This window comes from Tenrec ecaudatus, chromosome 13 (genome assembly GCF_050624435.1).
Source record: "Tenrec ecaudatus isolate mTenEca1 chromosome 13, mTenEca1.hap1, whole genome shotgun sequence".
Lineage (NCBI taxonomy): Eukaryota > Metazoa > Chordata > Mammalia > Afrosoricida > Tenrecidae > Tenrec > Tenrec ecaudatus.
Genome location: NC_134542.1, coordinates 20,443,904 through 20,515,992, shown reverse-complemented (window position 1 = coordinate 20,515,992; position 72,089 = coordinate 20,443,904). Strand labels below are relative to the sequence as shown.

General features: G+C 48.3%; 1 protein-coding gene and 1 pseudogene across 1 annotated transcript; both read left to right on the top strand.

The window, feature by feature from the left end:
• The first annotated feature begins 27,910 nt into the window (after window positions 1-27,910).
• On the top strand, window positions 27,911-30,083 carry LOC142424268 (C-X-C chemokine receptor type 2-like). The gene has a single exon (XM_075529398.1). It carries the CDS (start codon window positions 27,911-27,913, stop codon window positions 28,982-28,984), a length of 1,074 nt encoding a protein of 357 aa, XP_075385513.1. The 3' UTR covers window positions 28,985-30,083.
• Window positions 30,084-36,692: 6,609 nt separating this feature from the next.
• On the top strand, window positions 36,693-40,558 carry LOC142424860 (transcription factor E3 pseudogene; annotated as a pseudogene).
• Window positions 40,559-72,089: the final 31,531 nt, after the last annotated feature.

Sequence of the window (72,089 nt, the reverse complement as noted above, 5' to 3'; positions counted from 1 at the left end):
ACAAACAGAGCCTACCATGTTTGCAGATAATCGTGTGTGTGTGTTTTAACCTGCCTTCAGGCTACCTGGAGGACTGACGGAAAGCTGGTCTCTTCCGCTCTCCTCAAAGCACCCACGGAGCAAGAAGCAGTGCCAGCCTCGAGTCCCAAGCTCGATCCTCCCCTGACATTAAACAGTGGGCTTGAGGACCCCCAGGGGCTTGGAAGAGAACCTGGGAACCATTTCTTTGAGAAATGAAGCCATCCAACAGCGTCCACATAGATGAGAGAATTTAGGCAAAGACACCTGCTAAAAAACACCTGAGAAGATCCTAAGCTCTTTCCTTGGCTGGTGCCTAGGTTTAAAGCCTAAGAGTCCTGGTGGCATAGTGACTATGAGTTGGGCTGCTAATTGCAAAGTCAGTGGTTCAAAACCAGCAGCCTCTCTTTGGGAGAAAGATTAAGCTTTCTTTACTCGCCAAACCCTGTTGTTGTGTGTTAGTGGGTCTGTATTAAAACGGATTTTCTCTTCCTTTCGCTGATAGCGGCTCTCGTGGTCTCTGTAACTGTTAGGTTAGCTAATTCTTGGGCTTTAGACAGAGGGCCAGCTCTGATCTTTCTGTATGCAGCTATCCCACACCCCTTTCGCCTCATTTCCTTTGATTTCCCGTTCCCTACAAACCTTACCTCCCTCAATAAATCTATTAATTAAAAGTCTCCCTCCGTCTCTCATCTCTGAAAGACCTTACAAAAAGTCACTAGACAAATGGATTACTACAGCCGTCACCAGTTAAAAGAGAGGAAAAAAGGCAAACTTTGGAAACAAAGAGAATCTGATTTTCAGAGTTACCACATTATAATACTCAAAAACAACAACAACAAAATCACAAGGCATGCGAAGAAACAGGAAGGCCATTCAAAAGAACAAAATAAAATGAAAGAAGTTCTCACCAAGGAAACCCAGGCAACGGATTTACCCGGTAAAACCCTTTAAACAACTGTATTACAGAGATATCACGCTTCTGTCAAGGGGGATGGGAAAGTGGGGGAAAGAATAAGGGTGATAATTAACCAACATAGCATGCATAATTAATGTCTCTGACCTGGACATGGAGACATGGTCTAAATGGCAAATAGGTTGTTACATATAAGAAGGGGCTTCCAAAATTTGTGGGAAAATTCCGTCATCTTTTCATCTTTTTGTTCCATTTTCCACCAGCTTTGGAAGCCTCCTGGTAGATTTCTCACAATTAAAACAAACAAACAAACTTGGTATCAAACCTACCCAAAGGACTAAAGGAAAACTCAGGCTAAAGACAAGTTAGGAATATTATTTCTGAATAAAACAAAGATATTAATAAGTAGAAGCGATCACAAGGAACCAAATGATTTGATCGCCCCCACATCGTAAGTCCCAAGAGGAAGTGGCTGAGCCTCATTTCCTCACAGGGCTAGACTAAAGGTAGCAGTGGGACCCTGGTACTTTCAAGAATGCTGTTTTCAAAGGCATGTGAATGTCTTTATCTTATCTGCTGTCTCCCCCTCCCCCTCCCCCTGACATCGGTGATCTCATATAACATGGATCCTTTTGTGACTGGCGAATGACACTCAGCATAATGTTCTCCAAGTCCATCCAAAGAGAACAGACTTTGGAGATTGCCAGGTAGGAAGGGCACAGGAAGGAAGAAAAAAACGGTGGACCAGATGGTGAATAGGTGTTAACCTTGGGTGGACTGGAAGATGCAGCCCACAAGAGGGTGAAGAGAATTTACGGAGCTGGTGAAGGGTAAGCTATAGGGAGTTTGGATGATTCTTTTAAACTGAAATGCAAAGCTGATGATATGAAATGTAACCCCCCACCTAATCTATAATGGAAAAAAATGTGTGTGAGAGCTCTGGGCCCCACTCTAGGACAAGGCAGTGGAGGCGGAATCAACTCTAGATCAGTAAATTTGAGTGACTCAAACTACAGGACAGACTTAACAGCCCAAACAAGCACCTGCTGTCTCCCTCTCTGCTTCACGCTCCCTCCTCAGTGTCTCTGTGGCAACGGGGCACCCTCTTGTAAGGACCCACCTGACCAGCACACCCCACTCCCCGCCCCGCTTCTGCAACCCAGAATGGTGCCTCCCATACCCGATGTACAGAACAAGGGTTTCGTAATAGCAGTTCCTGTCCTGGAGAACTGCTGAGAAGCTATTTCTCAAGGGCAGTATCGGGGGAGAGCGGGCCATGGAAAAGAGGAAATGGGGCTTAACGATCAGGTTCCAAGAGTAACTGGACAATAAAATCATCCCTACCCTGAAGGACAGCAGATCCTCCCTCGAGATCAGACTCACCTCCATACTTGTATTAGAGCAAGGATCTAATGATAGCATAATAATATTCTAACAGGAATTCCACCATGGAAGTCAGACCCGCCTGGTGAAAACATTGTTATGCCTAGCAGAAGCTATTTTTCAAAGAGGAAGTGAGATTCTCCTGGAAGATAACCCATCAGAGGGGAACCAGGGGCCAAACACGGGGGCTCGTAACCTTTTTCCTACTAGGGGTGGAGTAGATGAGCAACGCTGAGACCAGCAGGGCATCTGTGCCCTGGACTTGGCCTCCGATTCAACACGCCTCTGGAAAGTCCCCACTGAGCACAAAGAAGAACAGAAAGCTGGTGAATCGAATTCAGACTCGAAGTTGCTTAGAGTTGAGGGACTCTGGTAGAGGACGCCCAGCCCTGGAGCCATGGCATGAAGGAGCACTGGTGATATGAAATGAACGGTGACCCCAGAAGGAACCCGTGGAAGGAAATCCCAACAGATTTTAAAGGGGGATAAAGCCTGACAAAGGTAAGTGGGAAAAAAACAACAACAACAAAGGTAAATGGAGCCTCCAGGGCAACTTGGATTATTACTTTTGCTAGAACTTATACTTGCAGACCAGGGAAATTTGGGTAGCATAATTTACTCAAAATCAGTTTCACCCATTTGTGAATTAAGCAGATTGAAGGCAAAGCTCTATAGCAAAGGAGTTTTCGTATGCCACTGAAGTGAAAATCAATTATCACTGATTCCAACTCATATGGCGTACTGGGTTATAGGTTTGGCTGCTGACCGCAAGATTATCAGTTTGATTCCACCAGGTGCCACTCAGGAGAAAGTTGAAACTTTCTACTCTTGTAAAGGCTTCCAGTCTTGGAAACTCAGAGGAGCCATTCTACTCTGGCCTGTAGGGTCTTATGAGTCATAATGGACTCAATGGCCATGAGTTTGGAGTTTTGGAATCTTTATTAAGAGAGGGAAGATAATATTGACAAATGGGTCAATTCACTAGTTTCTTACTAGCCCCTGGTGACTCAAGAAATGTGTTACAGACATCTAGAACATTAGACTCTGTCTTTGTTGTTGTTTTTTTGTCCATTGATCATGATCGACCTATTAATCCAGTTGCGAAGATTTCAGTCTTCTTTACACACTGGGAGACACATGGTGGGTTTTAATACTAATAGTCCTTATATTTGGCATGGTTAAATGTTGCATGAAATTAACTGTCATGTCTTGACTCACAAAAGCAATTTGATGCATGTGTGCACGTTCATGTACGTGGAGGAATGGTTATTTCCAATGAATTCGAAGAATCCTGGGGTTCATTCAACCATTTATGAGGTCACAGGGCATCTTGAACCACTAAGTATCTTCCTAACCACCTTAATTTAAGAGTTTACAATTGCATGGTGAATAAAAAGAATCCAGAGCTTCCTAGTGATGAGAACCACCTTGACGAAGTTGAGTGACTCCTTTGTAGGAGACGTAAGACCAGCTGGCCTTGAAGATGATGGGTTAGACTGGATGCCAATAAAATTATTTTTAGTGAGGGGAAAAAAAAAGCAGACTCTGATATTTTAAAGAGCACAACACCCTTCATAGACCACACAAGAAAGGCCTGAATTAGAGCAACTCGCTTATAGCAGAGTTAAGGAACTGAGATGGTCCCTTGAACTTAACGCTGAAATGCCCTAAGAGGAGAGGAAGCAGATGATCACTAGCTCAAGCGTAGGGTATTGGTGGGTATTGGACTTTGGTTTGGTTTGGACCTTTTCCTTTGAGGGTGTCCAACAAATGGCGACCCGGGACCAACATCTCCTTGCTACTTTCATGCTCTCTTTTTGTGACATTGGTCCACCAGGCAGGGTTCCGCCTTCGTAAATGAATGTGCCTAAAAGTATTGCCCTGTCTCCAACCCTCATGACGGCTTGCGTAACTAGTGTCCAGTCACCTAAGTTTCAAAGTTGTACATGTTAACAATTCATATATTACAATCTTATGGCCTATGCATCTATAAATTCCGATAGATACCTTTGCTCAATATTGTTTTAAATTCGATACCATTGACTAATGTTACTATGGATGGAATTATCTTATGCACCATGGGGATGCATTATGATGTCCTCCCATAGAGTGACAGCGATGTCTCTAAAATGAACCAGGGACATAATATCAACCAGAGGTGCATGAATGCATTTTGAGCTCTCGCCCAATCTTAGCCCTAGTAGAACAATTAGCTAAAATTGCAAACACCTGGTTTGCTGGCCATGGCTCACAGTGGAAGCCGAACATCATATGCAGGTGCACACGTGGATTAAACCATGGTGAATTCCTTCTGGCCATAGTTGAGGGGTAGGAACATCTTTGTTATCAGACAGAGAGCATTGTAAGGTTGACTGTGGCATGTGCCATTAGGTTAATTGTAATCTCATTTGATTTCTCTTTGGCCCATTTTAATGTTGTTTCCATTTTTCAAAAAAAGTGAAAAGTAAATCCATGTGGATTAAGCTGGTTAGTGAATCTCTTCTGACCATAACCAGGGATGTAAATAGTCTTGCTATCATGCAGAAGGCACTGGAAAGTGGATTTTTACAGATGCAGTGTGGTTAAAATTTAACACCTCATCACTTTGGGCCTTTTAAATGTGTTCCAGTTTTGAACATCATCTGCTTTCTTTTCGGCTGAAGTTTTTCTCAACATGAAAAGGGGCATTTGTAAACAAACAAACAAACAACCCCACAGCTAATATCACAAAGCTTTGTCCTTAAGAGGGAGTACAAGACAAGGATTCTCATTTCACTTACACAAGTTCATGTTGTATGAGACGTTATACTCAGAGCACTTAGACAAGAAGAATATTTAAAAGACATCCAATTATACAGGGATGCGTAAAACTACTATTTGCAGATGATGTGGTGACACATAAAGAAGACCCGACATGAAAAATCAGCTGGGTTTCTATATGTCAGTAATGAACAATTGGTGAGAGAAAATAATATCTAAGGAAGCAACTCCACTTTTAACTGCACTTTAAAAAATAAAATAGCTAGGTATAAAATATCAAAAGGGATAAGATCCATCCACTGAAAACCAGAAAGCTTTGTGAAATAAAGAAAATCTAAGTAAGTGGAAAGATAGCTCATATATATCAGTTGGAAGACTTAATATTGTTAAGCTATAGATGTTACCAAAGCAATTTACAGATTCAAAACATTCCCTATCAAATTTCCAAAAGTCTGGCCTTCTTTTTTTTTTTTTAATAGAAAAGCCAGTTCTCAAGTTCATATGGAAGACCTCAAATAGCCACAGCCATCGTGAAACATAAAAACAAAGGTAAATGACCCAAAGTGACAATAATCAAGACAGTGTGGCACTAACATAAGCAAAGTAGGCGATTCAACAATTTCTACACAATGGAACGGCATGGATTGCTTTCCTGCCTTGAGTGACTCTTCTTACTCCCCTTTTCCTCTTTGTTTGCCCTGAGCCAGTGTTGATTATTCGCTTTTATTTAGAGAGAAACAGTAACGTTGTGGAAGAGTTACATACCAGGTAGAAAAGTGTTTGAGTTAAATTTACATTTCCTTCTCTTTTTTTTTCTTTCAATTTTGGGACTTGTCTTTATTTATTAATTTATAATTCGAAAATCCTAAAAGTCAACCATTCAATGATAGTAAGAAGAGTTGCGTAATGATCAGCACACTTTTAGAACATGTTCTTCATTCTTATACTCATCATTATCAGCTTCTCATTCCCCCAGTCTCCCCTACTATACCCCCAAGAAACCACTAATCCACTTACTTTCTCTCTAGATTTACCTATCCCGGATTTCATATACAGAAAAACATTTTTTTAAAAAAACTAGCAACAATAACAAAGTAAGATAGAGGAAACCCTCAATCAAGAAGAAAATATTAAAATCGAGAACAAATTTTAAATGGGAGATCAAAAGGAAAGGTGTTAAATGTTAACCTACCTACATCTGCAATCATCGCTTTCCAATGGGCTCTGCATGACAGCAAGACTATTCACACCCCTGGTCCACGGCCAGAGGGGAGTCATCAGAAGCTTAATCTACACGTGTTTCCGATGATGCGCTTTTAAAAAAATTTAACTGAAACAACTTTTAAAAGGAACAAAAGGGAGATGGAATGATAAGATTTTAACCTAACTACACCTGCCACAATCAGCTCACAATGCTCTCTGTCAGATAACAAGGCTATATTCACCCCCCTCACTATGATCAGAGGGGATTTACCGAAGAAGATCACGCTTTTGTTTTCTAAGTTGTTCCTCCCCCATTAACATAGGCATGCTAATGAATACTGTTCCTATATAATCATTTTAGTTGCTGTTATCAATTTGACCTCATATAGATAGTTAATTTCTAAAGTATAATTAATGCACAAGCCAGACATCTTTTACTAGGTAAGCTAAACTTTTTTTTTTTTTAAGAAGTCCGATTCAGGTAATATTTTTGGTTTGATGTTAAAGGTTTATCATTAGGAAATAGTTTTGGGGGTTCACACAGCTTCATGGTTCCAGAAGTCTGTCCATGTTCGTTTGAACTAATGTTCTGTATTTTCCCCACTTTTGATCAAGATTTTTCTGTAGAATCTTTCATCAAAATGGTCAATACCTGGTAGTTGGGCACCATCTAGTTCTTTTGATCTCATAGCAAAGAAATCAGTTGCTCATAGAGACAATTACCCACATATTTCATTTCCTCTGCAAATACCTAATTGGTCTCCTTTATCTATAGAGATATCTATAAAGACCGGTTGTGCCTTGAGTGGAAACGTGTGAATTTTTAAAGTCTCAGGACAGAATGGGTGTATGTATGGATTGTGATAAGAGTTGTATGAGCCCCCAATAAAGTGATTTAATAAATAAATAAATAAAGTCTCAGGAACTACATAAACAAGTAGACAGTATAACAGAAGCACCAGACATATTATTAAGCCAATTTACTGGTATAGCCGATGAAGCCATAAACCTAAAACTCCAAAGTAAGAAACCAAATTCCATGAAGCGTTTGGTTGTATATAAGCAACCTTAGAAGCTACCCTTTTCTCTCTCTCTCTTTTTTTTCATCCCTTAAACTACAGACCATCCTGAATTAGAAATGAGTTCTGTTCCTAACTTTGTCTTTAAGTCAAATTCGAACGTAAGTTGGAAAAGTTAGGTATGGTTCATATCTAACATCTGTCAAATGCTTGTCTTAGCATATAATAGATAGTGTACCTTTCTACGTATTAATTTTTTTTTTTAGTAAATCGAGACACTTATAGGCTCCTATAAAGATTTGTAGTCGTTGAAACCCTATCCAGGATCACTATGAATCAGAATTTACCTGGAAGCAGTACGTTTTGTTTTTTAATAGTAATGTTTTGCTTTCTTAACAACAGAGGATGGTGGCAGTTCGATTTTATGTCAGTTTACACTTGTATAGGGATGGAGTCCAAGCTAGCAATCAGGTCATAGCCTGACGATGCTTCCTGAGAGGCGTGGCCTTTTTATAAGAGAGAGCCTGGAGACTTCTCCCACCTCTCTGCTGCTTCACCTTTCTGCCTCATGGGATTCTGTTCCTGCCTTCATCGGTCACCCCAAGTGGGCCACCCAACCAGGAGAGCTGTCAATGCCACTGACTTTGAATCCAGGTGACTCTGCACCCACCAGCCTGTGATCTTGACCTTTCCGCATCATCAGCCTGCAGCTAGATGAGTCTGAAGAGGGCTCTGGCTAGTATTGGACTTAAGGATTGAGTTGGGCTGGGCTTAGACATATATGAGCGTCACCAATTTTGTTTCTCTAGACAGCCCAGCCCAGCACCAATCTGTCATTACAAACCATTGTATGTACCTGGACTTTAGAATATAATAGAGAGAGAGCCTGCGTGGAGCTGTGTTCTCTCTTGCCCTTTCGTTTTCTGTTGGATCTAGATCCAGTGTCTGGCTCATCGATCTGTTGTTCTGTTGCCTGTAATTCCAGGAGCCGTCAGCACAGTGCCAATCTTGGATGCCCTTGCCCAAATTTGAATTCATTTACTCCTGTATCTGCCAGCAGGTGGCCCTCCTGCTTTGTTATCCTGCTCGCTGTTGGTCAGCTTCTGCAGCTACAAGTCAGGAGAATCTTCCAGTTTCGTCTGACCTACGGACTTGAACTGGATTGGATTGATGTACTTCTATCATTGTGCAAACCATTTCTAGATTTCAATCTCTTTCTCTATACATAGACACACACGTCTCACTGGTTTTGTGTCTCTAGGGAACCCCATCTGACACGTGTGGTACCAGGAGTAGTTCCAGAGAAACAAAATCATAGAGGAGTTTTCTAAATTGGCTCTCAAGTCTAAGTAGGCATAAAAGCACGGAGAACTCTGCCTCTGTCCCCACAAGCATGAATCAGCATGTCACCATTAGTAACGAGGGCACTGATAATCTATGACAGGAAGTGGCAAAGCTGATCTCGAACACAACACCACCAAGAATTGAAGTTGTTGAGAAGTGAGGCTCTGGGTGATCACGTGTTTGGTGCCTTTTACACTTTTGTCAGGATGCGAAGTGAAGGGAAACTGGTTGGTTGGTACTGCTTTCAAAAGACAAACTGGTGAAGGAAAGATATGAACTCACGGTTTGGAAGGCTGGCTCAAATGCCAAACAAAAGCTTCAACGTGTACCATGAAAGAGGCCTTATCTCTTCTAGGAACAGAACGGACATCGCTGAAAACCAAACCCAGAGTCTTATCACACGAGTAGCTGAATTACAACACCAGCTTAGTTCGCAACCTAGACAGGCTTCTGGTGTTATATACAATGAGAGCACTGATTGGAAAGAAATGGGACCCTGGGACTTGGGGTAGGGATATAGGGGCTGGTAATCCACAAGGTAAAGATATTGAGCCCCTAGATTCCATTGAGGGGCTTCAGCTACCAGCACCAAGCCTCCCATCTAATGAGATTAAGCCAATCTCAGTAAAACCATTATCCTCACCACTCACACTTTGAGGACATTAACCCACCAATGCAACTCGACAGATGTCTTACAAGGCATTGCTGTATCTTCCCAGAAAACACCCTCCCTGGTCTTCATTGACTCTAGATCTATAACTAGACGTGTCACATTGGGTCCCCAAAGGTGAGGCCCAGATGGTGAAGTATGCTATACTCCTAAAGAACGGCTAGATATTTGTGACCTGTACAGACAGAAACCTGAAGAATATGTATGGGAATGGTTATTAAGGGCGTTGGATAATGGTACAAGAAGCATAAGCTTGGATTAGTTGAGTTTATCGATATGGGACCACTCAACAGAGATTCTTCATTCAATATTTCAGTTCAAGGTATGAGGAAAGGATCTAAAATGTATTCGATTAGGAGACATGGGTGGGACAAAGGCCTATACTAAGCTGAAGCACTATACCTTTCTTGGCATGCTACCGAAGAAGGTCTCCAAAGGCTTAGGAAGATTAGCATGCAAGAGTGGATTTACCAGGATAAACCCACAGACCCACAGAGTGTACCCCAAGGGCACCCCTTTTACCCAAACCCTAAGAAACAAATTTGTGAAGGGAGCCCCAGCATCTCTGAAGCCACCTGTGGTTGCTGTTTTATGTCAGCAAGACTTAACAGGTGGAAATGCCCTAAGTGAATTAAGACAGTTGCCTGCAATGAGGCTGATTGGGTCCCTCATGGGTAGGAGCCAAGTGGGAGCACTCAATGGACAGAGACCTGTGATGGACAGTAGGGTCAAATGAGTTGTCAGAAGAGCTTGACTTGTATGTCTACTTAAGCAGGGGGTCCCTGGGAGGGAAAGAGACTAGATCCCTATGAAATAGTTACTTGACCTACACAAGCAGAAACATTCTAGATCAGGTGAATGGCAGTGTAACTCGAATTGCCAGATTAAAGAAGCACGACCCCTCAGTCAATTCCCAGACTTGAGCCAGTTCACAGGCCCATAAGCCCTTGAGTGAAAGGGAGGCCAGGTCCTTCGAACAAGGACTCCCCCTACACCACCAAAGGTGTATGCTGTTAATCTTTCTCCCAGCCTTCCTGAGGGTGATCTGCAGCCTTTCATAAGGCTACTGTTGACTGGAAAAAAGGAAATGGCTAGGCTTTTTAGAGATTGCCCTGCATTAGCTCTGAATGGACACTAATCTCAGGCGACTCTAAATGTTCTGAAGGCCCCTCAGTCAGCATGAGAGCTTATGGAGATCATGTTGTTCATGGAACCTTGCTCAGATTCACTTCATAGTCCCTGAACACATCCTGTAATAATTTCCCAACTTCCAGAGGCATTATTAGAACAGATCTACTCAGCCACAGACAGGACCCCTGGATTGGATCCCTGAAATGAGGAATAGGGGCTATTCTGGTAGGTGACGTCTGATAGGAAGCCATCAGAACTGCCTCTGTCTAGGAAAAGAATAAACACAAAACAACACCACATTCCTGGAGGGATTGCAGGCATTAGTGCCCCCATCGAGGATTTGAAGGATGCTGGGTGGTGATACCTACCACTTCCCCATGCTCTGCATCACCTATTTGTCCTGTGAAGAAAGCAGATGGATCTTGGTAAATGTTAGTGGATTCTCATTAACTTAACCCAGTCGTGAATCTAGTCGAAGCTGCTGCCCCTGATGTGGTTTCACTGCTTGAGCAAATGAACACTTCTGATGATACCTGGTATGCGGCTATGGAGCTGGCCAATGTCTTTTTCTCAATTCCAGTTTCAAAGGACCACCACACGCAGTTTGCTTTCAGCTGACAAGAGCAGCAGTCCTGTTTTACACCTCTCCCTCAAGGCTATGACAACTCTCCAGGACTATGTCATCCTTTAGACCACAGGGACCTTCGTTGCCTTTCCCTTCCACAAACTGTCACACTGGTCCATTACATTGATGGCATTATGCTGATTGGGAAAAGGTGTCGATGATTCAGACCAATAAGCAAAATATATAGAGGGTGGGGAATTAACCCAACAAAAACTCAGGCATCTTCTATCACAGTGAAATTTCTAGGAGTCCAGTGGTGTGGGGCATTTCAAGATAGTCTCCCTCCCCCTCCAAAGTGAAAGATAAGTTATTGCATCTGGCCCCTACCACAACTAAAAAAGATGGCACAACACCTGAACGGCCTCTTTGGATTTGGGAGGCACCGTGTCCTGCATTAGGTGTGCTACTCCAGCCTATATAGCAAGTGACTCAAAAAGCCTCCAGCTTGAGGGGGGCCCAGAACAAGAGACGTAGATGCATCAGGTTGAGATCACAGTGCTAGCTGCTGTACCTCTTCAGCCAAATGGCCCAGCTAATCCAATGATGTTTTAGGCATGGGTGGCAGAAAGAGATGTAGTCTGAAGGCTTTGGTAGGTCCCTATTTGTGCATCACAGCACTGTCCCTTAGGAGTTTGGAGCAAAGCTCTGCTGTCTTCTGCAGACAACTACTCCCCTTTTGAAAAGCCACTTACAGTCTGCTACCAAAAGCAACACCACATGCCTCAGTGGACTGAACGCCTCCTCATGGGCCGCCAAGTCACCCCCTGAGCTGCCCATCATGAACTGGGTGGTGTCTGACCCCGTAAAGTTGGACACGCCCAGCAGCACGCCATTGTTAAATGGAAATGGTAACTATGAGACCAGGCTGGAGCAGGGCCTGAAGGTACAAGCAAGCTACATGAAGAAGTGGCCCAAATGTCTTTGGTCTCCACTGGTGCCATCGCCTCATCCCTCTCTCTCCATCTGCACCTATGGCCTCATGGGGAGTTCCTTATGATTAGTTGGCAGAGGAACGGAAAACCTGTTTGGTTTACTGGTGCTTCTGCAGAATATGTAGGTGTGTTAGTTCAGGTAGACTAGAAAAACAAGTCCAAAACATGCATATGTATATAAGAAAGAGCTTTATATACAAAAGCAGTTGAACATGAAGAAAACACCCCAGTCCAGATCAAGTCCATAAATCTGATATTAGCCCATATGTCTGATACCAATCTATACATTCCTCTTCAGACTCACGAAACACATGCAATGACACTGAATGCAGGAAGACCATAGGCCAGTGGGTGCAAAGTTTTGTGGATTCAGTGGTGGTAGCAGCATCTTAGTGCTAGCAGGGGTCTCCACGTGGTTCCTCCAGTTTCCAGGACAGGGGGTCTATCAGCACAGCGCCAGGTGTCTTGTCAGTAGAGCATCTCTCAGGGAGTCAGCAGAGACAGTGTGCTCCCACCTGCAAGGGGGAAATCCAGGAGTTCCCAGAATCCTCAGGAGAAGGCCATGCCCACGCAGAGGCCTCATTGGCTATGATCTGATAGACAGGCTAGACTCCATCCCTACACTCTTACTTCTCAAATTGACAAATGATTATATGACTACCACAGCCCGTACCACTCAAACGTGGACAGCAGCTCTACAGCCTCTTTACGAGGCCTCCCTGGAGGACAGTAGTGAAAAAAAATCGTCTCAAGGACAGAATTTCAAGCAGTGCTCCTGGTCGCCCAGGTTGCTTAGAGGGAGAAATAGCTGAATGTACAACTATATATTGATTCATGAGCTGTGGCCAATGGCTTAGCTGGATGGTCAGGGACTTGTAAAGCATGATGGGAAAACTGGTGACAAGGAGGTGTGGGGAAGAGGTATATGAATAGACCTCTCTGAATAGAACAAAAAAAGTGAAGGTGTTTGTGTCTCATTTGGTGAATGCCTCGCCAAAGGGTTACCGATGCAGAGGAGGACTTTAACCATGGATCGGATGACACATTCTGTCGAAACTAATCATCTTCTCCCCAGCCACTCCTGTCCTTGCCCAATGGGCACATGAACAAAGTGGTCATGGGTGAAGGAGCAGGGGTTGTGCATGGTTATGCAGCAACATAGGTGTCCCATCGCCAGGGCTGACTTGGCTACTACCACGTCTGAGTGTCTACTTTGCCAGCAGCAGAGACCAACACTGTGCCCAAGATATAGGACCATTCCTCGGGGAGATCTACCAGCCATCTGGTGGCATGTTGAGTACATAAGACTACTTTCTTCATGAAAGGGCAGTGTTTTGTTCTGAATGGAATAGACACCGACTCTGGCTTCAAAGGTGCTTTCACCTGAACACAATGCTTCCGTCAAAGCTATCCTTCATGGACTTCCAGTGTCTCATACACCAGCATGGCATCCTGCAGGGCATCCCCCCCAGAGCAAGGGACTCACTTCACAGCAAATAAAGTGTGGCAGCTGGCCCATGCTCATGAACTCCACTGGCCTTACTATGTTCCCCGTTATCCTGAAGCATCTGGCATGATGGAACAATGGCATGGACTTTTGTTTGTTGTTTGTTAGTTCAAGGATCGTTTGTTGGCCTGTAGGAGTGTTTTCCAGTCCAGTCTGTTGGGGCACCACGCCCTGGCCCCAAAGTCCACTTTCAGCATTTCCTGGGGACCTTGCCGCTCCCTTCCCTTCTGTTCCGCTGCACTCCCCCAGTGCTTTGCTTCGGTGTGGTGGGATCAGGTCAAGTGCAATTCCCACACTGTGTCTCCGGTGCTTTCCCCTGCCAGGCCATGAGTCAGTGAGGGACGTCATATCTCATAGTGGGGTTGGCCATGAGGTCCTCCCTGTGGACTGGCTGCTATAATTGGGGTCGTCATCCTCAGGGCCTGGTGGGCCAGGATGTGTTCCACTCTCTCCAACTCCCCTTCATCTGCTCCCATGTGCTCCAATCAGATATGTCCCTCTCCCGGAGCTGCAGATTTGATGTCGTCCTTTGAAACAAATTCTTCCGGGGGAGGGGCTGGCATCCACTTAATATTTGGTACTGGGGCCAGCCTCCCAGACCTCTCCACTGGTTCCCGGAATGGACTTTTAAAGACACAATTAAGGTACCAGCTTAGTAGCAACACCTTGCAAGGTTGGGCCAATGTTCTCCAGGAGGCTAGATGTGCTCTAAAGCAATATATCGTCAATAGCCAGGAGTCACAGGTCTAGGAGCGAGCTCACTATTCCTCCTAATGACCCACTCACTGCATTTTTTTGGCTTCCTGTCCCTGGAACCCTCTGTTCTTTGGGTCTGGAGGTCTTAGGTCTAACGGGAGGAGTACTCTCGCTTAGAGACACAGCACTGATTCTATTGGACTAGATGTTAAGAATGTCTCCTGGCATGATTGACCCTGATGACCGAAGGGAAAGTGGATTAGCATTGCACAGTAGCTGTAAAGAAGAATATGTGTGGAGTCCAGAAGATTCCTTAGGCCATCCCTTGGTAGTATCAAGTCCTAGGATGGCAATGATGGTTAAACTCAGTGGTGAAGGGAGTTAACAACAATGAGGAGAAGAAGGAGAAAATGTTCTGAAATGGAATGTGGTGATGATTGCACAAACCTTCTTAATATGACTGAACTGTTAACTCATATGATAAGTGAATTATATGCCAATAAAACTGTTTATTAAAAGTCCTGAGTAAAGTACAGCACCCCAATTAGGACATGACTACTAAAAGCCTAGACTCTTGAGGAATAAAGGTTTGGGTCACCTCACCGGGCAAAGAACTACAACCACCCAAGGAAATTTCTGAGGGCAAAGGAGCTACAGAATGGGTAGTGGAAGAAGGTACTTCTGAATCCCCGCTACGGTCATGTGGCCAGCTGCAGGCCTGAGGACGGTAATTGTTATGAGTAAGTCCAACCTGCATGTCTGCATCAACTATTGTTCTTGTTGTGTTCACTTATAAAATAGAAGATGAAAACGGGGTTAGTGTGGTTTGGGCTGTATGTGTGTTAGTTGTATCCTGTTAGGCAAAAACTTGGGATTTAGTATTGTCTTCGGAGATTACGTATGGTGAAAGAGTTTTTGTACAGTTGTGTACAAGTTGACAAAGAGTGGGCTGTGACGGTTAGAGTTTATGTCAACTAGGCATACCCGGGTGAAGGTAGGGGTGGAACCCATCCTATCAATCTGGTCATGGCCTGATGGCACCTCCTTGGGGGTGAGAGCAGCACTGAGCTCTCTCTTGCCCCTTCACCTTCTTCTGGATCAGGATCCTCCATCTGGGTCATTGTTCTCTGGCTCTGTCGCCTGCCGATCCCAGGAGCTGTCAGCAGACTGCTAACCTTGGAATCATTCAGCTGACCTCAGATTCATTTGCCTGTGCCTCCCGTGGTCCTCATGATTTGTCATCCTGCTTCTTGTTCATCAGCTTCTACAGCTACGTGAGTCAGGAGATATCTCCAGCTTATATCTGACCTACAAACTTGAGCCAAACTGGTCTTCCTTCTACAGAGACATTTCTTGATAGGAACCTTGCTGCATCCATACACATACACGCGTCACTGGGTTTTGCTTCTCCTGAGACCCGACCTAACACAGAAGTCAATTTCTTATTTGACTCACCAACCATTTGTAGGGGGCTCAGTGGAAATGAAGTCAACCTAAAGAAAATCAAGAAGGAGAAGGTTTTAGATATCTACTGCTGCTCTAACAGAAATACTGCAAATGGGTAGGTACCTTTAACAGACTTTTACCAATATCATGAAGGGAGTGGGAAAGGGAAGACTTTTCTCACAGGTTGAGAAACTATGGTTACTAGAATCCGGAATTGAGGGTGCTGGTTCTCAGGGAAGACTTTTCCCTCTGTTGGCTCTGGAATCAGGTCCTGTCCCTTCTGAGCTTTTTGCTCCTGAACAATTTTCAGGTGGCTTGGAATTTCTCTACTCCCCAGTCTCCTCTTCTTTCACCTGCTTGCTTAATGTCTAGTATCTCTCAAAAGAGATCGACACACCCTCCAAGAATTCTGTCTCCGGAGCATAGCAAAGGCAATCCATCTTCTGGTGGTTCCGTGGTTAAAAGTTGGGCTGCAATCTCAATGGTCAGCAGTTCAAAACCACCAGCAGCTCCGTGACAGAAAGACTGGGTGTTCTACTCTTGTAAACAGTTACAATCTTGGAAACACACAGGAGGTCACTATGAGTCAGGACGGATTCCATGGCAGTGAGAGAATAGGATTGTAGACACCAGTTTAAAGATTAGGATTTGCCCCTGAGGAGAAAACAACTGCACTGGCAGTCCCAGGGGACATGGTAGAGGAGGGAGCAGGGAGTTAACAAACTCATGGGTGAGGGAACAACAAGAGATCTAAAATCCATGAGGAGGAGGCCTGGTGCTGTTAGATCAAGTACAATGTATCCAAGACGAATTACTGAGAGCCGAGTGGAAGGTGAGCATGATAGTGGGACAGGAGGAAGGTGAAAGGAAATCGAGGAAAAATTAGGAAGCAAAAGCTATTTATAGAGGTATAGCTATAGGCATGTATACATGTAAGTATATTAATTTATAATGAAAGAGATAGAGACCAATGTACATATATTTATGTTAAGCATTAAGATAGCAGATGGACTTTGGGCATCTTGTTCTAATAACCTGGCACTCTTGGATGCTCACTGTCCCGGCACTATCACTGAAAACAAAATGGGTGCATAAACAAATGTGGTGAAGAAAATGGATGGTATCTGGCTATCAAAAGATATAGCATCTGGGATCTTAAAGGCTTGAAGTTAAACAAGCAGTCATCTAGCAGGGAAGTAAATAAGCCCACATGGAAAAAACACACCAGCCTGTGTGATCATGAGGCGCTGACAGAATCAGGTATCAAAAGGTCCCAAACAAACAATTATATCTATGTGAATGAGGGGAGTTGGAGTGGAGACCCAAAACCCATCTGGAAATGAATGGACATCCCCCCACAAAAGGGTTACAAGGAATGGACAAGTCAACCAGGGTGCAATATAGCACCAATGAAACACACACCATTCCTCTAGTTCCTGAATGCTTTCTCCCCCCTACTACCATGACCCAGTTCTACCTTCAATCTGGATAGACCAGGGTACACACACAGGTACAGATAAGGCCTCTCATGGAATTCAGCACAGATAAAACCCTCAGAATAGTCGTGGGGTAGCAATATCATGAAGGGAGTGGGGGAGGGAAGGGGAGGAAGAGAGAGAAAGAGGGAACCCATGACAAGGTTGGATATGCAGACCACCCCCCCAGGGGGACGAATAACAGAAATGTGGGTGAAAGGAGACAACCGACAGTGTAAGACATGAAATAACAATAATCTATAATTGATCAAAGATTAACAAGGGTGGGAGGGAGCGGGGAAAGAGGAACTGGTACCAAGAGCTCAAGTAGAAAGAAAATATTTTGGAAATGTTGATGGCAACATATGTACAAGTATGCTTAATGCAATTGAATGGTGGATTGTCATAAGGTTCTTAAGAGCCCCCTCCCCCAATAAAATGATTAATTTAATTTTTAAAAAGATTAGGATTTCAACTCCTATTTTGGGGTATCACAATTCAATCCATAACAAAGACCATGTAGGAAATGCTACATCTGGGCTCCCCTTTCTAGAGCCTTTGTATTTAGTTGTCAGGAGCAGAGCTACATCTAACAAGGCTTAGAAACCTGAAGCTAGGATTCATCCTCTTTGTCACAGTGAACACTAAGAGTGTAGGATGTGAGGTCAGAGGACAGGGGGAAAAAAAAGGTTAAAGCTCAATTCAGCTTTGTCACTCTAGATCGGTTGCTACACCTTCCTGAATCTTCGTTACCGCAAGCCAAAAGTGCCGAGCTCACGGGGTTCTTGTGAAAAGGATTGTTGTTGTTAGATACAGCAGTCTGCTCTGACTCATGGTGAGCGAAGATACGACAGAAGGAAACGCCACCTGATCCTGCACCAACTCTCGCCATCATCATCGTGGCGGGTTTCCCGTGGAGATGAAATAACACAAATTCTGAAAAGCTACTCACCTGCTAGAGAGAGTTGGGTAGGCACTCGGCATCCAGCAAAGGTCAGCAAATCAAGGTGTTTAGCAAAAGTCGTCTGGAGAGGAGAGGTAACCGCCAGGAGGAAGTGGAAGCCACCTTTGTTGTCTGACTAGAGAATCAATGGGGACAAACATCATGTTATTAGTAGACTTGTTATTTCAACTAGGAACATGCACACCCTGCTTTGGGTGTGTGCTAAGCATCCATTCCACCCTCGCTATAACCCAATGGATTCGGTTCTCCTCTGAGGCCCATTTTACCGAGGAGTAAGCTGAGCTCCGAAAGGCAAGACCCAGTGGCCAAAGCTGCTCAGCCAGCGAAGTTCCCAACCATGGCTTCCCACTGCCTCCCTGGTGTCAAGAGCCTGTCTGCTTTGAGCATCCGCTGCCCAGGAGTCAGTGCATTCTTACCCAGCAAGGGGGAGTGGGGGAGAAGTGACAGATACTATGAAACATTTGCTATGAAACTATGTGGCAGAGTCCAGGTTTCTTTCCTTGGGGCAACGGCTCAAGCAGTTTGCCACAAGCTTTGAGGCCGCACTGAGTGTTGGATGCGTTGAGCAAAAGGAAAAGGAATTAGTGGAAGGAGGACTGAGACATTGTTAGCCAGGACAGGGCCTTAGAGGAGATGGTGAATCCATATGGATTAGCACCCCATCTGCTACATTTCCTGCTCTTCCTTTCATGTATCAAAATCCCTGGCCATAAAGTCGATTCTGGCCCATAGAAAGCCTGTAGGGCAGAGTAGAATTTCCCCATAGGATTTCCAAGATTGTGATCTTTACAGGAACAGACTGTTACATCGTTCTCCCTGGTGATCTTGAACCTCCGATCTTTCATTTACTCTCTGAGCTCACAACCACTGTGTCCTCAGGACTCCTTTCCATCTACAATGTGAGTAGCTTTGTTATCAAACGGAGAGCATTGTAAAGTTGATGATGGCACATAAAGTTAGGTTAAAATGTAATATCTTATCATTCCATCTCCTTTTGGATGCATTTTTTAACATTATAATTTTTGAAAATCATTTTATTGGGAGCTCTTATCACAATCCATCCATCCATCCTTTGTGTCAAATACATTTGCACATATGTGGCCATCATCATTTTCAAACATTTTCTTTCTACTTGGGTCCTTGGTATCAGCTCATTTCCCCTGCCCCCCCCCTCCTGCATTCTCTCACCCTCATGAACCCTTGATCATTTATCTTTTTTTTTTTTCATGTCTTACACTGACCACTGTCTCCCTTCGCCCACTTTTCTGTTGTCTGTCTTCCTGGGAGAAGGTTATGTGTAGATGCTTGTGATCGCTTTCCACTTGCTCCCCCCACCTTCTCCTTCCCCTCCTGGTATCACTACTCTCATTATTGGTCCTGAGGGGTTTGTCTGTCCTGGATTCCCTTTGTTTCCAGCTCTTATCTGTACCCCAGTACATGCTCTGGCCTAGCCAAATCTGTAAGGTAGAATTGATTGGTGTCATGATAGGGGCGGGGGGGGGGGAAGGTGAAGAAGCATTAAAGAATGAGAAGAAAGTTGTGTGTTTCATTGGTGCTGTATTGCACCCTGACTGGCTCGTCTCTTCCTTGTGACCTTTCTATAAGGGGATGTCCAATTGTCTACAGATGGGCTTTGTGTCTCCACTCTCTCCTCCTCCTCATTCACATTGATATAATTTTTTGTTTTGGGTCTTTGATGCCTGATATCTGATCCTATTGACACCTCATGATCATACAGGCTCTATACTTCTTCCATGTGGGCTTTGTTGCTTCTCAGCTAGATGGCCACTAGCTTAAACACCATTTGTTTATCTTCAAGCCGTTAAGATCCCAGATGCTATATCTTTTGCTAACCAGGCACCATCCACTTTCTTCACCACATTTGCTTATGCACCCATTTTGTCTTCAGCGATTGTATCAGAGAGGGTGAGCATCACAGAATGCCAAGTATTAGAACAAAGTGTTCTTGCACTGAGAAAGTACTTGAGTGGGGCCCAATGTCCATCTGCTGCCTTAGTACTTAACAAATAAATTTATGTATGCAGATCTATTTCCCTATTGTTATATATAAAGATATTTACATATGTACATGCCTGTATTTAGACCTCTATAAATGTCCTTTGCTTCCTAGTTCTTTCCTCTATGTCCTTTGACTTTCTTGTCCCATTATCATGTTCACCCTTCACTCGGGTTTCAGTAATTCCTCTCGGCTACATTGCCCTCGATCAAGCCCCACTAAGCATTCTATGCCCTCCTCGCCATCAATTTTAGATCACTTGTTGTTCCATTGTCCCTGGGTTTGTTGGCTCCACCCTTCCTTTCCCCTGCATCCCTCTCTTCTGTGTTCCCACCCAGAGCCATTGGTCCTGTTGCTTTCTCCTCCGGATTGTTTATCCTGCCTATCTTATCTAAATAGACATGCAGAGATAATAAGCACAAAAACAAGACAAATCAAAATATAATAACAAAAGAAAACAAAAAAACAACAGCAAAAGAAGAAACGCCTATAAACAGTTCCAGGTCTCGCTGTTGACCTTTAGGAGTGCTTTCCAGGCGAGTCTGATGGGGTACTACACCCTGGCCCCAAAGTTTGAGCCATTTTAAAGTTGTTTCCTTTTAAAAACAAAAAAAGTGAAGAGGTAATCCACATGGATTAAGCCTCTGGTGCATTCCCTATGACCATTAGGGAGTACATGATTGCAGATGTCCTTAAGATAAAAGTTAATACCTTGGCATTTGATCTCCCTGGTGATACATTTTAAATTTGTTCTAGTTTGTAATATTATCTGCTTATTTTGTAAATTGAGGGTTCTCTCTGCTTTGTTTTGCTATTGCTGTTAGGTTGGTTTTTTGGTGTGTGTGTGTTTTTGGGTTTTTTTTAGTTTTGTTTTGCTATTGCTTTGAGGGTTTTTGTTTTGCTAGTTTTTTTAGTGCTTTCCTGTATATGAAATCCAGGATAGGAAAATCTACAGAGATAATAACTGGATCAATGGTCCCTTGAGGGTCTGGCAGGGGTGGTTGGGTAAAATAGGGAGCTAATAACAATGAGTCTAAAAATAAAGAAAATGTTCTAAAATTGATTGTGGTAATGATTGTACAATTCTTCTTAAAATGGTTGAACTACTAAATTGTATGATTTGTGGATTATATGCCAATAAAACTTTTTAGTATATATATATGTGCATCTATGTTTTGTCACTTAATACATTAATAAATTAACATGATTTAATAGATCAATATACATTATGTATTATATTTTCAATAATATTAATGTTCTTTATAATAATATATTATTAATCTTAGTGTATACCTAATAAAATTTATACATTGATTATAAACATATGTTTCTATATATATGTGTGTGTATATATATATATATCCTTAGCATCAACCAACATTGTTTTTGAAGATAAATTTGGACTTAGGTTCACTATTTCAAATATGTTTGGACTTCAGGTGGATTTTTATGTTAGCCAGGGTCCTCCACAGCTGCTGGCCACTGCAGTTCATGCTCTCAGACCCACCCCCAGTGTGTACACGGAGAAAAGTACTCAGAGAAAAATGTCTTGATTGGGGACTTGGTGACAGTAACTCATTGAGAAACAAGGTGAAAGACAGTGAGGAAAAGGCTCCTCACTCAGGGTGGCATGAAGGAGAAGTCGGTGGGGCTCAGAACAGTAATACAGGCGGGGGCAAGCCTATCAGCAGCATCAGAAGCCTGAGTTTCATCTCTAGTCTTTCCTTGAGTTTCGTCCCTTTGAGAGGCGAGCACTGTCACAGAGCAAGAAAAGTGCTGCTGACTTATAACAGATTCATTAGATCAGTTTTTCTCAACCTTCCTAATGCCGCGACCCTCTAATACAATATTCCTCATGTTGTGGTGACACCCCCCACCACCACCACCATAAAACTATTTTCATTACTAGTTCATAACTGTCATTTTGCTACTGTGATGAATCGAGCAATCCCTGTGAAACGGTCGTTCGACCTCCAAAGGGGTTGCGACCCACAGGTTGAGAACCACTGCATTAGATGGTAGTGGAGGGGGGGCGGCGGGCATGGTGGGAGAAAGAACTTAGGGAGGCCAGGAAAAATAACAAGGTTTATTTTACTCCCACTTCCTAAAGGTAAGGAGACACGGTGTCGTGATGCAGGCCCACGTGGGGTGTTCCTGGAGACAGGCACCCACCACGTTGGAACTGTGGGAAGAGAGCTGAGGAGGGCGGGCAGGATGGGGCTAGCGAGGTTGTCCAGGCCCCATGGGGTCTGGCGACTGTCAATAATTGTGCAGACTCAGTGGACGGACGGATGAGCTGTCCCTTGCTGGGGATCTGACCAGAGGGTAATTAGGATGGGCGTGTCGTGGTGAGGAGGCTGGGGATCTGATAAGAAAAGTGTTTAGAGAATGGACGGAACAACTGTCCACTTGGGGAAAAGAGCCAACTGCCAGTGAAGACTGAAAAACAAGCCAAGATAGAATACAACGACAGTGGTATTGCAAAACCCCAGGCAGCTGGAGTGGGAAGTGCCAGAGAGTTCCTTTGAAGAAGTCACTGTGAGAACCAAGGCGAAAAGAAGAGAACTCGGCTCAGTCCTGGACCAATCATTTCCTTGGTCTGGGCTTCAGTTTCCTCGTCTGTGAAACAAGAGGATTGGCTAGAAACCCACAGGCCCTCCCAATATGGGTCCCTGAAATCAGTCTTTTTCAGAGTTGACCCGGGAGGGAATGATTCCAAGTGATCCAAAGCAACCTGGAAGCCTCAGGAACTCCGCCCCGGCATTGAGCAACCTGGCCTGACACTTCCTGCCTCTGGTTTGACAAAGCCACCACCCCTTCCTCGGTCACATCTGCCCTCCTGCGTGTCACACAGGTGACAAGCCCAGCATCCTGGTAAGTCTTGGAATAGCTACCACCTCCTAGCCCCTCAGACTGTCTCTCTTCTGGGTTCCCTTTGAGCCCCAGCTGTCTTGATCCCAGGCTGCTTTCCCATCCCTGGTGGGACCCACACCCACGCCCTCCAGCCTCTCTGTTCTCGCCCTCGGTCTTCCTGTCCCAGAAGGGAGAGCCTCTGTCGGCCTCCACTGCTTAGGACCAGCTCCCTGCCCACCCCTTCCCTTGACCCTGTAGGCTTGGCAGGGTCAGCCAGCTCCCCCTGCTTTGGCTAGGGGACCGGAGGAGGGGCCTGGCCCTGTCGGTTCCCCCCAGCCCTGTGTTCACTGGAAAGGTTTCTAGATTCCACCATGAGAGGACACTGGAGTTGTGTTGCCATGATCAGCGGAATGTTCTCTCTGTGTTAAAAAGATCGCCTCCAATGTGTGAGGTCCTGTCCGTGTCCCTGTACTATAGTTTTGGGAGTTTATTTTAAATGGATTCTATTTCTTCCGGCAGTTTTCGGCTTACAGAGTCATTGTGCTGAGCTTCTTGTGCGATCCGTTTTCCTCTCAGACACAGTGCTGTGGGAAAGTGGCTTATTGCACACATGGATGCACATTTAACACCTGACTATTTGATCTCCCTTTCAACACATTTTGAATTCCTTTTTCTCTTTCTCTCTCTTTTAAGTCTATGATTTTATTTTATTTTATTTATTCATACTCATTTTAACCGGGGCTCATCCACCTCTTATCACAATCCATCCATCCTTCCATTGTGTCAAGCACCTTTGTACATTTGTTGCCATCTTCATTCTCAAAACATTTGCTTTCCACTTGAGCCCTTGGTATCAGCTCCTCATTTTCCCCTCCCTCCCTCACAAACCCTCAATAAATTATGAATTATTATTATTTTGTCATGTCTTACACGGTCAGATGTCTCCCTTCACCCGTTTTTCTGTTGTCCATCCCTCAGGGAGAGGGTTATATGTAGATCATTGTGATTGGTTCCCCTTTCTCCCCCACCTTTCCCTTCCCTACCTGGTATGGATACTCTCATTATTGATTCTGAGGGGTTTATCTGTCCTGAATTCCTGTGTTTCCAGCTCTTATCTGTGCCAGTGTACATGATCTGGTCTATCCAGATTTGTAAGGTAGAATTGGGATCTTAAGAGTGGGGGTGGGGGGTGGGGAGGAAACATTAAAGAACTAGAGGAAAGTTGTATGTTTCAATGATGCTATACTGTACCCTGACTGGCTTGTCTCCTCCCGTGACCCTTCTGTAAGAGGATGTCCAGTTCCCTACAGATGGGCTTTCGTTCTCCACTCTATACTCCCTCCCGCTCATTCACAATGATATGATTTTTTGTTCTTTGATGCCTGGTACCTGATCCCATTGACACCTCATGATCACACAGGCTAGTGTGTTTCTTCCATGTGGACTTTGTTGCTTCTCAGCTAGATGGTCACTTGTTTATCTTCAAGCCTTTAAGACCCCAGACGCTATATCTTTTGATAGCTGGGCACCATCAGCTTTCTTCACCGTATTTGCTTATGCACCCGCTTTGTCTTCAGCAACTGTGTCAGGAAGGTGCTCATCATGGAATGCCAGTTTAATAGAACAAAGTGTTCTTGAATTGAGAGAGAACTTGAGTAGAGGCCCGATGTCCATCTGCTACCTTAATACGAAACCTATAAATATATGTATAATATATTTATTTCCCCATCATCATATATAAATATATTTACATATGTACATGCCTGTATTTAGACCTCTATAAATGCCCTTTGCCTCCTAATTCTTTCCTCTATTTCGTTTTACTTTCCTCTTGTCCCACTATCATGTTCAGCCTTCATTTGGGTCTCAGTAATTCCTCTCAGTTACATTACCCTTGGTCAATCCCTACCAGGCCTCGTATACCCTCCTCTCCATCGATTTTGGATCATTTGTTGTTCCCTGGGTTTGTTAACACCCACTTCTTTTCCCCCACCTCCCTATCTCCCAAGCATCCCTGGAACCATTGGTCCTATTGTTTGCTCTTCCAGATTATTTATCCCACATGTCTTATCTAGGTAGAGATAGCAATATGCACAAAAGCAAGACAGAGCAAACCAAAGCAACAAAAGAAAAGAAAACAACAACAAAAAAACCACCACCAACAACAAAAGAGAAGGTTGTAAATAGTTCAAGGTCTATTTGTTGACCTTTAGGAATGTTTTTCTGGTTGAGTCTGATAGGGTGTGTCTGTCATGCCCTGGCCCCAAAGTCTATTTTTGGTATTCCCTGGGGACTTCATTGCTCTGTTCCCTTGAACACCCTTAGTGTTTCACCTCAGTGGGGTGTGGTCAGATGGGGCACAATTCTCGCACTGTGTCTCCAGGACTTTCTCCCGTAGCACTGCGGGTCAGTGTAGGACGTCAGTATCTTGTGGTGGGAATGGCCCTGTGGTCCTCTCTGTGGATAGTCTGCTCTAAGCAGGGATATCGTCCTCAGGGCTTGGTGGACCAGGATGTGTTCTACTTTCTCTTCCTCCCCCTTCATTTGCTCCTGTGTGCTCTCTGATCAGACCTGTCCCTCTCCCTGAGCTGTAACTTCAGTGCTGTCCTCCGAGGTGAATTCTTCTGCAGGGAGGGGTAGCTGTCCATATAGTTGGGATTGGGGCCAGTCTTTCTGCTTTCTTTTCCACTGAATTTTTCCCTCGGTTTTATTCTGTTGCTGTTGTGGGCTTTTTATTGTTCCTTTTCTTTGTATGTTTTTCTGTAAAGGGAAATCTATAAAGATAGTAGCTGGATTAAAAATTTTTAGGGGCACAGCAGGGGGAAATCAGGAGCTAATAAAAATGAATACAAGAAAGAAATTGTTCTAAAATTGTGGTAATAGTTGCATGACTCTATTTAGTATGATTGAGCTATTTAAATGCATTGTGTGTTCATTGTAGGTCAATAAAACTGCTTAATTTATTAAAAAATATGAAAGAAGGGTTTAAAAAAGTATGGAGACCTCTATAGCATTTTCCTGTAGGAACTTAGAATTCATCTCCTGTTGTGCCACTGTGAGACAGACAGCTTTGTGTAATCAGGGAAGCACCTGTTGGCCAGAGAAGAGAGTCGTGTGGTCCACACGTGCCAGGCCCATCGTGTTGCATTCATACTCCTACTAGGGCTTGCTCCTTAGTTCTAGGCTAAGGACTAGTAGGAGAAAGTGAGGCACAAGACTTCAAACAATGTCACTGAGCTATATTCAGGCTGGCTTCATAATCTGCATGACATGTGATTGAAAAAAAATGAAAGAATAGAGCTCATTACTAAAAATGATAGGTCATGTGGAGCCATGGGCACCTCGACTGAATTATGGCATCTGCACTTATTGGTGTGGTGACCGAAGAGTAGTTACTGAGCCTCTCTGTACCTCAGACTTCTTACCAGGCAACTGAGGTTCATCATATCCACTTGTATGGACTGAGAGCCGTCAGAGAGGGATCAAAGCACCCGCTGGGAGGACAGATGTCACCACCAGCAATGGAAAGCCACCCACAACAAAGGCGAGGAGGATTCACTATCTTCGTCTGCCATCTCTGTGTGCTGCTGCCTCTCTGTCTTCTTCTGGGGCCACACTGGCTTTCTCTGCTGACCCCTGCAAGATGGAATATGGCTGCCCAGAGCTCCCATGAGAGCCCGCTGCATTATCAAACTCATCCTCCAATGGCTTATATTTTTTCAGACACACACACACACACATACACACACACACACGGACTCCGCAAGCAGGCCACCTTCTTGTGGGTAAAGAAGTCCTAACACACCATACTGATGGACCTGAGGTTTCATTCAGCTCAAGCATTCTGACACTAGCCGGTCAACATGTCAAACAGCTTCCAGTCCACATTCTGTAAAGTCACTTTCGGGAACCAGAGCAGATGGCCTGCCTTCTCGGCTTTTATAGTCAAGCCTTGATCTCTTCCCAGGGGAGTAACCTAAGAGGGTGAGGTAGTAGTTGATTGTGCCCACCTGGCTGATAAACACATGTGGGGTTAGTTGAAGGGCGGAGGGATAAATGGCTCAGTAAGCCTCGCCTTTCAAGTTCTCGAGTCTCTTGTTTTCTGATGGTTGGACCAGGGTGCAGCTGCCTTAGCCAGTTCCCTGCTCTAATTGGCAAGGCTCACTTCCTGCAAGGCATCCCTGGGGATAAGCCACATAGACCTACCCCGATGTAGCACTCCTGGGTGCTGGAGCTCCTGTGTGGAGACTCCTGCCAGCCCTGAGATGCTTACACATTCACTGACTCGGCTTTCCTCCTGCAGTCGGCATCATTGCGTCTGTTTTGTGAGATGGAGGGGGACTTTGTGGATTGGTGTTGGATATATGGGCTAATGGGTTAATGTTGGACTTGTGGGCTTGGGTAGCACTGGGTTGGGATGTTTCCTTGATGTGTACTTAATCTTTATATAAAACTCTCTCTTATCCATGAGTTTCTGTGGATTTGTTTCTCTAAAGTACCCAGACTAGCACAGGGGGCTACCCCACTTGCCCCTGAGATGAGAACTGAATGGAATTTTCTATTTCTGAATGTGAGCTCCAGTCTTAACATCGGAGGATGTGCACCACTGACCGCACGTGTTCTGCAGGGATTATCCAAAGCGGAGAGTCAACCACGGAATGGGTGACGGACGATGAGGTCATGAAGCCTGCTAAGGACCCCTGACTTGAAAGGAGATTATAAGTTTTTCTGTGTTTTGTTTTTGCTGAGGTGTGCTGTTTGTTACTAAATGTGCCTCATTGTTAAGACCTCTGACACATTTGAAGTTGAAAGCTGCTTCCATGTAATATGCAAAACAATGCAAATTACCTGTGGTTCTTGGTCAGGGGAGTAACTAGAATCTGGAGGGGACTTAATTGTGTAAACTTATCTCTCTTCTACAGGCCAGGATTTAAGTTTACTTCCCCAAAAAATGGGAGAACTCAACTTTGCGAATGTCAACATTCAGGATTACTTTGAAGACTATAATGACAGCTACAGCACAGGCTTGCCCTATTTTGAACCAGGTACAAGCCCATGCCAGCCAGAAGCACTTCAAATCAATAAGAATATTTTGATCACCATCTATGCCCTGGTGTTCCTGCTGAGCCTGCTGGGAAATTTCCTGGTGATGCTGGTCATCTTAATCAACCGAGTCGGCTCCTCTGTCACAGATATCTACCTGCTGAACCTAGCCATGGCTGACCTGCTCTTTGCCCTGACGCTGCCCATTTGGGCTGCTTCCAAGAAGAGCGGCTGGACCTTTGGCACACCCCTATGCAAGGCGGCCTCACTCGTGAGGGAAGTCAACTTCTACAGTGGGATCCTACTCCTGGCCTGCATCAGTATGGACCGCTACCTGGCCATTGTCCACGCCACACGCACAATGATCCAGAAGCGTCACTTGGTCAAGTTCATCTGTCTGGCCATCTGGATACTGTCCCTGATTCTGTCCCTGCCAGTGGTCCTCTTCCGCAGGACCGTCCACTCAGGTTCTTCCAGCCCAGTCTGCTATGAGGACATGGGTGACAATACATCAAACTGGAGGCTGGTGCTCCGGGCCGTGACCCACATCTGTGGTTTCATCCTGCCACTGGTGGTCATGCTGTTCTGCTACGGATTCACCCTGTGCACACTGTACAAGGCCCACATGGGCCAGAAGCACAGGGCCATGAGGGTCATCTTTGCCGTGGTGCTCATCTTCCTGCTCTGCTGGCTGCCCTACAACCTGGCTCTAGTCACAGACACCCTCATGAGGACCGGGGCAATTCATGAGACCTGTACACGTCGGCAGGACATTGACCATGCCCTCATAGTCACCGAGATTCTGGGCTTCCTCCACAGCTGCCTCAACCCCATCATCTACGCTTTCATTGGCCAGAAGTTTCGACACAGACTCCTCAGGATCATGGCCACTCATGGCCTGGTCAGCAAGGACTTCTTGGCCAAGGATGGGAGGTCTTCATTTGTTGCTTCATCTTCAGGGAACACTTCTACGACTCTCTAGCACTGCCTGCTCCTCCTGCAGCCCCTCGGGCTGCTGCCTGACTGTTATCATCCTATTCTGAGCCTCGCAGACAATGGCTGTTCCCCGTCTCTGAGCCATAGCACCTCACACCTGCGCGGAGGCAGCATCCATGCCAGGCCCCCATTGGACAGGTCAAGTATACTCTTGCTCTCGGTGCCCCACCCTTAGGGCTCAGACCATCCTCTCCCTGCACCCATAGCACTCTGCTCGCAGAGACCTTTGGAAGACGTTCTTTCAAGTGACTACAGGAAGTTCCCACCATTGGAAACCACCAATGACCAACACCACTGGTCGCTTCCTCGCATGCTATTTTTCTTACCCTTCCCTCTTGCCAGCAAAGCCTACCTCCTGTGGAGAGAGTCTGAAAATGGCAGATAAGCACTTGCGAGGTCTCCCATGAACTAGACATGGCCATCGCATGCAGTTCTGACGAACAAGACTTAAGGGCAACAGTGTGCTGGCAAGCCAGTCCCAGGGAAGAAAGCCTGATTTAAAGCATTTGCCACTTTCCATACGGTGACTACTCCCACCATGACCCATTCCATCAGGGGCTGTGATTACCAGCCAGGGGGCAAAGTTGCTGAAAATGTGATCGTCTGACCTCAAGAGCGTGGACAAGTTGGTCCCGTGTACCACTGTTTAAAGGGAAGCCCGGTGGTGTCAAGGGGCTCTTGGGTAGAGAGAGACACTCTTAAGGAGAGTTCTTAAAATATTTTTACTGCCTTAGCTGCATCTCAACTCCCAGATTCTGACTATGGCTCTAGGGTATGATGTGTGAGGCCGGGTAGCCACTCAGTGAAAGTGATCCCAGGAGCCCAGCTATGAGGTGAAGGTGACCAAAGGACAAAAAGCACCTGGGTCCAGAAGAGGCAAACTTGAACCGCTGAGCCAGTCCTGGGTCCACGTGGTTACAACTTCTTGTTCAATGAGATAATTCACTGGGTTTTTTTGTTTTTGTTTTTTGTGTTGTTACGGATTTACTTGAGTTAAAAAAGTAATAATAATAAGTTGAAGTCCTAACGTTTGTCTGTGTGGACGCTAGCCTGCTTGGAAATAAGGGCCTTTGACAATGATGTGACCAGTTATGTTAAAGGAGATCATTCTGGAGTGGGGTAGGTTCTAATCAAATCGAATCTGTTGGGGAGGACACTTCCAGGTTAGTTAGCCCCAGGAGATGTTCAGAGAGAGAAACGAAACAGATTTTCCTTCAAAGTCTCAGATGGAATCCACAGGATTGGGACTCTGGTCTTGGACTCCAGAACTGTGAGCCAATAAATGTCTGTTCTTGTACCAGCTGGTGGCCTTTTGTTATGTCTTGGGTAGGAAGTGAACACATACATAAAGCACTTCCAGTTGGCGGTGCGTTCCCAGAAGCAAAAGAAGCCACACTTCACCAGGGAATTTGGACAAGGGTAAGTAGAGACTCAAAATGATGGGCCTAACAATAAGTAAATCCCCTTACTGTGTCATGGGTCTCTGTGGAGAGACCAACCAGAATGGAGCCAGGTCTTACCTTTCACTCCTCTCATCTCCAGACCAAGCCTCCTGATGCTGACCACACAGCATGGAAGGAAATGTGCTCTGGGGTCCCCTCGTGGTCCTCATGTCATTGGGTCAAATAGGAACCAGGAGGCATTAGAAAGGTGGAGCCCAATCACCAGACCAGCTGGATTGGGCAGCAGGAAGGCAGAGGGCTTTCCGTGTTCACCCAGCAGCTCTTACGTAGCGTCTCCTTTCCATCTCTCTTCCCCCTAAACACGACCACGGCCATCGCTTGGGCTCTAAAAAGGAGAACAGGGCACACAAGCGGTCACCTGCTACCTGGAAGAAAGGAGAGGTTTGGAGTCAGTATGTGTTGAGGTCCTAATGTTCTGAGGGCACGGGACCGAGCAATGACCCACAAAAGGGCAAGCCTTGCCGTGACTCACGCACCGGCTTGTCTCAGAAGAGTCCTTGTCGGGAGGCGCTCTGGCTCTGCTAAGCAAAGGCAGTGAAGGAAATGGGACCCCACAGTTGCCAAGTGTTTACCAAGTTCTGATAGCCTTCATTTCCACAACTACCTAACCACCCCATCAAGGAGAGGACTGTTAGCCAGGCCATGGCTAGGAAAAGAGACCTCTCCAGGGAGGCAGGGACAACATCCTTTGCTGGCATGTGACTCTCGCCCATAACACAGCAAAGTGCATTGCCCTGTGCGTTCAGCAAACCACATTTCGTTGGTGACAACAGCCCTGTGCTCTGTGCCCAGGGCTGGACTAACTCGGGTTCAAGCAAGACCCAACTGCTGTGGCCAAGCCTTCAGCATAGCGTCTGACTCAGCGGCAGGAGAATGCAGGGAAACATGTATTCACCAAACATCAAGTTGTCAGAGGCACCAGGCAAGGCAGACGGGCCACATGACTCCCTGAGCAGCCTCTTCGAGGGAAGAAGCCAAGTCTCACTGGGGTCCTATGACTCTGTTCTTCCTGTCTCTGCCCACGGCTGGGGGAAACAGGGTTCTCCGAGGAAAATCAGAGGATACAATAAGCCACGGAGAAAGGAGGCAGCGAATGAGTTGCCCATCTATAGTCTCTGTTAGTATTGGTCCCTCTGTCTCGTTCTGTGACTTACTATCTCTCAAAAGGACAGTTGACTCTCAAAAGGACAGTTGAAGCACCAATAAGTTGCCAACCAAACCATCACCAAGACAGAACACACCTAGGACCTGCCTTTGAGTTAGTTCTTCCCTCTGCCTTTTCCCAGTCTGGGTCCTGCCCTCTCAAGGTCTGGCTACTTTCTGCCCCAACCCGCCTGCTCAGGTGAGCTGGTCTCTCTTGTCTCCCAAGATATTTTCCTCTGAAACCAATTGTTGTCAGTTCGGACTCACGGCCACCAGGCTTGTGTCAAAATAGAGCCATGCACCATGGGGTTTCCAATGGATGAGTTTCCAGAAGTTGCCCATCTTCCCCTACATTTAGGAGGCAGAATTCACTACCTTCAAAAGGTCTTCTCCTCTGCCTCTGGCAGGAGCCCAGCTGGTGTTGTGGGTTACAGGTTGGGCTGCCTAACCACAGTGAGCAGTTCGAAACCACCAGCTACTCCGTGGGAGAAAGAGGAGGCTTTCTGCTTCCACGAAGATTTATGGCCTTGGAAACCTGCAGGGGCAGCTCTGCTCTGCCCTACGGGCTTGCTGTGTGTGATTGGTTGCGTTTTGGGACTGTACAGAGAAGGAGTCTGCCTGGTGCATTGTGAGGTCAATAACAGTAAGGAACTGTTACTTTCCAAGAGGGTCAAGATGAGGGAGCTATATGAAGAGCAATATGGTGACATGAGCCAGCACCAACAACCAACAGAGACAGAGCTGTGGGGATGAAAACCATGACTTTAAACTCCTTCCCACCAATATCCTGCTGGGATCTCCATTGACCGAACTCAATCCAATCTCTTACCACGGTCTCTGTTGGCGGAGCTCAGGGCTCCCACTGACTGACCTCAAAAATCAGAACACAGGATGTCTTCAGAAGGAGGACATGTGGGTCAGCATCCCAGAGGGAGGTAGAGAAAAGCAGAAAGTGCACTTGGAGGAGAAAGGGGAAGATACGTAAGTCACCCCTCCCCCACAAGAGTTTAAGGTGAAGGTCAGTGAGAGCATCCCAGGCCTCTGGAATCTGAGTGAGTGAGGTTGGGCTGTGGGAAACTGGAGCACCCAATGACTCTGGTCAAACTGCAAGTTTAAAGGGCACTGACCCAGCAGCTTGAAGCAGTGCTTTGGAACTGCTGAGAAATGATCACTTGGGATTAGAGTTGTGTGTGCGTGTGACTTCCCCTGGACAGGGATGTAGCTGGCTTCCTTCCTCTCCCCACATGGGCACGCCGTCTCCAAGCCCCCAACTCCTGCTGACCAGCCCTGGCCCAGAAGGAAGGTGGCCTTGCGTTGGCTCCTTCTCCTGTCCATTGCATCTGCCTGAAGCGGAAGAGTCAGAGGAGTGAAGGGGGCGGTGAACACACCACTGCCCCAACTCAAGGCCCCTCCCCTGACGGCTTCAGAGCCCTGCAAAAGGCACCTTTGTGCCGAAAGCAAGACAGACCACTGATTGCACAACAGATCCCTGCAACGTCTGACATCAGACATGTTCAGCTTCTCATCAAAGCTTCCTCTGCGCCAAGCTGACTCAGAGGCAGGGCCAAACTTTGATTCTCATATGGGGACTTGTCTGGTGTTTGTTTGTTTCTCTGCATCCCCCAGTACTAATACCAGCTAGTGTTTCTAGAAGGACTTCTAAGGGCACAATGGTTAAGGGCTCAGCTGTTAATCAACAAGTCAACAGTTGAAGGGCACTAGCCCCCCCAAGAGGCGGGAATGTTTATCTCTCCACAGGAGAGGGAAAGAGGGACCAGCCTTTAACCCAGGGCTGACTTGAATGCAACACACTGGCATGAAGCAGCGAACCAGCAGAGAGGTCTGCGGGGTCAGCCTCAATCCCAACTATGTGCCCCCCCAGCTCCCCAGGCCTCCTGCCCCCACCCACTGAAGAATGTACCCCAGAGGATAGCACTGAAGCTACAGCTCAGGGAGAGGGGCACTGCTGATCAGGAGCAAATGAAGAGGGAGGAAGAGAGAGTGAAACACATCTTAGTTCAACAAGCCCTGAGGATGATATGCTTGGGAGCAGCCAATGCACAGAGAGGACCATAGGGCCAGCCCCACCATGAGACATGACATCCCTCACTGACCCATAGTGCTACAGGGGACAACACTGGAGACAGTGCAGGAATTGTGCCCGATCTGACCCCACCACACCGGGTAAAACGCTAAGGGTGTGCAACAGATCAGCAAGGGGAACAAAGCAATGAAGTCCCGAGGAATACCAAAAATAGACTTTGGGGCCAGGGAGTGGCACCCCATCAGACTTGACTGGAAAACATTCCTAAAGGTCAACAGGCCGACCTGGAATGATTTATAGGCTTTTCTTTTATCACTGTTGGCTTTTTGTTTTCTTTTGTTGTTACGCTTTGCTCTGTCTTTTTTGTGTGCTGATTGTTGTCTCTACAGGTCTATCTAGATAAAATAGGCGGGATAAACAATCAGAGGAGAAAACAATGGGACCACAGTTCTGGGAGAACATGGGAGAGGGGTGGGGGGGAAGCACTCCTTGGGGGAAAGCTTGAGGCTGCCTGCTCCTGTGAAGATGTACAGCCTCAGCAACAGCCTGCGCTGCACTAGAGAGTCTCTCTGAGTCAGAAGGGACTTCATGGCATTAGATGGGGAGGTCTCAGAAGTCCAGAGTTCTGGCATGCAGCTACCTGTGTTCACCCCTCATAAAATGTCCTGCCTTCCACGGGGGCACTGAGCCTGGAGTCTGCCCTGGGGAGACACCTAGGCACATGTCACGTTAAACCTAGCTAAGGCGTTCTTTATCACTGCTCTACCCCTGTCCATTCAGGGTTGGTTTGATTTCACCTGGGATGGGGCACGATAGGCATCCTGTGTGCCACCCCCCGGGATATCTACCCAGCTCCACTGGACGTCATGGTTTGGTTGCTAGAGACGTTACGACTTTCTTCACCTGCTCCCACCAATTGGTTTCATAACTACAATGCATAACATTAACTGCTTAAGTTATAGGTCTGTCTAAATAAGATAGGCTGGATGAACAATTGGCAGAGAAAACAACGGGACTGATAGATCCGTGGGGACATGGGAGACGGGGAGGTGGGGTGAAAGGTAGTGGTGTTAATAAACCCAAGGACAAGGGAACAACAAGTGATCCAAATCAGTAGTGAGAAGAGTGTGGGAGGCCTGGTTGGGTATGATCAAGGGTAATGTGACCAAGAGGAATTGCTGAAACCCTGGTGGGAACTGATCATGATAGTGGGACAGGAGGAAAGTCAAAGGAAATAGAGGAAAGAGTTAGGAGGCAGAAGGCATTTATAGAGGTCTCGATAAAGACATGTACATATGTAAATATATTTATACATGAGGATGGGGAAATAGATCTATGTGCATATATTTATAAGGTTAGTATTAAGGTAGCAGAGGGACATTGGACCTCCACTCAAGTACTCCCTCAATGAAAGAATACTTTCTTCTATTAAATTGGCATTCTATGATGCTCACCTTCCCGACACAACCGCTGAAGACAAAGTGAGTGAACAACTAAATGTGGTGAAGAAAGCTCATGGTGCCTGGCTATCAAAAGAGATAGCATCTTGGGTCTTAGAGGCTTGAAGGTAAACAAGCATCCATCTGACTCAGAAGCAATAAAGCCCACATGGAAGAAGCACAACAGCCTGTGTGACCATGAGATGCTGAAGGGATCAGTTAGCAGGCATTAAAGAACAAAAAAAAGTATCATTTTATGCTGAAGTATCATTTTACCTCTCTGATATGATTGCTGAAGACAAATGGGTGCATAAACAAATGTGGCGAAGAAAGCTGGTGGTGCCCAGCTATCAAAAGATAAAGCACTTGGGGTCTTAAAGGCTTGAAGGTAAACAAGCGGCCATCTAGCTCAGAAGCAACAAAGCCCACATGGAAGAACACACCAGCCTGTGCGATCAAGAGGTGTCAAGGGATCAGGTATCAGGCATCATCAGAACAAAAATCTTACCATAGTGAATGAGCAGGGGAGTGCTGAGTAGAGACCCAAAGCCCATTTGTAAGCAATGGACATCCCCTTACAGAAGGGTCTTGGGGAGGAGATGAACTAGTCAGGGTGCGATGTAGCAATGATCAAAAATACAACTTTCCTCTAGTTCCAAAATGCTTCCCCCCCACCCCCACTGTCATGATCCGAATCCTACCTTGCAAGCCTGACTAGACCAGAGGAGGTACACTGGGACAGATGGAAACTGGAAACACAGGGAAGCCAGGGCGGATGATCCCTTCAGGACCAGTGGTGTGAGTGGCGATACTGGGAGGGCATAGGGAGGGTGGGTTGGAAAGGGGGAACCTATTTCAAGGATCTGCATGTGACCTCCTCCCTGGGGGACGGACAACAGAAAAGTGGAGGAAGGGAGACGTGGGACAGAGCAAGATATGACAAAATAATAATTTATAAATTATTAAGAGTTCATGAGGGAGGGGGGAGTGTGGAGGGAGGGGAAATATGAGGACCTGATACCAGGGGTTTGGATGTAGAACAAATGTTTTGAGAATGATGAGGGCAATGAATGTACTAATGTGCTTTACACAATTGATGTATGTATGGATTATGATGCGAGGTGTATGAGTCCCTAATAAAATGATTAAAATTTTTTTTCAAAGACTCCCTATATACCCACTGGCAGGGGATAGGGTGAGCTGCGAACCCTAGAAGGTACAGGGGCTGAGATTGTTAGTGAAATTCCTAGGGTTGCCAGGTCAGGTAAGACCCATGTATTCCCTAATGCCACAGTTGATAAGACACAGGTCCACACCTGGAATAACAAAGGAAGTGCAGAATGTCTTGGGTCTTTGGGAGTATTGGAAGGTTTTACACTATGCTTGGACCTGTGCTGGAGACCGCTCGATTGATAAAAAGGTGCCTCTTGAGACTGGAGCAAATAATAGCAGCAAGCTTCCAATAAAGTCGAGGCACCAAGAACGCATGGGCACAACGCTTGAAGGTCTACATACGGAAATGACCCCTCGCCCTGCACAGGCTTGTAAGGTGCCACAGCCCCCTCTCCTCTCTGCCAAGAAGGCCAAGACCCATTGTCAGCGGATATGGGTACACAGGTGGCTCTAGTTGGCACTACTATGGATGGCCATACAAGCCTCCACGGATACCATCTGGTTCGAGACTGGTTCGGGCCAAAAGACTCAGTGGGCCAAATTGGGGGTTGTGTGGACAGTCATCGTTCCTGAGCCCTGGCCCTTAACCCTGCATACAGAGAAGTAGCAGGTCAGTTACCCAAGCAGAACGGTCGATAACATAAGGAGTGGTGAATGACAATAGGCAAAGCCTGGTTGAGGAGCGTCCTGTAGCAGGGCAGCTGGAACTGGCTCCAAAGTTTAGACACTCACCTGTTTTCCCCAGAAGAACAAAGAGGCTGACACGAACGCAGGTCAGAGTGGTGCATCCAGCAAGGACAGCGACACAAGTAGACTAGCCAGGAAAGGGGGCCCTGGACTACCCATCTGGATTAGAAAGTGGCCCAAAAGGCAAGCATAGCTGTGAAGTAGGGTGATTTGGGGGCGGCTGGACAAAAGTACCCAGTGTGCTCACACAAACACCCACGGTGTCTGCCCCATGCTTCTGGGAAAATTCATAAGGGAACACAGTTATTGGTGGCCTGGCAGGTGGCTTATATAGGCCCCTTCCCCAAAGTGAAGGAGCAAACTAGGTTCTTTGTGTGTTGATGGGTTAGTGGTTTAACCCAGGCATTCTTGTGCGAATGAGTGAAGGTGGGGAAAATGGGTTTGCAGAAATAGAGTGTTGTATATGGACTATCCTGAAGGATTGCTAGTGACCAAGAAGAACAATTGACAGGTCATAATGTGCACAAATGAGTGGCCAAGATACAAATACAACTTGCCCCACTGAGTCCTTTGGCCTGAACCTGCCGGAGCAGGAGGCCCCAATGACCCTCCAACCAAGAAATCAATGGCATCGCAAGCTCTGGAAACAATCTGCCTAGCTTGTTGCCAAAAAAAAAAAAAAAAAAAAGTAAGACGTCCTCCCAAAGTCTCAGGATCGCTCACCAGGAAGTGGAACCATCTCTTGATGTTTGCTGCTGGCTACCCTAGCTGGGTGGATTGCTTACTTTGTCCACTGCTGCACAACCCACCCAGGGGCTCCTCGGGGCAATTTGCACGGTACACTCGGCCATGGAAAACCCCTAGGAGGTCCTCACCACCTCGGAGGAAGTCACAAGCGTGATTGGAAGCAGGCTTACCCTTCTCGGTACCTGCTCAACATCTGTCTTTCCCACTATCGATCTGTCCTTTCTGCTTTCTTTCCTTCAGGGTTGCCCACAGCTTCGCAGAGTGGGCTCACCGCTTTACCCCAGTCCACCCCGAAATCAGCTGCTGGGTGTGTGGAGCGCGCCTCTTCTCAAGGGCTGGAGGCATGCACACCTGAGCACACCGAGTCTTGGCAGGGATCACTGGGGTAGCCATGGAGACACGGGGGGGGGGGGGGTGCGGGCAAAGAGAAGGCCATGGGCACACCCACCGGCTGGTCTGGGGTGGCTGCCTAGCCCTCCTCCTCCCCCCTGGCTGGTTTCCCCTGGGTCTTGATGATTCCTTGGTAGAGAGTTGTTTGGTTGTGTTCACCTCTATTGTGACTGTGCTCTGCACCTCCTGCTGCAGCACCCTCGCTGCCCCCCAACCCAGCGACAGTGCCTCCCCCCAGGGCCCTCGGGACCTGTGGGAGAGGAGGGCATGCCACATTGTAAGCGCCCGACTTGAGGGGTGAGACAGGCTTTTCAAGGCCCAACGTGATGACACTCTTGCTTTCTGCCAGCTCTCTTCCACTCACTAAATCACTCCTATGTAACACTTCCTGGGGTCCTGTCGTGGAGCCACCTGGGTTCACCGAAGCCATAAATGCCCCTGGAGGATTTGCGGACTCAAGACGTGCCTGCTACCCTCTCAGAGCTTTGCCTTATAAGTAAGTCCCTTCATAAGCTCCTGTATTGTAAACCCGGAGCTGTTCGACTCTTTCAGTGGTCTCTCAGCTCCCTGCATATTTGGAGGCAAATAGATACTGACTGGTCCATGCAGAAAGAGGCCTGGGGGTGATATCGGGTAGGTGTTAGACTGCTAACTGAAAGGTCACTGGTTCAAATCCACCGGCCACTCTTCGGAAGAATAAGGTTATTTGCCCCTATCAAAATGTACAACTGGTTTCCACAGCATAGGGATGGGGAGAGGACAAAAGGGATGAAGGCGGTTGTCTGGGGTTAGGTATTGGGGGGTGATCAGTTAGTCCAGGGTGGGCGGTGGCTCATGGCCTATCCCATCTACTTGACATTGCCCACCCAAGCAGAGCTCCCTCCATGGCTTCGCTGGAGAGGAGGCAGTAGCAAGCTGGGGAGAGGGAGACTCTTATTTTGTTAGGTGGACCAGGATACTCTTATTTTGTTGGGGGAGATCAGGCTGAGGCCTGACCTGCATGGCAGGGCTCTCCCAGTGTCAGGCATCATGTCTCATGCAACTGAGCCCACCAAGGGCAGCGTAGAGACCAGCACAGGGGACCCTCAAGCCAAATTTGTGCTGTTGGAAGACCGAAGGTCGGCCAACTCAGCTCAGCTGCTCAGCCTGAACCATTTGCTTCCAGATTCTGGCCTTGCGGAGGCAGGAACAGGCTGCTGGCGCTCCCTTCCCCAGTCATGCACCTGCCTCTCCTATCTTTTCTGTGGTTGGTGTCTCTGCTGGGGGTCACACATTGAGTCGTACCCCACTACTCAGGGGTCCAGGGAGGTACTCAAGGTGAAGACTCATCTGGAAAACCCAACACACTACCAAGCAGCAGGCACGCCGGCAACAAGTGAAACAGTGCCTGTCTACCACACGTGGACCCAAGCTGGCCTCCCAGGCCCTCAACCCACCACCAAGGCCCCCCCATGCCCAGCCACATCCTGTACCTGAGGTTGTGCATGCCACTGGCCCTGCGTGCAGTGCTCTTAACAGTCTCATGACACTGTTCATCATAACCTCCAGCTCAGAGAAGGAAATGGATGACGTCATGGATGAGATCATCAGCCTGGAGTCCAATTACGATGATGAGATGCTCTGTAACCTGCCTGAAGGCACTGCTGGCTTGCAGCTCCCCAGCACGTACCTGTGGCAGGGAATCTTCCTGATGTGTACAGTAGTCAGAATCTGCCCACACCAGCCATCACTGTCAGCAACTCCTGCCCAGCTGAGCTTCCTCACATCAAATGGGAGCTCGCTGAAAGGCAGAAGGAAGACTGAGCATGGCAGGCGATTCAGCACTAACAACAGGAGCGTGGACCCTCATCCAGCGATCTGGAGATGCGCTGGAACAAGGGCACCATCCTGAAAGCCTCTGTGGGTTATATCCACAAGCTTCTGAAGGAGCAACGGCATTCCAAGGATGCTGGCGAGCCAGCAGCAATCTCTGGAGCAGACCGAACGTAGCCTGCAGCTCCGAATTCAGGAGCAGAACTATAGGCCCGGCTCCATGGTCTGCCAGTACCACTCACACCAGGGCTTCTATCCCTGGTCACGACGTCCACTGCTGATAGCCTCAAACCAGAGCAGCTGGATATTGAAGAGGGCCCACCGGGCACATTTCACGTGGTGGGGGCACCTGCTCCGAATATGACCCATCAGCAGCCCCCAGTGCCACCCTCAGATGCCCTTCTGGACCTGCACTTTTCCAGAAACCACCTGGGGGACCTGGGGGGCCCCTCACCTGGGGCGGGAGGGCATTCTGATAGAAGAGGAGGAAAATATAGTGGGAGGCTTGTCTGTGGGGGCACACTGTCCCCACTTTGGCTGCCTCAGTGTCCCCCGCTTTGTCCAAGGCCAGCAGCCCCCGCAGTAGCTTCAGCGTGGAGGAGGAGCCCCAATCAGGCCTCTCCCTTCCCTTGGAGTTTTCCTACCCAGGAAAGGAGGAATGACCAAGCAAGATGAGAACCTGCCTTTGCCCCCACCCCTTCATGAGACTGCCCTGCCCAGGTTTTCTGGCGGAAGCAGAGAGGAGGTCAGGGATCACCTCTATGAGCGGGCCAAGTGGAGGAGTCAAGTGAAGTCCCAGCCCTTCCCCCAAAGGAACAGCCCAGCACCGTTATTTCAGACTCGATGGTGATAATGAGATCAGGCCCCATCCACGTACCCCATCGGACCTGCCCTGGCTGACGCAGATGAGGGAGGGAGATAGGATGAGATCCTGCTCCTACCCCCTAGGAACAGTCTTAGCTGGGCCTCCTGGGAGATGGTCTCAGGAGGATACTCCGTCATTTCTCTTGTAACCCCCAGTCCAAGAGGGAGAATGAAATATGATGGAGGTTCTGTCCCTGGAATCAGTATTTTCCCCATGGAACCCCCCTCCGCCCAGGCAAAGAAAGAAGTAAGTGTGAAGCTCTCTCCCCTTCTCCTGGGAACTCTACTCCTACCTTGTAGAAATTGAGTCGGACAGACTCTATCCCTTCTGTATTGCAACAGCCCAGCACCAGTATTTGGGGCAAGAAAGCCGAGGTGTCACTTTATGACTAAGCCCTCCTGACCCAAGGTGTGGTCTTCCCAATGACCGCATAAGCATGTGACTGCTGGACGGTGGAAAAGGGAGACGGAAGAATGGGCGCATTTGGCCTGTGGTGTTGTTGAAGGCATCTTCTAGACCGGACTGCTGTGAGAGCGAGCAAACCGGCCTTAGGAAAGCAAACCAGAATGTTCCCTGAAACGGAGAGGGCAGACTCAGCTTATTGACTTTGGGTATGTGATCAGGCGAGGCCACCAAACCGAACCAATTCCATCGCCGTGGAGGACAGACTAGAACTGCCCCACAGGTTTCCCCAAGGCTTTGATTTTTGTGGAAAAAAATTTATGGATGGTTACATCTTTCTCCTGTGGAGCAGAGTGGCAGGTGGGTTCAAACTACTGACCTTCCCACCAGCAGTTGAATTCTTTCACCACTACCCCACCAGGGCTCATAGGAAGGACCAGTCACTAGAAAGAGCCATCCTGCTTGGTGTGATAGAGGATCAGCCAAAAGAAGGGAACTCCTGAATGAGATGCGGTGACTCAATAGCCAATGGAACAGATCGGGATGTGTCCGCGATCTTGAAGACGGTGCAGGGCTTGGCCATGTTTAGTTCTGTTATACAAATGGTTGCTGTGGGTCAGAGCCAGCTCACTTCCACCCAACAATGACCCGGTATGCATTTTATATCCCCATGATAGCTAGGAGCTCCTATGAACTGTGTACCTCAATTACTATGCATAAAAGCTAGCCCCGCCCCCCATGACCATAGCCACGATGTTGGGACAAAACTGTACATCATCACCACGACAGTGCCTGCCATATAAAGCTGGTAACATGCTAAAACTCTCCTCTAAAGCCAAATCTGTTCTTTTTGCCAATGGTGTGCATGGTTGGCGGTTCAAAGACACCAGCAACTCCACAGGAGAAAGACTGGGCTTTCTACTCGCGTAAAGTCACAGTCTCAGAAACCCATAGGGGGTCGCTATGAGTCAATATTGACTCCATGGCACTGAGTTTGGGTTGGGTTTGGTACCAGCTAGAATGTTGGGTTTGGCAGTGCCCATCTAGGAAATTGCGATATAAAGTTGCAGAAAATAAATCTTAAATGACATAGTTTCCTGGTGGCTGCTTCCCATCAAAGGCGAAGAAGATGCTACCATTAGAAAGACCAGCTGTCATTTGGGTTGTTTTCGTTTTCCCTCTCCTGTCATATGCCTACACGCTGCCCAGAAGAAAACACAAACATGTCGTGGAAGGAGGTACATGAGCTGGTGTGTTCGTTCATCTAAAAGTTGAACTGATGCCCATCTTAGACCGGTCTCTATAGAAAAACGGTGATGGGCTTCAGGATCTACCCTCAAGGATCTCGTGGTCAATGAGAAGACGGACAACAGCAAAAACCAGCACAATGCCAGTGTGCACTCTGCGCTCACCACCTTCTTTTTCAGTCCACATGCCACGAACTGTCCTACCTCAGGGCCTTTGCACTTGCCTTTCCCTCTGCTTTTAATGACCTTCCGCCAGAGATTTCACTTCCTCAAATCTCGGCTCAAGAATTACTTTCTCTCACCACTTCATCTAAATCAGTCCTTCTCACTTCCCCCTCATTTGTCTACTTTATTTTCTGCAAGCTCTAATCACCACTGAACATTACATGGGTGTTTATGTGTTTTCTTTCATCTTAGCCAACCCCCAACACACACATGCTAGAACATCAATCAGCTCCAAAGGGCAGGGATTGGATCTTCTTGGACCACTGCTATCCTCCCGCCATCTACATCCGGGCCAGACAAATTGTATTCCTTAAACAATTATAGGATGAATGGACTTTGTAATATACATCCAAAACTTTAACACATCTGCCTAGATTTTATGAGAAAGGCCAACACACAAAAAATTAAGGCTATCTGCCAAGTTTGGGGTACAAGATGTTCACAGCCACATTGTTTACGGCTTATGTGGGACGCAGTCCATCCAGACAGGGAAATGTTATATAACTATATTTGAGGCTGTAGGTGAATATTTATTAACATGGACAAAGGCTCAACAAGAAACAGGACTAGCTCTCCAACATGAGGTGGCTATGGACAAAGGGTGGGGTGAGTGCTTTTGAAGACTGCTATTAGTTAGAACACTCTGGTAAGGAACCGCTTACCCACGCCTGTAGGTAAAAGGATTGACCTTCTAAACCTTTGTTCTCCAAAACTATATATACTAAAAGAGGCAGGACTGGGAAGGAACCATGGTGGGAGAAAGTGCTTTTGAACAAAAGTTGACCCGACAGACTCTAGATTTACTCAGTGATGTTTAGAGTATTCAGTCATAGACTGAGCCACTTAAAGAAATGATGACAGACAGTCCTGGAAATGACTAGCTGCTGCTATTAATTTGACCTCTTGTTCATGATGTGTCTTCTCCCCTGAGACATGCTGATGCTGTGAATGTCATGCCACTGTGGCGTGACAGCAAACTGATTCTGTCCAGCGAAAAACAAACTGGGCCCGAATGAAAACTGAGCAAGATGGTGAGACAAGAGGAAAGTAAAGGGAAATAGAGGACAGAACCAGTAGCCAACAGGCATTTATAGAGGTCTAAATACGGGCATGTACGTCTGTAAATATATTTATATATAACAATAGGGAAATAGATCTATGTACATATATTTATATGGTAAATATCAAGGTAGCAGATGAACCTTGGGTCTCTACTCAAGTACTCCCTTAATGCAAGAACACTTTCTTCTAGTAACCTGGCATTCCGTGATGCTCACCTTCCCGACACGATTACTGAAGATAAAGTGGGTGAACGACTGAATGTGGTGAAGAAAGCTGATGGTGCCCGGCTATCAAAAGAAATAGCTTTTGGGGTCTTAAAGGCTTGAAGACAAACAAGCATCATATCGTTAAGAAGCAACAAAGTCCACGTGGAATAAGCACACCAGCCTTGTGATCATGAGGTATCAATGGGATCGGGTTTCAGGCATCAAAGATCCAGAACAAAAATTCATATCAATGTGAATGAGGAGGAGTAGTGCAGAGTGGAGACGCAAAGCCCATCTGTAGACAAGTGGACATCCCCTTACAGAAGGGTCACAAGGAAGAGAAGAGCCAGTCAGGCTGCTGTATAGCACCAATGAAACATACAACTTTCCACTAGTTCTTTAATGCTTCCTCCCCACCCCCACTATCATGATCCCAATTTTAACCTTACAAATCCTACTAGACCAGAGGATGTACACTGGTACAGATAAGAACTGGAAACACAGGGAATCCAGGACAGATAAGCCCCTCAGGACCAATGATGAGAGTAGCAATACCAGGAGGGTAAAAGGAAGGGGGGAGAGAAAGGGGAAACCGATCACAATGATCTACATATAACCCCCTCCCTGGGGGATGGACAACAGAAAATTAGGTGAAGGGAGACATCAGTCAGTGTAAGACAGGAAAAAATAATAACAATTTATAAATTATCAAGAGTCTGTGAGGGAGGGAGGGAAAAATGAGTTGATACCAAGGACTCAAGCAGAAGAAAATATTTGAAAATGATTATGGCAACAAATGAATAAATGTGCTTGACACAATGGATGAATGGATGGATTGTGATAAGAGCTGTATGAGCCCCCAATAAAATGATTTTTTTTAAAGAAAGAAAGAAAACAAATTGGTTACAAGAATTCCTCCTTTGTTTTGTTTTGTTTTATTAAAAATGTGCGTACACAGGATGGAATATGGATGGATATAGAAATAGTTGCTGCCAATGGGTGTCCGGTATTCATTGTCTTCTTTTGCTTGTCTAGCGTCTAGAACTCAGGGAATCCCTTCCTTTGCTCCCACAGTGCACCCTCTCCTGATCAGAGGTGATCCTGCTCTGCTGGAAGAATTCAGAGAGTCAGGAAGGGGGCAAGTACAGGGCCCAGGAACCCTCGGGGCCTGGCTTCCTTCCAGCTCCCCGCCCAAAGTGCGGAGACTTCCTGCGAGTCACTGCCCTGAGCCTTAGCCTCCCCATCTGTGCAAGAGGCCACTGGCCCCTGCTCAGGCCATTTTTTCAGGGCCATCAGCAGGCCGGACAGAGGCTCTACTTCAAGAATCGTTATTAGGCTGGCTGTTTCATGGCCTTTGACCTGCCTATCCCCACCTTTCACCCCAATCTCTGAGCCCCAGAGAGGACTGTCCCTGTGTAAGGCCAGGTTAACTAGAGAAACAAATACAATAACACTCACATAGGCATAAGAGAGAGTTTTATATTAAGAGATAACTATATATCAAGAAAACATCCCAGCCCAGTCCAGAACAAGTCCATAAGTCGTTTACTAGTCTGTAAGTCTGATATGAGTCCATAAATCCCTCTTCAGACTCATACAGCCACGTGCAAGGATGCAGAATGCTGGGAGAGCACAGGCCGGTGGGTGCAGAGTTGTGTGGATCCAAGTGTGGTGTCTCTGACAGCTCTTTAAGTGACTCGATGGCAGGAAGGTGAAGGGGGGAAGGAGGTCTCCAGGGCCCTCCTTATGCCCACAAGGAGGCACCATCAGGTTATGACCCAATTGACAGGCTAGACTGCACCCCTACACTTCCAAACCACCCAGATAGGACTTGGTGACACAGGTTTCACCCAGCCTGCCTCACCTCCAAGTCCCAGAGATGCAATGTTGAGTCACAGAGAGACTAGAAGTGCAGGGGAGCCTCAGGGAGACCAGCACCTCCCACAGAGCCCTCAGCCCCGCCCTTGCTTTGCTACAATTCCAACAAGAGGTGAAGGGACAGCTCAGGCCTGTTGGCCATACTGAGGAGCCCTGGTGACCCAGTGCTTACAGGCGGGGCTGCAATCCGCAAGGTCGGCAGTTTGACACCGCCAGCCGCTCTGCGGGAGGGACAGTGTGTGCTCCTCCTGTGCACAGGGGCCTCCTGGAAACGCCCAGGAGCAGCTCTACCCTGGCCTATAGGGCTGCTCTCAATCGGCATCCACTCCATGGCAGTGAGTTGAGCTGGTTTGATTGGGCACACTGCGTGGCTGGGCTTCAATAGCTGACTGCATGGCTCACCCCTCTCAGCGCAGGTTATCTGCCTGCTGCAGCAGCGGTGGGGAGCCTGGAGGGGATTGGGGGTGGGGGGGTAAGGACAGGGCTTGGTCCCACCTCCTGCAGATGGCCTCAGCTCACTGCCCAGAAACACTCACTCAACTCCAACTTCATTCCCTAATGGCCTTGCTGTTTGGCCAGGGATCTCTGCACCCGCCTCCCCTCTCCAGCCTGCTCTGGCCAGCTCCAGAGGACACCCAGCTGAATGTCAGGGCGAGTGAATGCCAGACTTTGGGGTGGGAGGCTCAGTCCAGGGGGGGAAAGGAGCTGAATCCAGTTCCTGAGCCCCTCCCCCAGGACCCTCACTGGTCTAGTTTCCCCTTCAGCACTGAGGAGCCCCAAGCAGGAAGGAAGGAGAGATGAGGAGGGGAGCTACAGGGGTGTCAGAGACCGGTGGAGTCAGCCCTCTGCCCAGGCGAACCGGACTGGGGCAGAGGATGTCAACTCAGCAGCCAGGAGCCAGTCAGAAGCCAAGCCCGCAGCCAGGAGCCCTGGCAGCCAGGCAGAGCAGGTCCAGGCTGGAACAGAACGTGATGCCTGGATATCCAGGTTGCTGACTCCTCTCTGATCCTTGGGTCACCCCACCACCCCTACCCACTAACCACCACAGACCCCTGGGCCTGCAGGCCCTCTCCCTCTCCATGTCTCAAGGCCTGGTGTGGCCACAAGAATGCACCTTGCAGACTCAGACTACTGGCACTAGTGACTGAATCCATTGCTGTGTGTCCTGAAACCATATTTCACAGGCTTCGTTCTGCCTCCATCACCTGCTGCAGCTATAACAGAAGTACCACAAGTGGAGGGCTTTCGCAAATGGAAATAGATTCTCTCTCTGTTCTGGAGGCTGGACATCCAAATTCAGGTGTCAACTGTGGGGGTCAGCTTTGTCTGTGTTGGCTTTGAGGGAAGAGCCTTACCTTCTCGGTCACTGTGAACTTGGATTCAATGCTTCCCTGGGTCTAGGAGGTTCTGAGCACCGGGAAACTGGACTGTCAAGGAGGCATGCTGTGCTCCTGGGTCTTCTTTCTTGGGGGTGGTCAGCTCCCTTCTTTACTCACTTCTTTTCCTATGTTTGTTATAAGATGAAAGGCATTTCCCACGCCCGAGGAAAGCTCTTCCTATGTAGGATCAAGGGTATGAGCTCAGTAAGGGTGTTTCATCCCACTCTCATCTCCGCATAACTGATGGGCTGGTCACATTAGATCCCAGCATGAGGAATTACTTCTTCGCACCACTGCCAGGTTACTTAAATACACAACTGCCAAGCCACGGAGACTCATGGCCCAGCCAACTTGACACCTATTTGAGGGGACACAATTCAATCCATGACATTCCATCCTTTGTCCACCCTCACCCCCAACTCATGTCTGCCCTGTGACAGATAATAGCATACACTCCATCACTACGGAGAGTGCAGTGTGAGACTCAGACCAATGGACCCGGGAGACATGGCCCTTCCTTGTCAGCCAGCTTCAGCTCAGGGACTGCCTGTGGGGTTACTGAATTGGCCTTAGATGGGTGGAGGTCTTCCATGCCTCCACTCAACCCTCCATCATGGTCTGAGGTCTCCCAGCCTCCTCTGGCTCCCTCCCTGAGTCCCTGCCGCCAGGCAGTTCCCCGGATGAAACCCTTGCACAGGCATTTCCATCCAGCTTCTCTGAAGAGCCAGATGCATACAATCTCGCCGTAGCAATAACAGCAGCCACATGCTACTCAGTGCTATCAGTATCCCTCGGGGAGGCCTGGTGGCATAGTGGTTACATGTTGGGGTGCTAACTGCAAGGTCAGCAGTTGTCCCCCAGAAAAGACGGGGCTTTTACTCTTATAGAGTTATAGTCACTGAGACTCACAGTGGCAAGCTCTACACTGCCCGACAGGGTCTCTCTGGGTTGGCCTCGACTTGATGGCAGTGAATTTGGTTTGGGACTTTGGTATCAGCATCCCCCACAGTGTACTCAAGGCTTTTTAGCCAAGCAACCAAAGCCCCGAGAGGGTGCAGAATATGCCCAGAGACGCTCAGCAGTGTGGAAGTGGCAAAGCCCAAGGTGAACTCAGTTGAACCCAGAGGTCGCTTATGTAAATACAGTCTCATTCTATGTTCTCTGACTCCTTCCTGAGCAGAAGAAGAATCGATGAATTTAAATTTAGGGGCTGGCAAAGAATATTGAAAAATGCCGTGGACTGCTATAAGGATAAACAAATCTATCTTGGACGAAGTATGGCCAGGGTGCTCCGTGGACACAAGTACGGTGAGACCTCATCTTCCCTGCTTTGGACAGGTTGTCAGGAGAGACCAGTCCCTGGAGGAGGACATTCTGCTTGGTAGAGGGGAGGGGCAGCGAAAAAGAGGAAAGCCCTCAACGAGATGGACTGAGCGGTGCCGCAACAATGGATTCCAGTGGAGAACAATGGGGAGGATGGAGCGGGACCGGGCAGTGTTTCTTTGTGCACAGGGTCACGATTGGTCAGAAACAACTGGCTGGTTTCCTCACAACAAATGTGTTCTCCAGAAGGGAGGTACCATCGATTCCTGCCTCCGGGCTTCTGTCAGGAGAGCGGGTGGGAGATGCACTGGAGGTTCCCGAAGGCAGAGACGAGAGGATGCGTGAGAGAGATTCCAGGAGAGAGGACGATGGCAGAGACACAAGGGAGACCAGAGGAGAGTCAGCTTCAGTCCCAAAGAATCCTGCCCCTGCAAGCGAGGCACCTCCCTGCCCCGGGGCAGGGCTGGTTGGCCTATTGGACCAAAGGACACAGAAGAAGGAAAATGTGGCCCTAGAGCACTTTCCAATCCTACCTGTGCCATCCTTGGCTTCCTGCCCCTGCCGCGCCCCCCAAAACATGCACACGCACATGCACGTACACACGCCATCCCGGGCATGTGCCAGGGGTGTGCTGGATGTGCTCTGCCAAGAGACTCTGCACGCAGGCTCCTCATAGCACCTAGCTCCTTGGCCACCTCCCTCCATGCCTCATCCTGTCAACCCACGGAGACAGGTCGAGCCTGGGTCTCAGAGTCCCAGCAAACCCAGGCCTGTCCCTCCCTCAGCCTCCATGGGAGGGGTGCCCAGGCTGGGGGCAGCGCTACAGAGCCAGGACATGGCAGAGAGCCAGGCCCACCTCCTTTAGGTGAGCTCCAGGCTTAACTCCTGGCCTGTCAGACCCAAGTGGCTATTAGTTGTCAGGTGAGAGGGCTGGTGGAGGTGCAGGCAGGGACAAAGAAGGGAAATGAGCTTCCGGGGCCACCAAGAGAAAAGGGACTCCCAGGGTGGGACTCCCAGGGTGGGACTCCCAGGCACCCAATGTCCCCGGCACTGCGCACATCCTCAAATCGGCGGTCACACACACACCCTCTCGTCGGACTTGAACCAGGCAGGGGAGAAAGAGCCAGCGCTGCGCTCCGTCTTCCTCCACCATGTGCCAGGGAGAGTTTAAATCTGGAGCGCCTCCCTAACTGCGCCGTCCAGTGGCGATGGCCCACGTTCAGTTTGTCATCCAAGGCCTTTCCTTCCCGTGCTGAGCCATCTCTTTTGCAGCTTCTACTGCTCCTTCTCCCTGCCCGCTCCCAGAATGCACTCTGGCTTGCCTCCCCGCCGTGCTGTGAAGACCCAGATCAGCATGCTACCTCTTCAGGTGAGGCCTTTCCAAACCACCGCACGGAGACCAGGCCACTCCCTGGTCTATGACCACAAAATGCCTTGCACACAGTCAGCCTGGAGCCCTCAGCCCATTGTCTCGGGATAAGGAGTTTGAACATCTGCCTCCTCAGCTGGGACCTCCCAAGAGAGGACCAGATGATGTATTTGTGTAATATGTGGAAGAGGCTGGCATGGACAGAAGAGTGGATGGGTGGAAAAGAGGAATGGTGGCAAGGATGAAGGGTGAATGGGTGAAAGAGTGGATGGATAGAGGAGTAGGTAGGTGGAGAGTAGGTGGGTGTTATAGTTAAGGTCTTGTGTCAATGTGGTGGGGCCTGAAGTCTCAGGGGTTCAGCAGTTAAGCTGTAATAACCCCACAATGAAATCTTAGGGTGTGGCCTGCTTCCAGTATAAATGGATGCTACTTCTTTGATGGCTATTTCTAAGGCTTGATCCTGCATCTGAGTTGTTATCTGACCTTTGATTCTTTGGACTTAAGCCAGTGGGCTGCTATATTGCCTGCTGGTCCTGGGAGTTGTCAGCAACCTGCCAACTTACCTGCCAACCCTGCATTCATTTGCCTCTGCAGCCAGAAACCTGCCCACTAGCCCTCTGATCTTGGCTTCATCAGCACCTACAACTACATGAGTCAGGTGAAGCCGCCAACCTCCCATGTGTCCCTGGACTTGGGACTTGTCCACTCTACAACTGTGTGAGCCATATCCTTGACGTAAGCCTCTCTGTTTATGTACACATCTAAGCTTCATTGGTTTGGTGTCTCTAGCAAACCCAGCCTAAGACAATGGGTGAAGAGGTGGGCAGGCAACTGAGAATTGAGAAACTTCCACTTGTTGCGGACTCCACTGGACAGGAAGCAGAGGCTTTGGCAGAAGACTGCAGATTGGACTGTGGAACTGCCAGGCCATTCCTGACTCCTTTATTTCCGTCATGGCTGGAGGAGTGGAGCGAGAAAAATTGGATTTGACTCGCAGAAGTTCCTGAGAAGGGAGCGCTGGCAGAAATGCCCACAGGAGCTGGACAGAAGCAAAAGCGTCGAGAAGACAGCCCCTTCTGGGCTTCTTGAGACTGCCACCCACTGCCAGCCCCAACTACTCACTAGGATCTATCTCCCTTAGCATCTTTTCAAAGCTTGACACACTTGCTGTCACTTGACCTCCTCCAGCCTCACAGACATTGATTGCTCTTTGATAGTCACCGAAGCGAAAGTATGACTGAAGTGCCCACCTGCCGCCCCCCTCACTGGGTATCCAGAGGTGCTTAAGTCCAGGGTGAGTCTCAGAGTTAAGGAGCAGAGCAGTGTTTCCAAGGCAGAATAACTTCTCCCAGGACAGACGGCCTCACCTGCCCGTTGCTTGCTCCACCTTGTGCTTGGCCCCCACATAGGTTCTCTGTCTCCTTTTCTCTGGGGTCTTCCACCTGATCCACGTTCACCCCCTGTCTGTCCATCTATCCATCCCACAAACTTCCATGCAACAAGATCTTTTTCTAAGCTCTTGGAACCTCAAGTTCCCCCAAATTTTACTCTGGCCCGAATACATTAGTTTGTTGACTTATTGGGGAGATAGACTTGTTATACAGGTACCCCCAGAAGCACCCACTGCTCTCATACCCCTGCCTAGAAAGGAACAGAAAGGGCCCTCTCTCTTGATCCCGGGGTGGGTTTGGAGAGACGGTTGCCAGCCTGGAGATTCTCAGGCCAGCAGGAGAAGTGATGGGTCAGAAGCAACAGCGCTGTGGGTGGGCTCAGCATGTAGGGATCAGGGCTGGGATCCTCAGCAAAGGTACCTGGAGCCTCAGCCCTGACTGATTGCTTTTGTTCCTCATTACCCAGCCTCCCTGTAGCTCCCTGAAGCCTCTACTGTCTGCACTCAGGCTCCTGCCCCTCTGGGGGCTGCCTTAGCTGCTCTGCCTGACTCACTGGGCTCTTTCCTGGGACCAGGGTCGTTGGCAAGCACATAGATTAGGCAAGGAAGCAAAGGTGGCTTTTTGTCCTTCAGCAAGAGAGAACTAGAGCCTATGGCCCTGTCACACCTTTCTGCCCACACCAGCGAACCAGGCATGACCCCACCCTCCCTTTCCTCCCAGACAGTGGTTAAGACCAAGATGGTCAACCAACCCTATACAATTCCACTTCTGAGGAAGGCCGAAAGGGAGCAGCTTCTTCCTTCCTGTCTCACCCCCGAGGCTTGTGCCCAGCGGGGAGCAGCAGAATGAGAAGTGTCCCTGGGAAGGACTCAGGCACTGGAGGACATCTCACTTTCACCGGGCTGTCGCGCCTTCTCCTCTGTCAGGATGCCCAAACAGGTGATTCCCGAAGGAAATCTGGCTCTTGAGAAGCTCATGTCCCAAGATGCCCATCGAGATGAAGGGATGAATCTCCTCAACAGAAACCAGAACTCAGGACCCCCAAAAACCTGCATGGAAGTGGCCATTCCAACCAGGGTCGAAGTGGCCCTGACTTGGGAACAAGCAGATGCCTGTTCATAATTGCAGGACGGATACATACACCGTGTCTAGCCACACAACACATGACTATCCCGCAATGAGAAGAAACACTCTAGGATCAACGCAAGAAATGGATGAAGTTCACCACCATGTGGGTGTGCTCAGTGTGTGATGAGGCTGCCCTTGTCTGTATTTCTGGTATATTCCCATGGAAAGTTCAATGGACAGGGAGGAATAGCCGCCAAAGCCTTGTCAGCTGCCCTCTGTGTTTGATGAAAACAGGGAGGCATCTTCCCTCCACCCTCATCTCCCTCTGGCCCTGCCCCCAAGCCACCTCTGCTGCTATCCCTCCTCCTTGAAAACAGCCTTGGCCTCATCCAGCCCTCTCCATCACTCTCAAACCCGCAGGGCCGTCCGCTCTCACCAAGAGACTGAAACCTCCTATTCCTGACCTCCTTGCTGGGTTTCTCGCTCTTTCAAGATGCCCATCAAGATGAAGGGATGAATCTGTTCAACAGAAACCAGAAACTTTCCGTTCCCACACCTACACCATGGTGGTTGGGGCAAAGGGGGCATCAGGGGCGGCCAGAGAATCCCTTTCTCAACCTCTGTAGGGCTGCACAACTCTTGCCCTTCTCCTCCACGGCCTCTACTTGTCCTTTGGTTCTTCCCTGAAACGTCCCCACCTCTCCAAGGTCACCCTGATCCATCTGACAGCATGGACCATCCGATGCTTCATTGCTCCTCCATTCCGTGGTTCCGGTCATGCATTTGTTTGTGTAATTCCTTGTTTGCAGTCTGTTCTCCCTCGGTCTCTGGAGCCCCTGGAGAGCAAGAATGAGCTGTCTGCTCCCTGCGGTACTCCGGGTCCCTGCTCAGTCAGTGCCCGCTTACAGCAGATGACCACAAAGAGCTATTGACTAAATGAATGGCCAAGCCCCTCCACTAGGCAGGCAGCCTCCTGGAAGACAAAAGTTTCATCTGGGGTCAAAATTCCCCTTATTGAGGTTGGGGGTGGTGCGGACACCTGCTGTGTGGCCGTGGGGCTCAGTGTGCTGAGCGTGAAGGGCAGCATTGGTCTGGATCGGGAGCATGGTGAGTTTGAGGTGTGACATGGCATTGTGAGTGGGTGCTGGCCGAGTGTGCATGCATGCGCACACGTGTTCATACATGGATACTTCCCTCGCAAGAGTGTCCACTGCTTTCATCAGATTCTCAAGAGGTTGAAAGCCACTAGGCACAGTCCTCTCCAGCTCCGTGCTCCAGGCTCCCACAGAACCAGGGAGAAAGTGAGTGTGATTCAGCCCAAAGCTAGAGGGAGCCACACTAGACCCCAGAACTTAGAACACCCCATAACAGGAATGCAGGGGAGCCTGGGACCAGACTCGGCACCCCAGGATCTCCATCCCCCACCAGGCTCTGAGCTGAGAGAAACAGCAAGGCCAGAGGAGCTACCCCAGGGGCCAACTTTGGGAGGGAGGAGCCTCCTGCTCCCGCCACCAGCAGACAAGCACCCACTTGTCTCCAGGTATGGCAGAGTGAAGAGGCGAGGCTGGCACCTGGAGATGCCCGCCAGGCCCCTTGGCACCCAGGTCCGGGAAGGTTTGGCGGGAAGGTCCAGGAGGGGGTGCCAAGCCCCACCCTCCTTTCTGTCCAAGCTGGAGGCTGGTATGTGGGGCCAAAGGAGGGCTCGTTAGGCAGGGCCATCGTGGGAGCCTGTGGGGGCTTCCGGGGTGCAGGACACCTCCAGGGTGCAGGGCACCTCCAGGCACAGACAGTCCAGAGCCGGGCTCAAAGCCGCCACCAAGAGTGGCAGGGAAAGTTCCCACAATATTCCCAGCTGTGAAGGATGGAGGAGGACGCTGGTGGGGCATTGGACTGCTAACCTTCAAGGTCAGCAGGTGGAAACCACCTGCCCCTCCCAGAAAGAGTTACCGTCTTAGAAACCCACAGGGGCCGTTCGACCCTGCCCTAGAGGGCCCCTGTGAGTCAGGTCCACTCGGTGGCAGTGAGCAAGGAGAATGGCATATGCAATGGGAACTGAAGGAAGGTGGGTTGGTAATTAGGCTCTAGCAGATGATCCAAGGACAAAGATGAGCTTGTCTGCTTCTGTAAAGAGCTACAGCCCCAGCAAGCCCGAGGGACAGGTCTGTCCTGTCTGTAGGGGCACTATGAGTCAGATTGAACAGGTTAGTACCGGGTCAGCTTTCATCTTTGTCCCCGATGCTGCTTTGGTGTCTGGTGTCAGCCTAGGTCCTAGGCCTATTGGCAGCTCCCCTGGACTCCTTCTTTCCTCCTCCCGAAGCCCCCTCCACAGCTCCTGTCACAGGGCAGGGCAGCTTGGGTACGTGGTGGGTTTTCACTTGAGGGCGGGCAGGGCAGGCAGCCAGGGCTGGAAGGAAGGGAGGACCATGTGGACGAGGAAAGGAGAGGAGGAGGGGAGATGCGTGTGTAAATGTGGGACAGGGACAGGGATGGGGACCGGGCGAGCGCCTGTCTGCATCTGGATGAGCTGATTACTGAGCTGTCTCTTGAGAGTGACAGCCGCTGGCATGGATACAAAGCCGTCTCTGCTCTGTCCCCTCTCTCCTGTGCTGGCTCCTGATGACAAGCCTGATGCTGGCTGCTCCCCCTACGCAGCCCCCAGCCCCATGACAAGTCTCAGGAAATGCCAGTGAGTCAGGAATCAGCAGCCAGAGGGCCAGTCAGCCAGGCCCACCCTGGAGAAGGTGTGACCCCATGTTCTTGGGGAGATCTCCATCTTGGGATGCTTGTTCCAACTCAAGAATCAGGGGACGAAACCCCCAGGCACTGGGGCTTGGGTCCGAGGCACTCCCATGGAAATTCGTGCCAAGGGCATGCCACTTTTCCTGTCACTGTGCCCCCACCGTCACAGACCAGTCACCCATCCCACTGGCCGATCTTCTGCACCTCCACCCAGCCCCACTCTGCTCACCCCTCCAGGTCTTGCTGCTCCCACCTACCCTGCTCCACCCCCCTAGCCCAGCGGCCTGTCCTCTGCTCATACCTCAAGACCCTCTGCAAGGCCTCCTTTCTGCATGCCCCACCCTTCCCTCCACATTTCCCGGCTGCCAATGAGGGTTGGTCACTATGTGACCCCTGGTGTGGGTACATGTGGGGGCACCCTCTCTCCTTAACCCTTCTGGGTGCTCCAGGAAGAGAAGTTAAAGATGCCAGGACAATCCAAACCCCAACAAATTAAACCTGTTTAGGAAGCAACAGCCTAGAACTGGAGTGTGCAGTCCCAAGTGACCCCCAAATACCTCCTCCTCCTCCAGGGAGTCAGGGCCACTCCTAAACCAGACCTGGCGCTCCCTCATGCACGCCTCAGCCAGAATCTGCACCCCTCCAGCTGCCATCCCAACCTTTGGGGTCTGGTTCCTGTCCCTATTCCCCAGGCTGCAGGGCCTACCAGGAGCAGGGTGTACTGGCCAAGGATCCGCTGGCCTCACCCTCAGGCTGTTCTTACCACCCTGGCTCCTACTCACGCTGCCTCCTGGGCTAAGAATGCCCCCCCGCATTAACTAATCCCTAGTCTAGTGAGATTTGGAAGGTGGGCTGTGGTTCACCTCTAATTCTGACCTTCCTGAATAGCCCCTGAGCCTCAACTGCATTTTCATCCCCCTAAGGGTCATGTCTTACCTCACCCTCCTTCCCAGAGCACAAGCTTTCCTTGATTAAGTCTCTGTGAATTTGTTGTCCTGTCATCTGTCCCTAAAGCAGTCTCTGCCCTTGTCTCCGGCCTACCCCCACCACCCCACAGATGCACACCGCCTGACAGCCCGACTCACCCAAAAGGGGCGTCCTCCCTCCACAAATTCCCCAAGCCCTACCTGGAGCCGGAACCCTCTGCACACAGCATGAAGACCAGGACTCCCTGTACTTGCCAGGCAGCAGGGCTGGGAGACATCCCATTCCAGGAGCAGCCTCACAGCGGGGCCCAGGCTCTAGCGATGCCAATGCCGGCCACAGGGCCCTGCCCCACTAAAAGGCTGAAACCAGACCGCTAATCCCTGGGGCTCCAGAACGGAGCAGCTGAGTCCCCACCCAGAGTCCGTGCCCTGGGCCAGCACAGGGCTGGAGTAGGGACAGCCGGCCTTGGGCAGGAGGTGACATAGGTACAGTGATGGAGGGGACCTGAGGGCACGGGAAAGGGGTGGCGGGGGTGGGGTGGGGGTGGGGGTCCAGGAGCCGGGGTGGGTAGGGCTGAGCTGGAGAGGGATGAAAGAGGGGACAGGAGAGGTGAGCTGTAGTGAAGGAGTGATCGTGAGGGAGAGACAGCGATGGGGACACAGAAACCAGGGCTGGAAGACCCCGGCCCGCAAGGAATCAGGGAACGACGACGGGGCTGGGGGAGGGGTGCTGGGAGAGGGGGACAGCCCGGCAGGGGATCTGCGGGGGTCTTTCCTCCACTCCGCAGGGAGGGTCCCTGAGTCTGAATGGACTCCACGGGCAACAGGTTTGGTCTCCGCAGGACCTCGGAGATGGCGCCGGCAGCCGGCACCCCCGGGGGCCCCTCGGCATCCTGGATGGGGACGAGGACAAGGGAGACACGTGCTGGGACCCTCCTCCCCTCCCACCTGCCCCACACCCCAACTAAGGGACCCAGAGCGGACCCGCACAGCTGTCAGGGTTCCGCGGGCAGCCCCGCGGCCTCTGCGTGCCATCTGGTAGCGAAAGCAAGAACGAAATGACCCGTGCCGGTGACCAAGCTGGACCAGCAGCTGCTGCCGCCGCAGCCTGAGTCTCTGGGAGGCTGGGGCTGTGAGGACCGACTCCTAGCTGGTAGGCTGGCAGTTGGAAGGCGTCCAGAGATGACCTTAATGACCCACTAACTAGGTAATGAACTAATTAGGTGCCTAAGCTTGTAACAATCTACCTAGTCGCTAATCAGTTAGTGGACTAAGCCGAACTGACTAAAGAAACAAACCCAGTGACACTTATATATGTGTAGGAGAAAGCTTTATATTACGAAGTAATTAAATGTCAAGAAAACATCCCAGCCCAGTCCAGATCAAGTGGATAAATCCAAAGCTAGTCCATAAGTCTGATACTAGTCCCTAAGTCCTTCTTCAGACTCATCAGCAGCATACAATGATGCAGAATGCAGGAACATCACCAGGTGGTGGGTACAAAGTCTTGTGGATCCACTGGCAGTGGCAGCATCACAGGACTCTGGAAGCTCCAAGTGTGCCTCTTCAACAGGAAGGTGAAGGGAGAGAGAGAGGGGAGGTCCCCAGGGCCCTCCCTATGAGAAGGCCCCACTCACAGGCTAGACTCCACCCCTATACTCTGTTTATCACGTAGACAAAAAATTAATTAACAACCACAGTTAGCTAACCATTTAACTACTCAATAACGTACTTCCTGAATCACCCAGTCAACGAACCAGTACTTAACTAGGTTTTAACTTACTACATAGTTAACTAAGTATATAACATAGTTAATTAACTGGTTTATCAACTAGTTGTCAGAGCAGTGTCTTACGCTGCGTTGTCTAGAGAAACAAAAGTAATGAAGCATACACACACACACACACACACACAGACATTTCTACCAAGAAAATGGCTCACACAGTTGTGGAAGCAGACAAGTCCAAGTCCAGGCAGGTTCTAAGTCTGTGGGTCACCTGTTAGGCTGGAGGCCTCTCCTGACCCCAGTAGATACAGAGGCTGATGAACCCAAGATCAGAAGGAAAGTCACAGGCTGATGGATGCAGATGTAAGTGAATCCAAGGTCAGCAAGCCAGGCTTGCGGCTGCAGAGGTGAATGCATCCAATTGTCAGCATGTCAAATGGCTGGTCACTGATGACACCTAAGATTGTCAGGCAATATAGCCAGTCAAAGCACTAGAGGGCCATGAGCCAGTGAGGTAGTTAGTTTATTGTACCAACCTGGCCTATAAACACATGTGGGGTTAATTGAAGGGCGGAGGGATAAATGGCTCGGGGAGCCTCGCCTTTCTAGTTCTCTGGTCTCTTGCTTTCTGATGGTCGGACCAGGGTGCAACTGCCTTAGTTCCCTGCTTTAGCTGGCAAGGTCACTTCCTGCAAGACATCCCTGAAGGGAAGCCACATGGACCTACCCCGATGCAGCCCTGGGTGCTGGAGCACCCATGTGGAGACCCCTGCCAGTGCTGAGATGCTTACACATTCACTGGCTCAGCTTTCCTTCTGCAGTTGGCATCATGACTTCTGTTTTGTGAGATGGAGGAGGACTTTGTGGATTGGTGTTGGACATATGGGTTGATGTTGGACTTGTGGGCTTGCGCAGCACTGGGTTGGGATATTTTCTTGATGTGCCCTTAACCTTTATAGAAAACTGTCTCTTATCCATGAGTTTCTGTGGATATGTTTCTCATAAAATACCCAGACTAATACAGCCAGACGCAGAAACGGATCCAGCAAAAATCAAGCAAGGTTTTCCATAGCGTCTACTTACATTGGAAGCAGGTCACATCCTCAAGGAAATAGCCTCCCAGCTGATTACATCAGGGCCATGATCTTAGTAAGGGTTCTGCCTCCCGCCCTAGTCTAACAACACCTGGTGGCTCATAGGAGATGCCATTCTGCAGATGATTACATTGTGTTAGGTCACACAGACATACTCTCACCCCCGGGCCCTTGCACTTGCTCCTGCTTCTGCATAGAAGACCCTACTCATATAGAAAGCTACAGCTCCCGACACCACCAGGACCAGGGCTACCTTGCCCTGTGGGGTCACTGTCAGTTGGAATGACTCAGTCAACTCAATGGCAGTGAGAAAAGTGGGGGAAATGGGCAGAGGAGGGGAATGTCCTCAAGATGATGAGGGACCCGACAGGTGAGCATGGCTGAGGGGTTTTCTGCAGCTGAGCTGGGAGAAGGGAAGGACCCTCAGAGACCTCACCACCTGATGTATGCTGTCTCCTGTCCTCCCTGCAGCCGCTGTCTCGGCCATCCTCCAGGGCTATGGGGACAGGCAGCAGCCAGTGACAGATGCCAGTGCTGAGCTGCACAGACTCTGCAGCTGCCTGGAGCTGCTGCTGCAGGTGGGGCCCCAGGAGAGAGGACCAGGGCAGACCTCCCTCCTGCCTTCGTTACCACCCCGGTCTCCTCTCCTGGGGGTCATCAGGTCCCTCCTGAGGTCTAACTCATTCTGGGAGCTGTCGTTTAGGCCTGGGAAGTGAAGTTGGACAAGGCTGTGTGGGGCAGGCCCAGGGGCTGAGGGCAGCCACCCTGCTCTGGGGACTAAAGCTTCAGGGGCCTGGTGAGTGGAGCTGGCCCTTCTGCTAGTGGTCCAAGCACCATATAACTAGTGCTGGCTTTCCCTGTGCGTGGCCTGTGGTCCCCATCTCCTATCTCACTCTAACCCCCTCCACTGCCTGACCACCCGCACCCAGCGCACACACATACACACACCCCACTGCCTGACCACCCGCACCCGGCACACACATACACACCCCACTGCCTGACCACTCGCACCCAGCACACACACACATACACACACCCCACTGCCTGACCACCCGCACCAAGTACACACACACACACACACACACACACACTCCACTGCCTGACCACCCTACCGAGTACACACACACACACTCCACTGCCTGACCACCCACACCGAGTACACACACACACACACACACACTCCACTGCCTGACCACCCACACCGAGTACACACACACACACACACACTCCACTGCCTGACCATCCGTACCGAGTACACACACACACACACTCCACTGCCTGACCACCCGCACCCAGCACACACACACACACACACACACACACTCCACTGCCTGACCACCCGCACCGAGTACACACACACACGAGCATGCACACACCCTTCCTACTTCTCTGACTTAACCTACTTCCAGGCTGTCCCTCTCAGCTCACTCCAGCCATGCTGGCCCTGGGTCTTCCTGGAGCACACAGACACACTCCACCCCAGGGCCTTTGCACTTGTTCCTGACTCTGCAAGGAAGGCTCCACCCCAGAAATATGCACGGCCCCCCACTCCCTTAGCCTTCATGGTGGGACCCCAGTTCATCTCCTCGGGAGGTTTCTCTCCCTCCCTAATCTAAACTGCCCGTGTACACATGCACAGTGTGTGCACCGTATACTCCATATGCCCCCATGCACTACATATTCATTATGCCCACACATACCACATTCCATATGCACACACATAGCATACATACCACATCCTCCATATGTCTCTGCACAACACATTATATATGCCCAAACACAGTGCACACAGCATAAATTCTTTATGCCCATACACAACACTCACTCCATATGCACACACACACACAACACACTCCCTATGCCCACACATATCACATTCCATATGGCCACACACAATACACACTCCATATTGCACGCATACAACCCACATACCAAATGTACAATACCATATCACACACATACCCAGGACACACTATAGACACAAACAACACACACAGCACAAACATTCCATATGCATAAACACACAACAGACATACCTCACACACATCATGTGCTTTTTTCTTAATCATTTTATTGGGGCTCGTACAACTCTTATCACAATCCATATATACATCCATTGTGTCAAGCACATTTGTACATCTGTTGCCATCATCAGTCTCAAAACATTTGCTTTCCACTTGAGCCCCCTGTATCAGCTCATTTTCCCCTCCCTCCCCACTCACCCCTTCTTCATGAACTCTTGATAATTTAAAAACTATTTTTTTCATATCTTACACTGTCTGATTTCTCCCTTCACCCACTTTTCTGTTGTTCATCCCCCAGGGAGGAGGTTATATATAGATCCTCATAATTGGCTCCCCCTTTCCGCCTTACCCTCCTTCCAACCTCCCAGTATCACCACTCTCACCACTGGTCCTGAAGAGTTCATCTGTCCTGGATTCCCTGTGTTTCCAGTTCCTATCTGTACTAGTGGTCTGGTCAGATTTGTAAGGTAGAATTGGGATCATGATAGTCGGTGGGGAGAAAGCATTTAGGAACTAGAGGAATGTTGTATGTTTCTTCGTTGCTACACTGCACCCTGACTGGTTCATCTCCTCCCTATGACTCTTTTGTAAGGGGATGTTCAGTTGCCTATAGATGGGTCTTGGGTCCCTAATCTGTACTCCCCCTAATTCACAATGATTTGATTTGTTGTTCATTGATACCGGATACCTGATCCCTTCAGCACCTTGTGATCACACAGGCTGGTGTGCTTCTTCCATGTGGGCTTTGTTGCTTCTCAACTAGATGGCCACTGTTTACCTTTAAGTCTTCAAGACCCTAGATGCTATATCTTTTGATAGCCGGGCACCATCAGCTTTCTTCACCACATTTGCCTATGTACCCACTTTGTCTTCAGCAATTGTGTTGTGAAGGTGAACATCATGGAATGCCAGTTTAACAGAACAAAGTGTTCTTCCATTGAGGGAGTACTTGAGTTGAGACCTAATGTCCATCTGCTACCTTAATACTAAACCTATAAATATGTGCACATAGATCTATTTTCCCATCCTCATATATAAATATATTTACATATGTACATGCCTTTATATAGACCTCTATAAGTACCCTTTGCCTCCTAATTCTTTCCTCAATTCCTTTTAATTTCCTCTTGTCCTACCGTCATGCTCAGCCTTCATTTAGGTTTCAGTAATTCCTCTTGGTTACATTACCCTTGATCAAGTCCTACCAGGCCTCCTACACCCTCCTCACCACCGATTTTGCATCACTTGGTTTCCCCTTGCCCCTGGGTTTGTTAACACCACTTCCTTTCCCCCCAACTTCCCCTCTCCCATGTCCACCTGGAACTGTCAGTCTCATTGTTTTCTCCTCCAGATTGTTCATCCAGCCTATTTTATTTAGACAGACCCATGGAGATAATAACATGCACAAAAACAAGACTAAGCAAAACAAAGCTACAAAAGAAAACAAACCCACAACAACAACAACAACAAAGCCAATGACACAACACACACACACAAAGCCTGTAGATAGTTCAAGGACTGTTTATGGACCTTTAGGAGTGTTTTCCGGTTGAGTGATGGGGTGTCAAGCCCTGGCCCCAAAGTCTTTTTTGTGTGTGTGTGTTCTCTGGGAATTTCACTGCTCTGTTCCCCTTGCTGTTCTGTTGCATGCCCTTGGTGTTTCACCTCAGTGTGGTGGGGTCAGATTGGGCCCAATTCCCACACTGTGTCTCCAGTGTTGTCGCCTGTGGGGCTATGAGTCAGTGAGGGATGCCGTGTCTCATAGTGGAGCCGGCCATGTGGTCTTCTCTGTGGATTGGCTGCTCTGAGCAGAGATATCGTCTTCAAGGCTTGGTGGGCCAGAATGTGCTCCACTCTCTCTTCCTACCCCTTCATACATCATGCATTTTTACAACAATTTTATTAGCACATATCATACAATTCAATAGTTCTATCATATCAAGAATTGTACAATCATTACCACATCCATTTTAGAACATTTTCTTCTGTCTTGTACTCATTATTTTTAGCTCCCCATTTCCCCGCACCCTCCCCTGCCATACCCCCAAGAAAACATGAATACAATGACTGTCTCTATAAATTTACTACCCTGGATTTCATATACAGAAAAACATAGCAAAATATAAATAGGTAACAATAATAGCAAAGTAAAAATGAAAAACTTCAATCTAAAAAAAATCCGAAAACATTAAAAACTAGAACAAATTTAAAATGAGCCAAAAAGGAGATCAGATCTTGAGGTGTTAAATTTAACCAACTGTATCTGCAATAATGCGCTTTCCAAGACACTCTGCACGATAGCAAGTCTATTCCCCTCCCTGGTCCATGGTCAGAGGAGATTCACCGGAGCCTTAATCCATGTCTATTTCCCTTTCCCTTTGCTTGTTTGTTTTTAACAGAAGCTTCTTTTAAATAGATCAAATGATAAGATATTACATTTTAACCTAACTATTTCTGCCATAATTGACTTTACACTGCTCTCTGCCTGAGAACATGGCTATTCACTTGATTACTGTCAGGGGAGATTGACCAAAGGCTTAATCTGTATGTGGACCCTGCAAATGGATTTGGGGCTGCAATTGTTGTCCCTAGTCTTCTGTAAACCAGATGTACACAATTTAAGATCTGATACCAGTCCCTCCTTCCATTTGGATTATATTATTGACAATCCTTGGATCACACAGGCTGGTGTGCTTCTTCCACAAGGACTTAGTTGACGCCTCACTTAGATGACTGCTTGTGTGAAAAGATGCTTTAAAGACCCCAGATGTGATTTTTCCCAATAGCCAAGCACCATTAAATTTCTTCACCACACCTTCCTATAGCACTCATGTCTTCAGCGATCTCCTCATGAGGGTGAGCATCAAGCAGAGCCAGATCATAAGAACTAATTGTTCTTAGATTGGGGCTAGAATTTAATGCATGCCCCCAAATCATTCATAGGTCAAAGGTTTATTTATGTCTCTGGTTCACCTTAGAGACATTGTCATTTTACATTAGAGAGAATCATCAATCATCCCCCTGGGGCATAAGGCAACTGATTGATAGTGTCTTTAATTTAACTAATGGTATAAAATTTAAAACAATCTTGATAACAGGAAATTATACGAGTATAAGCTGGCAACAAACAGCAATAGATGGGTTGTTGACTTGTACAGATTAAACTCAAGTCACTGGACACTATTTACACAAACCATGGGGGCTGGTGATAGGGCAAAGCCTTCAATATGATTCCTTGACAGAGATAGGGCCATGAATACTAGATTAATACTAAACCAAACCAAACTCCCTGCCTGTGTTATGTTAGAAACATATTCACTGACACTCAGATATGTGTAAAAAAGAGTTTTATATCAAGGAGTGATTGGATGTCAAGAAAACATCTCAGCCCAGTCCAAATCAAGTCTACAAGTCTGATGTTAGTCCATAAAGCCCTCTTTGGACTCACACAGCTACAAGCAATGATGCAAAATGAAGGAAGATCATAGACCGGTGGGTCCAAAGTCTTGTGGGTCCAATGGCAGTGGATGCCTCTCCAGGCCTCCTGCAGGTGTCCAGTAGATCTCCAAGTGTGGAAATCAGGAAGGTGAAGGCAGAGAGAGAGCGGGAGTTTCCCAGGGCCCTCCTCATGAGAAGGCCACGCCCACAAGGAGGCATCATCAGGCTGTGACCTGATTGATTGACCTAGACTCCACCCCTTCACTTTATCAAGCTTCCATGATTGTGTACCTACCACACTGCCACTGAGTCAATGTTGACTCTTGGCGACTCCTTGTGGGTTTCTGAGACTGTAATTGTTTAGGGGAGTAGAAAACCCAGTCTTTCTCCCGCTGAACTGCTGACGGCTTTGAACTACTGACCATGCAGATCCCAGCCCAACTTGTAACCACTGCACCACCAGGGGTCTTTACATGTCATAATATAGCAAGGAAGGCATTAAAATAGTCAGTATATGATAGTCCCTGGCCACCATTCACCGGGCACCCTCAGAGCAAGAGATCCATACCAAAGTCCAGCGACTGCCAGATCTATACCCTTGGGATAGCAGTCATCTGCTTCACCGCACACATAAAAGAGTTGCAGCCTTAAGTCCAAGGGCCACAGGTGAGTTCTAGGTCAAGCCCAGTTCATTTAGTGGGGTTTTCCATATCAAGTCTTTCTTTCTGGGAACACATCATACTTTCCATTCCATTTCCCTGGTTTATTTTTCCTCATCCGTAGCTGTCACTACCTAACATACTTTTTTTTTTTAATTTTGGTGATCAAATGGATTCTAACTTATAGTGACCATAGGTTCTTTCCAGAAGCAAAAAGCCTCATCTGTCTCTCAAGGAGAAGCTGCTGGGTTTGAACTGCTGACCTTGCAGCCTAACCCATAGGACCACCAGGACTGTTCTACTAATTTAGACCGCTCAATGTCTGCCTCCCCGACCAAGATGAAGGCTCTGTGAGGTCTCTTTGTCCATTGCTGCATTCCCCAGGACTAGAACAGGGCCTGGCCCATAGGAAGTGATCAGTAGTATTTGTAAACAAATGAATGAATGGGAACACAGATGCTCAGAGTAGTCAAACAGCTAATTCCTGGCCACACCACTAGTTATCAACTGCACAAACCTCTCCCTCTGTCTCTCTGAAGGGAGATAATTTGGCCTCAGACTGGGGTAATGGCAATGGCAATGGGGCGAAGAAGCAAAACTGGAGTAAAATTTGAGGCTGGGGTCCCTGAGGCATTGGGTGGGAGTCTGAGAGAAAGGCAGAGGTCATAAATGGCTCCAAGGGCTTTATCAGACCATCTGCAAAGACTAAGTCATCACAGATGGAGGAGGGACAGGTCTGTGAAGAATGGCCAGGAATCCCCATCTGAACATTCTGAGTCTGAGGCCCCTGTCCGACATGAAAACAGAGCAGTTGAGCATTGAGATGTAGGGCTGGGGTCTTGACTGGGGGTGCACTTGGGAGCTTGGACACAGAGGACCAAGCTCCTGAGGCTGGGCAGAAAGCAAGCTAGGCAGAAAGGACACACACGCTTCTCCTGGGAAAAGGGCCTGAGTAGATCAGGCTGGTGATGGGCATCTCACTACTAGCAGATGGAAGTGCCAAGGGGCCTGGGTTAGGCCAGGTTGACTAGAGAAACAAATCCGATGACACTCATATATGTGTAAGATAAAGCTTTAGATCAAGGAGTAATTGGGTATCAAGAAAACATCCTGACCCAGTCCAGCTCAAGTCCATAAGTCTGATAGCTAGTCCATAAGTCTCTCTTTAGAGTTATGAAGTCACATGCAATGATGCAGAATACAGGAATATCACAGGCCAGTGGGTACAAAATTTCATGGATCCGATGACAGTGGACCCATCTATGGGGCTCTGGCAGCAATCGGGATCCACTAGCAGGAAAGTGAAAGTAGTGAAAGATAATTGGAGGTTCCCAGGACCCTCCTTATGGAAAGGTCACGCCCATAAGGAGGCACCATCAGTCCTGATTGACAGGCCAGACTCCAGCCCTACACTTATATATATCTTCAAGTTGACATGAAATTATGTAACTACCACAGGGCCCATTCATGCCTCCACAGTATCTGGTGTGCCTCTACCAGGGGTCCGGTTAGCGCGTGGAGCCACGGTGAACCAAACGGGGCATACCTGAGCTCTCTGACCTGGGATAATAAACAAACAAACAAATAAACAAAGGGTCAGGGGAGCATATTAGTGCCCTGAGGCTGCTGTAACAAAGCATCACCAACAATGCATAAAGCTGCAGAAATGTCTGTTCGTCCAGTTCTGGAGACCAGAAAGTCAGACATCGAGGTGTTGGCAGGGCCATGCTCCCTCCAAAGCAGCCTCTTCTGGCATCTGGTGGTGACCAGCAATCCTGGGTGCTCTTGGCTCGTAGACACATCACTGCAGTCTCTGCCCCTGTCTTCCCATGGCCCTCTCCCTGTGTCCACATGTCCATCTTCTTAAAAAGACACCAGTCATCCTGGAGTTAGGACCCACCTTAATCCAGCAGGGCTGCAGCTTGATTGACTGCATTTACAATGACCTATTTCCAAGGAGGTCGCTTTCCCAGGTTCTGCTCCATGGTAAGAGGTCATTCCCTGGAGAAGAACATCGTGGTTTCTTTAGGCTGTGGGGAGGAGATGAACCAGGCAGGATGCAGGGTAGCAACGATGAAACATATAACTTCCCTCTAGTTCTTAAATACTTCCTCCTCCCCCCCCCCCACTATCATGATCCCAATACTACCTTGCAAATCTGGCTAGACTAGAGGATGTACATTGGTACAGATAGCAACTGGAAACACAGGGATTCCAGGACAGATGACTCCTCCAGAACCAGTGATGAGAGTGACGATGCCTAGAGGGTGGAGAGAATGTGGGGTAGAAAGCGGGAACTGATTACAGGAATCTACATATAGCCTCATCCCTGGGGGAGGGACAGCAGAGAAGAGGGCAGGGGGAGATGTCAGACAGTGTAATATATGACAAAATAATAATAATATATGAATGATGAAGGGTTCACAGGGTAGGGGGAGTGGGGAGGGAGGGGGAAAATGAGCAGCAGATATTAAGGGCTCAAGTAGAAGGCAAATGTTTTGAGAATGATGATGGCAATAAATGTACATATGTTCTTGACACAATGGATGTATGTATGGATTGTAATAAGAATTGTATGAGCCCCCAATAAAATGATTTTTTAAAAAAAGAAAGATAAAAGATATAAAACCCATCAATGAATATGTGCAAATGTGTTTGGCACACTGGATGAATGTATGGGTTGTGATAAGAGATGTAAAAGCTCCCAATAAAAGTACCATATATACTCGTGTATAAGCCTAGTTTCTCAGCGCAAAAAATGTGCTGAAAAACTGGGGTTCGACTTATACATGAGTCAGTGGTACCCCAGGGAGGTGTAACATCTCACTGGGTCTCCCCTCCCCCCACCAGGTAATGGGAGGAGTGCCCGTTATCTCTTGGTGATTGCTGTTTTCTCCACTGTTCATTCAAAGCCCCGCTGACACTGCAAGGCTTTGAATGTTTGTTTACTCACATCTAACCAATCAGAGCCATCCTATGATGCGTATCTTTGAATAAGCCTTTTAAAGACCATGTGCGAAGGATGTGGCATGAATGGATGTCATCTGGTCAAGCCGACTAACAAAAGGAGGAAATCTCATGAAGCCTGACATAGAGTTAATAGCAAAGTGGGTTCGAGATGCATGGGAAGACATTCCAGAAGACATGGTGCCACGTGCCTTCCAGAAATGTAGCATTAGTAATGCTATGGATGGCAGTGAAGACTGCGCTTTGTATGAAAATGACAGCAGTGATGGTGATGACGGCGATCTCAGTGAGGACAGCGTCTATGATGACCTCACACCAGCTGAAGCTCTTCATTGGGATACAGATGATGATGAGGAATCCAGTTTTGAAGGATTTTAACTCTTTACATTTTAGCTTGGTTGCTGATTGAGCTCAGGGAATAGTACTTGTAAGATATCATTGTTGATACCGTATTGTTTTTGTTGAACCTATTTTCCACTTACTGTGTCGGTTTACTAATGTTAAATGACTTGTCCTTTTATTTATGTTTTTTTAAAATATTTATAATATATATATATATTTAAATACATTACCCCACTGATGTCTCAATTTTTAGCAATTTTATTTTCATTTGTTTTGATTATTGAAACTCACCAATAGCTTCTGCATTTTCTGCCCTAGGCTTATACTTGAGTCAATCTGTTTCTCTGGTTTCCCAGGTAAGAATTAGGTGCCTCGGCTTATACTCGGGTCGGCTTATATTCGAGTATATACAGTATTTAATAATAATAATAAAGAAGCAAACAAAACAAAACCCCATCAATGAGCTGGATGGACACAGTGGCTGCAACTGCAGGTCAAACGCAGCAACGCTGACCCACCCTGTTGCTGTCTCGCTGTTCCTCCATGCACGTGGGCTCTACCACCAGGGCCGCCATCAGTGAGAACTGGCATGACTGCACCTCACAACCACTCCACGAATTTGGGGAACACACTCTTCGACCCAAGGCAGGCAGGGGAGAGAGAGACAGGATAGAAGTTTAGAGTTGGGCCCAGCTGCCCTGTCTGGGGAGCAGAGGGAGGACTTTGGATGATTTCACGAGCTCTGAGAGGCCACTAGGGGATTTTGGGAAGTCCTTGAGCGATGTGAGCAGTTGGCTGCAAGCTGATTAGCTGAAAGTTTGGAGGTTGGAGCCCAGAGGCCGGTCGGAAGGTAAACCTGTGACTCACAGTCTGTGGGCAGGCGTGGAAGGTGACTTGGCAGCAATTTGTTTGGGAGGTATTGAGGAAGGCCTCCTGTGGTCTGACCTAGGTCTTCAAAAGAATCACAGTGGCCGTGGCATGGAGAAGAGACTGTGCATGGCAGGGGTGGCTGCAGAGCCCTGGTCTAGATGCCCAGGGAATCGCACCTGCCCCTCCAGGCAGCAGGTTTCCCTGGAGACCAGCCAGACTGGGCAATGGACTTGGACCTCAGAGACGGGGTTCCAATCCTGACTCCGTGAGTATGTGCCCCTGGGAGAGCGGCCTCCCCTCACTGGGGCTCAGGTTCCTCAACTTCAAAAGGAGAAGGTTAAGCCGGGAACCTTCCTCCTTTCAGCTTGGGCTCTGTGATGCCACCTTTCGATGAGGCAAAAACAGAAGGAACTGGGGCAGCGTCAGACTGTTTTCAGCCTCTGCCTGGCAGACTGAGATACCCTCCGTGTGATCCTGCCAGGTGTTTCTAAGGGCCCAACTGATTGGCCCCTGGGCACATGTGCCCCAAATCACTGGTGATTAGTACCCATGTACCACAGAGGTACAGCGAGACAGAAAGAGATTAGAGCTGGACAGGCCTGCATTCTGATTCCTGGCCCTCCCAGACATCACGCTGTGTGACCCTGGGTAAATGCCATGCCTTCTCTGAGGCTCTGTTCCCTGCTCTATAAAATGAGGGTCCTGTTACCTATCTTACAATGTGGGGAACGTTCCACTAAGCAGTGCGCAGTGGCCGGCACATAGTAGCTGTTGGAGTAACTTTGACGCCTGCCATGAGCCCTCCCCTCTGCAGCCGGAGTATCTGTCACACCCTTGAGAATAGATCTTTAACAAACTCCCACCTGCCTGCTACATCTGTCACATTCTAGGTTTTAGGTTCCTGCAGCAATGTGCCCCAGGCTGTGACCCTTTATAGAAAAGCTTTAGATCAGGGTTCTCAACCTGTGGGTTGCGACCCCTTTGAGGATTAAACAACCCTTTCACAGGGGTCACCCGAATCATCACAGTAGCAAAAGGACAGTGATGAAGTAGCAATGAAAATAATGTTATGGGTGGGGGGTGGGGTGGGGTCACCACAACATGAGGAACTGTATTAAAGGGCCGTGGCATTAAGACGGTTTAGAACCACTGCTTTAGATAAAGAATCAAGCTGAGGCACTGCTGTAGCCCAGAATATACCATATATACTCAAATATAAGCCGACCCGAGTATAAGCCGAGGCACCTAATTCTTACCTGGGAAACCAGAAAAACTGAATGACTCGAGTATAAGCCTAGGGTGGAAAATGCAGAAGCTATTGGTGAGTTTCAATAATCAAAACAAATGAAAATAAAATTACTAAAAATTGAGACATCAGGGAGGTAATGTATTTAAATACTTGTTTTAAATAAAAAACATAAATAAAAGGACAACAAGTCATTTAACATTAGTAAACCAACACAGTAAGTGGAAAATAGGTTCAATAAAAACAATACGGTATCAACAATGATACCTTAAGAGTACTATTCAGGGGGGAAGAAAATGGCGACCAGATAGGACTCATCCCTCTGGAGCTCCTGCTGCCAGACCAGAAAATTGGGAGGTAAGGTGAAGGAAATGGGGAGGTAGAGTCCTGAAATTAGAACCAGGGTGCCAGGGTTTCTCCTGAACCCCTTTTGTGTGAGATTTCCACTCACAAAGCAAACCAAGAATGCTTTAAAGCGCTCTAGCCTTGGCGAGGCCACAGGCGCCGGCTGTGCCCTTGCTGGGAGCAGCGATCTCTGCAGACTGACGGCAGAGAGGGGACAGAATCCCAGACCCGAGGGGAACCTCTCTCTGGAGCTCTCTGCGTGGTTGGCTGCCTTGAGCCCACAGCCAAGGGTTGGTGGCGGGTAGCCATAATTTAGAGTTAAAGAAAAATGTAGTATTACCTTAGGAAGATCGCGGTGTGGGAGAATTTAAGCAGAAAGTTGGGAGTCCAGGGCGAGAAGGAAGCAACCCCCCCTAATAAGCTGGATATCCCCCTCTGGGGACCAGCCTGACAGCCCCCAAATCTGAGCACATCACAAGCAAAAATAAAAAAGGGGTGAAATATATATATTATTGGTTTAAAACTCAAATCCAAGTCTGGTTGCTTAACTCCAAGGGAGGCCCTTAACATAAATCAGCATAAGAAGGAACTTAGCTAAGGAATGTCAGAACTCGGTTACAGGGCCTGGCAGCTTTTAGCATAAAAAAGACCCGCTGTAACAAGAGTCAACTTTAAACCGCAAGGAGATATACAGCCCAGTGACTAACATTTGAGTATACACTAGCTGGCCAGGGAGATTTTAAAAATTAATAAAATCCTCAGGCTCATCGGGCTTGCTTTTTAACTTTTTTGTCTCCTCTTTGCCTCTTTCTTGGTCTCTCACATTCTATTGCTAACCTCCAGACCACTCCCCTTAGCCTAGGGCATTTATACCTGCACCACACCCAGCTAGGTGAGCTCCACCCTGGGTAGCTAGATAGGCTTGGAAAAGCCCTGCTGACTCTGCTCAACTTCTTACTGGGCAATTCCTGCCTGTGTGCCTGGGGGCATAAGGCAGGTCAGCCTACACTCCTCAACTCTCCAAGCTGCAGCAGGAACTTCTGCCCAACCTCCGCAACACCAAAGCAGGCAACCCTTCTGGGTCACTCCCCTGAGAGGGAAGCCACAGGAGGATAAAGTGGTAGGTTAATTCCATAGTGAAATAAGCTATAGGCAGTTCGAAGAAGCACTCCTACAAGTCTCCCAGAGAGAGCCAGTGCTCTTTGACTCCCAGGAAAATGGCACCTGGCTCGTCTACAACAACACAACGCAAATAGCCATCAGCCCCAACCACCTCAACGAAAAAAAATAGGAGAAACAGAAGGCAATGCCAGAAGATGGCCTGAACATAATGACATGCATAGAAGAAGCAGACATTGAGCTACCACAGAAAGAAATTTTCAGAATGCTACTTGGAGTCATA

What these genes read in the sequence shown, in the direction of transcription:
- LOC142424268 (XM_075529398.1), top strand. Translation starts at nt 27,911, where the DNA reads ATGGGAGAACTCAACTTTGCGAATGTCAACATTCAGGATTACTTTGAA.